Source organism: Haemaphysalis longicornis, unplaced genomic scaffold (assembly GCF_048455015.1).
Source record: "Haemaphysalis longicornis isolate Haplotype H1 unplaced genomic scaffold, Haemaphysalis longicornis Haplotype H1 scaffold_2, whole genome shotgun sequence".
NCBI classification, from domain to species: Eukaryota; Metazoa; Arthropoda; class Arachnida; order Ixodida; family Ixodidae; genus Haemaphysalis; species Haemaphysalis longicornis.
The window spans coordinates 213,286,793-213,350,159 of NW_027526295.1; the positions used below are offsets into that span (position 1 = coordinate 213,286,793).

The 63,367-nt window shown below is 49.7% G+C and overlaps 2 protein-coding genes across 2 annotated transcripts; one reads left to right on the forward strand and one right to left on the reverse strand.

Moving 5' to 3' along the window:
- Nucleotides 1-1,583: 1,583 nt before the first annotated feature.
- On the forward strand, nt 1,584-19,326 carry LOC144169871 (pancreas transcription factor 1 subunit alpha-like). The gene is made up of 3 exons (XM_077699270.1): nt 1,584-1,857; nt 10,264-10,780; nt 12,692-19,326. Exons 2-3 carry the CDS (start codon nt 10,357-10,359, stop codon nt 12,847-12,849), a joined length of 582 nt encoding a protein of 193 aa, XP_077555396.1. The 5' UTR covers nt 1,584-1,857; nt 10,264-10,356; the 3' UTR covers nt 12,850-19,326.
- Nucleotides 19,327-22,988: 3,662 nt separating this feature from the next.
- LOC144168492 (uncharacterized) lies at nt 22,989-44,141 on the reverse strand. The gene is made up of 6 exons (XM_077697462.1): nt 44,120-44,141; nt 43,103-43,348; nt 41,323-41,573; nt 37,646-37,730; nt 34,454-34,620; nt 22,989-23,352 (listed from the first exon to the last, which is right to left on the reverse strand). Exons 1-6 carry the CDS (start codon nt 44,139-44,141, stop codon nt 23,131-23,133), a joined length of 993 nt encoding a protein of 330 aa, XP_077553588.1. The 3' UTR covers nt 22,989-23,130.
- Between the last annotated feature and the right edge of the window lie 19,226 nt (nt 44,142-63,367).

Sequence of the window (63,367 nt, forward strand, 5' to 3'; positions counted from 1 at the left end):
GGACAGGTACCTGACTCGAAATGAGCAAGGTACTCTAAATATCATGACGCAGGCATGCGAACCCCGCGCCCATTGCATGGTGGTGCCAGAAGACATATAGAACAACAGACGAAAGTTAGAGGAGAAAAATACCCTGTGAGGCGTAGTTTATTTGAGCCTACAGCGTGACAGTTAAGTCGTTGTTCTGCATATCTACTCATTGGCATTATGGGCAGCTAATTAATTAGAGATGCCCGGTTATACGTTCCCGTATAGGAGTCGCTGTGTTAGCCGAGTTCCTTTGTTTCACTCTCTCTCTCCCCACGGAGAAATGGTGCCGGTGTATTCCGGCTTTGGTTCACAAAGTGCGGGAAATGTTGGAAGAAATGTTACACAAATCATTGGAGATATTGGAAGCGTATTTTTTAACGCTAAGCTTATATATCTAATGTTCCACGTATTGTTCATGTCTGTGAACGAAAAGATAGGTGTCCTTGGAGCTTGGCGCATACTTACAGCGCGAAAAGTTGGAAAACAAACGTCGAGGTGTGTGTGCTTTGAGCCCGCGGTCACCATCAAAGTCACACCCCATTAAAAATACTCATTTGAACCTCAAGCCCATGCGTCTCGTCACTTGGAAATACATTATAAGTACACGTACAGCGCATTTATAAAATGGTTGCTCCTGAAATAGGTAGAGGTTGAAAAGTGGATTGTCTTGCCTCGTAACAATCTAAAACATAAAATATGACTAGTCACGATTCTGTCGACTAGCGACGTTATCGCTTGACAATAATAACTATTTTCGTGGTCTGCTTCGTCTGGAACATCCTGCAGTATCGACTCTGAGGTCTTTCACCACAAATGGGCCACGTGCGTGGTAATAAGCTCGTCACGCCACAACACATGCCCGAAAGAACAGAAAAGTTTGAGTCGGAGCTGCAAGGCACGACTGCTACGCCGAGTCAATCGATTGTAGTTTGCTTTGTGACATCGGACACCTGCCGGCGTTCCGCATGGCCCAGCAGCGTGTCTGGCACGCAGCAGAAAACTGGACGCAGTCAACACGGCCGAGCACCTGGCCTGTCTAATACGGGACGAGCCGACAACAAAAGACAAATACACCGGCAGCAATCGCGCGCTGCCCCTTGTCTGTACACCTGAGAGGGGCGTACAGGCAATATTATCGACTGGGCGGCACGCGCCCACCGTAAAGTAGGTAGCTGTATACGGCCGCGACTGAGGGTTACGGCGGGAGAAACTACGACGACGACGACAGGTGCCAGTTCTCTCGAGAGATCGACCCATCTGCGGTCCCGCTCCGATATTTTCTCCTCCCCTCGCGTCCACTTCTAGGCACAGCGTCAGAGGCAAAACCTTAAGCAAGCGCGTGGAGCGGGGAAGGTTTGAGCTCGGAATGAAATGAAAGAACAAAACACGCAGAAACATTATACACCTTTCCCCGCCCAGTTTTTGGGGGATCGATAGTACAGTTTCGCGGCTGCCGCTGCTCATTGGACCGGGCACCCGTGACGTCACCTGCGGGGAGGGCGGAGCGTGCCCGCTCATCCGAAAACATGTCCGTATCCCGGTGCGGGCTGATCGATAATATGGAGCCGCTGGATTTCGCGAGCCACCGTCTGATTAGCCCCGTCATGGCGCGTGGCGAAGATCGCATTAAACGTCGCGGAATACAAAGCGAGAATTGTACTGGAGTGGCGGTCACGTTGTCGTCCGTGCGAAACTGACACCAAGAAGAAGCTGCATTGTGAGTGCTTCGAATTTGCTCTACGGGATTTCCGTCGGCATAGCTGCAACCTGGAGGAAGTGATGGCAAGAGAAGAGATGCCACCCAGCCGGACATTAAAGTAACACTTGGTAAGAAAGTAGACAGTTTTAAGTGTGCATGCCTTCAATCTTTCAAAGTGGTTTAGGGTAAGTCTTTGGCAGTCCTTTATTCACTAACCCATTTTATCTGGTGCACTGAACAGAATATGTGCCTCTATACCGTAACTCCTCGCCGCCATGTTTAAATTTAGCACTTGTTGTGTTCTTCCTACATAGACCTGACATTATTTTCGCTCCTACCTCGACAGAAATAGCTACCTAAATCGAGCCTGCGAGCAATATGTCGCATTCATCATCACCATAACACGTTTAATCGTCAGCCGCTTCTTGTGGGAATTCACCAGCGCGAGTTCTAAGATGGTGCTCCAACATACTTGATTTTTTCATAACCAACAACCTGGATGATGAACTATTTGCATAATAGCTATTTAATCGTAAGCGTTAACTTGACGCCGATTGTATAAGATTGCGCTTTCCCGAAACTTATCCAATAGCAACGAGCGCAGATAAATAGCTTCAAACGCAAATAATTGCGTTGTGAATTCAAACAAACCACATTTCCCTCCGTGTCTTCCTACTAGCGGTTTACTACAGGTAAGGACAGCATGTGGCTTCAGCTATTAAAGTCAATTCATCTACTCTTCATCAGCCAAGTACCTGTAAGAAGTACTGATTAAGGCGGCGATATATGAGGTTCAATGCGTCCCTTGCGAACACAATCTACACCTATAGATGTGCAGTTGTGGTACAACTATGATTCTTGTACCACAACTAAACATCTGTCATATAGTACAACTAGGGTTGTTGTGCCAGAAACATCGCAACCACAAAATGCCGCTTCATAGCTGAAACCGTGTCTCGCAGACTTATTCCCTGACACGACACGCACGAATTTATACATGCAAGGAGCGCAGCATGGACTTGCTGTTCAGTCATTCGCGTGTAAACTTGGGGAATCTGAGTTACACGAACACATTTCGCAGCATCAACAATTTATTGTTTTATTTTAGTTTGTGGTAATTACCGTCATTCGGTGCATTTTAAAACGATAATCTAAATGTAGGTGCACACTTCTGAATTGCACACTTCTGAAGGTGCACACTTCTATATTACCTTAGTAAAATCTGAATTGCTGGCACAATAACTTGCGAAGCAGCTGCGAAAGCAAAAGCTGGCGCCCAAGTTTTGTGTAACTATATATGTTTTGATGAAGTATGTACTGATTATGGATGTACTGCTCAGCCTTTTACGGGGAGAAATTATGCTAGGAAAGCGAAATAAATAAGGAAGGTGGTTTTAACTCGCCAAGAATAGTTTCAGCGCACTAAACATTTCTTGAAAAGTATAAGTGACATAAACAAAACCTGGCTGTTACATTCGAGGACGTATGCCTAGAGTTGATACCCAGCTTTTCTAATACGTTCCAGCGACTTACCAAAAAAACGGCACAGTATACATCGGAAAGCTACAAAAAGGCCTTGGAACTTGGAACAAAGGTCCTTGGAACACGGCTAGGGCACGCGCAGAGATGTATGCTGATAAAATCTTTGCCGCGACGAAGAAGAGCCTTAGTTTTTAGACGCGCATAAAAGGAAGCTTCTAGTAAGGTGGGCGGTGCGCTTTTTTAACAAGTCAGCAAGTTGTGTGTGTGTGTTGGGGGGGGGATGAGTGTGTGTGCGTTTGAGAGTGAGTGAAGATATATAATTTTTTGAGAGGCTTGGCCAGCCAGCCAGGAAGCCGCGTGGACACCTAAATCGGGGGCACAGAGACCGAACGCTGGGCTCGTTTTAACAGGCGCTCAAAAGAATAGCGCGCGCAGTGACATCCCACATGTCACGTGGGTGCTGTGTGCAGCGAAGCATTTGGAAAGACGCGGCCAGTAAGGCCGGTTCGCTACTCAAGATCTCATTGGCGCTGAAACTCACGCACGCACGCACGCATGCACACAGCGAAAAGACTCGTTGGCAGCACACACACATGGGAGGTTACCTGCAGAGCTCATTTTACAATATATAGTGAGTTTTACTGGCAACTTGCAAGGCCTTTTGTGCCCATGGTGCCGTATGGAAAAAAGCCCGACATGTGATAATATTTCGCGGAGCATGGTGCCCTTCATTAACAGCTGCGTCATTGCATACGGTACTACTCATAGCAAAGGTAAATATCCTTATGATTCACTTGTTTTTGTGCGATTTTCGTGGATTGGAATATTTTAATGACTGCCCAACGGGAAAGCAGCTGTGCTGAGCAATTTAGGTATAATGAAAGGAATTTCAAACACCTACACAAGAACCAATTATATCACAAATCTGTTAGAAAGGACCGCTCAAGAACTTAAGCGGGGCCTGGATATAGTTATTCAGTCTTTGCGGGAATGTTTCGCACGCAGATTCTCTTGTGAACGGGTGACTAAGACTTTCCTGTCGGTGCATGGCCCCCACTTTGTTTAATTAGATGAGGGCATGAAAGCAAAAGGGAAAGGGATAAACAAAATGCATGGCCAGAATCTTCCGCAAGGGCAGGGTACAACGTGTTCTGTGACAACTCGGAGGCACACGTCGGTACAAGAAACTTGGAGCATGGCGAAGCACAGCAGCGCTGTTCCTGCACCTTGGGGGGTGAACCGCGCCCCCGGTACAAACCGCAGTATGACCGCAGTAAAGACGCGGTCAATTACGCAACGCCAGCGGTGAATTATGGTCCTCATGGACATGGTGATGATTATAGGGCGGATTTTTAGGGAAGCGCGTTTTAGGCGCAAAAACAGGCAGGGAAAACAACATTTTAGATCTCTAACGTAGTAAATACACAAATTTTTGCATACATGCCAATAATTTCAGACAATGACGTGCGCGACTTGTATTTACGACAGAAAAAGTAAAAATGTTATTGTTTTTGACAGCCCGAAGGCGCCAACAATTGACCATAGCCGTTCAATTGTCCCTTAAAATTGCTGCACTAATGGCGATCCATTGACTTAATTCAACAACGGCACTGCTCGCATACATGTTCAACGTACACTGTTGCTTGCTCAAGCGACGCATATATTGAAACAGGCATGAAGAATAATTGAAAGCTAGGTACACTGATTAAAAAAAGCGCTACCTTATGTCTACATGACGGAATTTAATTGCGACACGACAAATCCATTCACACAAAATTTACGCCAGAGACACGGCGAGTTCTCAAGAAATTAACATGCTCTACATGAGGACTGTTAGGTACAACTCTGACAATCTTCCATACATATGAAGAGCATTTTTCAAAAGGTGCTTAGCAGCCGAACAGATTTTTGATTGCAAAGCTCGTTTTTTGGAGCGCGTCAGCAGCGTGAATTTTAAGGCGTAAGGAGACGCCGCTGCACAATGATGCTTCACCGTTTGCTCTTCAGTATAGGAATGATCTGCTAACAGAGGCATGTTCGATGCTTAACCGTTGTGTTGAAAATAGATTTGGATTTGAGTAGGCTTCTAGAAACGAGGATGTGACTGCACACGTCTACAGAAACCTGTTTGGACAGCACGTGGAATGAAGCCTAAGGTTCAGTGGGAAAATTGTGGAAACAATATCAAACTACCACCATCTCTTTTCACGTTTGGATTCAAAATTGTACCTCTTGTCATTGAGGGTGAACGTCCCATTCCGCTACCTCTATCGGTCGTTTTCCGAAAGCTGGTTGCACTAGAGGACCAGGTTGAATTTTATGGAGTTACGAACCATCAATGCTGCCGAGTTACACGAATAACAATCTCAAACTGCCCTCAAAAGCTAAACTTGAGGCTGAATAGTGTCCATATAGGCGCCGATTTTGCCGATTTATAGGCATTTAGGCCCTAAATGCCTAAAAATTCATATTCGCATATTTTGGCGTTTGTTGAACACCGAAATAGGCATATATCGGCACTGTAAAAACACCATAAAATTCCTTCTTAACCTCTAATTCATGGTCATTTATCAAAATGGCGTGATAGGAGCGCAAGGAACAAAATAGGCATTAGCCTAGAATCCGGTCTCTGGTGATGACGCTACCCTAGCAATTGAACGAGCGAGCATACAGATATATCTTGGGAAGCTCTGCAACAGCTACTTCAATCAATACCATACATGGCGATACCTCGCAGCTTTTAATTGGCATTGGAGAACGTGATGCCTGTCACCTGCGTGGCACATGTGTATCTAACTGCCGTAGTGTGCGGCTGAGTTATAAATTCTGGTCAGACGAAAGGCACCGTAGAAAAGTAAAAACTGGCTGCCGATTACGATACTTCCTAAGGCTATATTTTGGCGCAGCTTCAATGCGCTGAGGCAGCACTCAATCGTGGATTCACTCGACGGCATTGTTGATGAGCCGATGCGTCGGCGGCGCGAAGTGCGTCTCGGGAAGGGACCGCGAACTGCGTCTTAAGCAAACGCACATCATAGTCACGCGCACGCCCGCCCTCACGTTTTCGCCAAGTGTCGCGCCGTCGAGCGCCTCGTGCGGGCACAGCATACTGACCCCACCCTTCCCCCACCGCACACTTTCGGAGAGCGCTGGCTCGCGCCGCAACGGTGAGCCGCCCTCTCCTCCCAATTTCGCGCCACTCTCCTCCTTTGCTTTCTTTCATGATTCGCTTTTTCTTTCCTCGCCGGTCCTGCCAACCTTCACTCGGTTACGTCGACAACGCGGCTCAGCCCAGAGACGGCCGCCAAAGGGCTGCGCCCTAATAACTCAGTTGGCCAGGTAGCAGATTGTTTAATGCAGCGCCTAAAAAGACAGGGTTCAAAGGTGACATGGCGGAAGCCGACTGTGAACTGGTTGTTCTTTTATTTGAAATTTGCAATACATGCATCAAGCGACGCCAAAGTAATATAGGAGGTGGAGGAGATAGCCTTTATTACAACAGGAAGACGCTAGGCCAAGTGGGGGAAGCGGGAGTAGAGGGTGGGATATTCGTAGCTTGGGACATCTTGAAAATAAACCGTTCAAGTTGAAGCTGGTTGGCTCCTTACGAAGGCGAAGAGGCCACGTGGGGTGAGGAGAGCAGGCTCACCGCTCTAAGCTGCTCGCGCTAGACCGCTTTCTAGAGAATAGTGCGCAATTAAAGTCAGCGTGGGGGGTTCCAGCGTTCGAGGGTCGGTGTACGAGGAGGAGGCATTTAGAGGAGGGTTGAAATTTCTGTAACGCGTAAATTTCGGACAGTGCCAAATTAGGTGCTGGAGATTGGCGGGTGTGCGGGAGGCGCTGAAGGGACATCGAGGTGGCAGGGATGGGGTGTACCATTTACGGAACGTCTCTTGGGTTAAGCTAGCACTGGCAAAATATTTGTTGATAAAAATTTCGGCTGATCTTGGGAGCAGTGGTAGAGCAGATAAAAAGCTGCTTGGAGTGAGGGTCTTGAGGCGGTCTTTTTTTTTTCTTTTTTGTACCGTAGAATCTGTATGGCTGGCGGTAATGACTCAGGAGGCGGAGGAGCCAAGTCGGGTAGCAGCGGAGGACTGGAGATTGTACTAAGACAACTAAATCATCTAAAACGTTTAGAGTCACAGGTTGTACCAGAATAGCGTTAGCGAGCCTGTGTAACCCCAGCGCCCTGAAGTGAATGACTGAATGTATAACACGCCTTACATTTTATTTTTCCTGATCATGACACAAGACACATATGATGAAAAAAGACGATAAATTCCATGCTGCTGGCAATACTGGTCCCGTCATTGGTAGATGAGGAATGTCTAAGCAATTTATCTCGATTACTTTTACAATACAATAAAAAAGGAAGAATAGATAACAACGAATAACCAGACGGTGCTACTTCCGCTCGAGCGTTACCATTCGCTAACGGTAGTCTCCATGGTAGCAGAGCCCTTGAAGGACTCTGGTAGCAGAGTCCTACAATGCCTTTGAAGGGCTCTGATGGCAGTTTGTACGGCATCGGTCGCGCAATAACAGATTTTACAACAATTAAATACCTTGCTGATTGCAAACTAACTTTTTCTGTGTAACGTCATGAGGAAAGCGGGTAGTATAGAACGGTAAATCAGGAACCAATCTTTGCCGTACAATGCTTGCGGTGTAGCTCTCGCGTTTTTAAGATGTTTAGGAGGATTTCACGCTATAAAAACACCAGCCATTAAATTACCCAGTCTTAGTCTGAAAAATTGCTTTTAAGGGACTTAAGTGGCATAAGAATAAAAAATATGTTTGGCACACTCAGAAAGCTGCATTGAGCCGAAACAATGAGGATAGTTTCAACGCAAATTTCCAACGAATATGTTAGATATTTAAAAAAAAAAAAACTACGTCAGATATTAAAGAGACCCCGCAAACCTTTCTTCAACTTTTTCTGAAATCTTAAATTCTTGCAGAACGTAGTCACCAAGCACACCCAGCACTTACATTAAGGGGGTCGCAAAGTACCTCAGCCACCCGCCGCGGTGGCTCAGTGGCTAAGGCGTTGCGCTGCTGAACACAAGGTCGCGGGTTCGATTCCCGGCCGCGGCGGCCGCTTTTCTGATGGAGGCGAAAAGCAAAAACGCCCGTGTGTACGAGATTTCGGCGCACGTTAAAGATTCCCAGGTGGTCAAAATTAATCCGGAGCCCTCCACTACGGCACGCCTCATCGCCTGCGTTGAGTCGGCGTGTTAAACCCTACAATCAATCAATCAAACAAAGTACCTCAGCAAAATATTACTGCTCTCTGCCCATCAGACAACTTGTAAACTTGCTCAAAAGATTTTTCGTTCTTTTCCGGTCTTGACGTATTTCGGAGGTTCGAATTGCGTCACTAAGGCTATGTAGCGGCTGTTAGCCTGTTTTCTTTCTGTTACAGCAATGAACGCTTTTCGATAGAAACCTTAAATATAAAGCCCCAAAAACAAAGCAGTAACGGAAGGCGTATCTGGTGCGACGAGCAAATCGCGCAGTGCCGCTCCGTGCTGGCGATAACTGCAGCTTTCGCAGTAAATCCAGACGCGAAGGAAAGAGTGAAAGCGCTTATTGGAAGTGTTGCAGGGTCCCTCTAAAAGCATTGGCGGCTCACCAACGACTTTCTCTCCAGGTCTTTATAACGTCACGAAGACTGGCCTGTGTGATTGGGGGCTGCCGACCAGTGCCGACAAAGAAACGTGGCTGTGCATGTAGTGAAGCTTCTAATTGTTATACAGTATCACTTGTGGGATCGTATCGTATCCCACGGGCCGTTATCCCACTAATTGTATTCCTTTTTTTTTCACACCACTGCTGACGTTGTGTGGTGCCGCACTTGAAATATCTTCAATGTTTTTTTCTTGCGGTTTGAAACGTACGTCTGGGCTGAAATTGAGAGAGTTACCCAAGACTAGTTCTTTAAAAGTTAATAAAGCTGTATTTTGTCTCCATGGTCCCTTTACCAGCAATAATAAAAGATAAATGCTGTGCAATTTCACTGCGATTAGCATTCTTAGGGTTAATCGACCGACAGACAGAGAATAAATTTAATGGTGACGACGATGTTAGCCGAGTCGTTGCGCTTGGCTTGCTACGCCAGATAAGAAAAAAAAGAAGAATAAAATTGTTTTTTTTTTCTTGGTCTGTGTGTATACATTTTGGTTGATCAGTATCTGTGCAACGCTTTTCTGCCGTTGGTATTTTTTTTTTACCGTGGTAGAGTGTCTTTCGAAGCGATAATGATGAGAGGAGTGGCTGGGTGATGTGACGGCCTAGATGAAGAGGATGGGCTGTTGACCTTCGAGCTGTCCAGGTTGGAGTGTGTATGCACTGGTTGTGAAAGAAACTCGAGGGAAGTGGAGGGTGGATGAAGGAGATTCAGTTTGTCACCACGAATCTGTCACGCACGCAGAAGAAAGATAATCACATCACGTCGATAGTCCTCAGAGATTGGTTGCGCCGTGTAAAATATTCTATACCGCATAATACCGCATATAGTATCATATTTACAGAATTAAAGCAATTGCATAAATCTAAAGCAACAGCTGTAGCCGCAGGTCATATCATCTTGGAGTTACCATCCATGATAAAGCAGTGGCGACACCCCGCCACTTTCCGGCGATGTCTTCACGACGTCACAGAATCTTGGTTGTGCGATTAGCGGCGCCAACCAAATCCAGAGCCAAGAAACATGACCAAGCGATTGCAGTGAGTTTCGTTCGATAGCATCACTTGGGTGATAACTTGCAAATAAGACACTAATAATTATGGTTTTATTACTATCCCATATTACGTAACTCCAGTCCATATTACGTCACAGTAGCGCAAAATTTAAAAACTGTAACATTCACTTGCGTATTTTGGGGGGTTAAAGAGCGCCTTTCATGGGTGCAATGGAGAGCTCTGAGTGAGTTACCAGAGGCTAATTGTTTGAAACTTGATAAAGCTGTATTTTTCCTTCATGGCCCCTTTAAAAGAAAACGAAGAAATTTTTTTTCCAATGCACCTCTTTGTTCATGTTTGCTTTGCAGGGCGTTTACAAGAGACAATCAAAAAGCCGATACAGAAGAAAAAGGTGAGACGAAACCGAATCGATGGGACTACTCGTGTGACCGAGGGACCCGATGGACCAGTTCGACCTGAGCCGGGGCTTCCTCCAGCACCTGGAGAGCCTGGGCGGGGCGCGGCTCCTGCAGAGCTCTCCGGACCAGGAGAACGACGAGTGCTGCCGGCCCCGGCGCTCTCGCAAGCGGGGCGGCAACCACCGGTGCAGCGGCGGCCAGCAGGCTGCCCATCAGCGGCAGGCGGCAAATATGCGCGAGCGCCGTCGCATGCAGTCCATCAACGACGCATTCGACGGACTCCGGGCGCACATTCCGACGCTGCCGTACGAGAAGCGCCTCTCCAAGGTGGACACGCTGCGCCTCGCCATCGGCTACATCGGCTTCCTCACCGAGCTCGTGGACTCGGGCCGCCACCCGGCGGACTCGCTCCAGCAGCAGATACAGGAGCAGCAGGCCAAGAAGGTCATCGTGCAGTGCAACAAAGGTACGTCACATGACTGATAACAGGGCGAGCAACCCGAAGTAAAGAGAGATATAGAGAGACGGGAAGCAAACTTTATTGCTGAAACAACCTCAGCCCGAGCCATAACGCCGCAGCCTCTACATTGAGAGACGGCCGGTATGCAGTTCTCCAAAAGGTTGTAACGAGTTCGATGGCAGTGGGCTGCTAGATGTTCTTGGGTCGTCTTGAGGTTTAATACCAGAGCGCGGTCCAACCAGTCCTTCCAGGAAAGAATGCGGGAGCTAAGAAAGATGGTTAAGTTCGGTGCCAGGCCCTTGCAGTATATATACTGTACCCATATATCCATATGTGGATACTGTACTGCAGGGTAAGCAGCAAAGGTAGGTTTGGGGCAGGCGGGACACGATAAAAAGGAACTACATTGTGGCCACTCGCCTCGCTGTGCAATGGGATATTGTAGCTAGCCTTATTTTATGAAGTCCTAGTCCACAGAGCGGTTACCAAGAGTACTGATAAAGCACTGGTGACAACGGACGTATTTCCTGGGGACCGGTACACCGGGAAGTCGAATATAAAGTCGGAGTGCGCGAAATGTACATCGCGGGTGCAGATGCACGGTGTGTAGGTTTGAAGTTGTGTGACAATAGATGATAGCGACTCTCACGCCAATGCGCGCTCGAAATTTTCCCCTTTGCGCGTCAGCGATTAGACGTTACAGTCTTGGAATCGTCTTAGTGCAGCAGCCACGATTATACAACGAGTGCGTCAGAAACCGCTGCTTCTACTTCTTCTATCAAAGCTCTTATACGCGCCAATTTCTGCTTGAGCGGTGCTGCAGCACAGCGAGCGGTATATGCACAGAGAAGGAGGAAAGGATTCGATCTCAAAACAGAGCAAATAACGAACGCCGATGATAGAGAGAGAGAGAGAGAGAGAGAGAGAGAGAGAGAGAGAGAGAGAGAGAGAGAGAGAGAGAGAGAGAGAGAGAGAGAGAGAGAGATTATAATGTTGAAGGTACGGCGGAATCCTCAGGAAGAATCAACAGGAGGAGAACATGGGGAGTAAAAGTGAAGGGGAGAGCAGATTGCCGCCCATGACGTGCCCCATAGCGGTGACCGGTGAACAGATGGCGCCCAAGCCGCGCGCCGTCTAAGGCCCCTCGGGGCCTTAGCGCCGTCATCCCGCCTAAGACTTTTTGGTCACGTATGCGGTGAGTGCTTCCGCTGGTCACAGCGCTGAATGAACGGATTTCTATTTGCGGCGACTGCTGCGATACGCGCCCGCGCACCGTTCCGATCAGTCAGACAGAGGCGCCACAGTTCGCTCAGTTTCCACTGTAACGCATAACACAATGTTCGCGGCAGCCACGCTACCACACTGGTCGCTGCGTTTTATAATCATCCACAAAAACAGTGGTAGGTAACGTACGTATACATGCATGTCTTTGAAATTATTTGCTTCAGTACACTGACAAATCAAAAACAATACGCATTCGAGAATATCGCAATCCTTGGTGCCTTATCCCCCCTCTGAAATACAAGGCGTCTCGTCCCATGGTAAAAAATATGTAATGATTCATTGAAGTCACCTGAGCTCATATACGCCCTCCAAGTTTTGGCTCACAACCAAGCTACGAGAACTTACCTTCTTTCGTATGTACTCTCTGGCGCATAAATTAGATCCGCGGCTGTACGTACTGGATACGAACATACAATTTCTTTAGCATTATCTATTACCATTCAATCTGCAGGCGTTCTGGTGGAAGCTACTATGAAAACGAGGAGAGTTGTCCAATCGTACGAAAACCCGACAACAAGAACGGCTGGCTTTCAATAAGCAGCAGGCGAATTCTGACGGCAGATTTCGCAGCATTCTTTGCTAGCTCTTTGTCGACGCATGACGCTGCAGATTGTTTTCTCTGTTTTCCACCAGGAGCCCTCAACGGCTCGTACCTTCCCCTGGCCGGTCACTCGCTTTCGTGGTCTTCAGACAAGCAGGGCCCCACGGGCAACGTCATGGTCGCCAAGGTCTGGACGCCCGAGGATCCCCGCAAGGTGCAGCAGAGGAACAGGGACGACAACGAGCCGTGATCATCTCGCTGCTGGGTCCACATGTTCCTCGCTACTGCACCGCTGTGCATGTTTACCTCGTGGTGTGGTGCCTGACGCGGTGCTTAAAACAGAGAGGGAGAGAAAATGACATTTATTTAGCATGGAGTGGAAGTAGGTGAGTGTGATGAGCCTCCTTCGTCCAGGAAAGCGCGAGTACGCGCGGCTTCCATTGATTTATTATGAAGTTCTGACGCATCGACGCTACACAGGCGATGAGGCGCGCCGTACTGGAGGGCTCCGGATTAATTTTGACAACCCGAGGAACTTTAACCATGGCTTTAATAACCAGGGCTTGTTGCTCCATTGACTTGTTCATTGCGGTGTAGTTCCAAATAAAATAATTTATTTAGAGACACTAGGGTAACCACAGTGACATATAGTAAACCTTCTGATACTTTTCCGGAGTTGATACAATTCGATACCATTGCGTGACTGGAAGGATATGTATTATTTCTGATCAGCAAAGTTTAAACCTTGTGCTATCATGCTCGTTCTTCAGCCGTGGAGAGAGAGACAAAACATGCTTATTCAAAGCACTTAGCATAAACATCAACCGCTCCCCCGTGAGCAGGAGCTGATCCGAGAGGCAGGGGCTGAACAGCCATGTCCCACACTGCTCCTGAGGGTTAGGGTGCGGGGAAGGGGTGGCCTTGTAGAATACCATGTTATTGGCGGTAGCATTATTTTTTAAAAATTGAATCCCCCCTACACACATTATTTATTACTTTTAATTTTGTACTTAAGAAGCTTACATAGCCACTCGTTCAAAAGCCGACGGAACCGATTTATTTTATTCTCGGAAAATCAGTCACTAAGTCCGAAGTTCCCATTTAGATGGTCTCATCCTTTACTCCACGCGCAGCACGTTCTTACGACCACAATGCCTTTCCTTTTCACTCACTTAGTTTGCAAAGAGTAGTCGAATTTGTGTTCTGTAGAACAGTGTCTTGTCGTGTATCTCGAGATGATGGTAGTGAGGTCTAGTCACCGAAGCGACTCTGCCGTGCTCAAGGAACAAACTCGTTGAATTACAAATTTCCACAACTTTGATGAACGTAGTGACGTTTCATAGCATTTAGTCAATACGTTAAAGACGTGCACATGTACGGCGGCACAGCGCCAACTGTAATCATGGCTGAGTTCTGTTCTCAGTTGTGGTTGGCGTTCTGTGAAGAAGGTACACGCATCGGAAGTCAATCTCGGCCCAGCACCGCAGAGAGGCAAAATCGGAAAGCTCATTACAAAAAATTCAAATAAAAACAAAAATTGAGGAAAAAAATAAATTATGACACAATTCGGGATAGTCAGTTCTCCTTGAACACAAAGCCGTTTTATACCTGTGCTACACGGCCGTTTCAAAGGCCCTCCGAAGGCCGTTGAACCAATTGTCTATCGAGTGTCTCATTGTAAATGCACCGGGCACACTTGCAGGCGAGCGTTCAATTGTCAGTTGAAAGTCGCCATGTAGCACAGGCATAAGGCTCCCTTTGACCTGCGCACTGTCAGACTCCATTCAATTCTTCTTTGCCGGCCGCTTCAGCGTAGGTCCCGTCATTCATGTCGGCAGTTTAAAAAGCAGTCTAAGTACGTTGACCAACATGGCTTTTATCATTGGCGTCGGCTTGCTGCACCATCGGAGACGTTGGTGGACCACAGATGATTCATTGCGCGATGAACCTTGCTTTCTATCACACCGATTAGTGACAGTTGACAAGTGGCGATAATTTAGTATCCTAAAGGTTGTCTGCCAAGCCGCTTGAACGTTCCTTACGACTACAAATGCCTCAAAAAAATTTCTCCCTTTCTACCCTAAATAATTAAGCAGGGAAGCGAAAATTGGCACTAGATGAATGATGCTAGAACTGTTGCTGGTGGGTGCGGAACTGATTCATCTAGAGGTTCAAGGAAAGCCTACTGCCATATGAAGATACAACTGCAGAAATTCGGCTTACTCTTGTCTGGGGTCATCGTGCACGAAATCGCATTCGAAAGCCAATGACAGGGCGAAATGAAATTGTGGCCCTCTAGCTACAATTTGCATTGAAACCAAACTAAATCGGGGCTACATTGCCGCACCACAATGAATTTGCTGCCGTGTGAGGAAACCCAGAAGATGTAGCTTGTTGGTGCGCACCGAAACAGCAAACCTGCACGGCACTCCATCGCTTTAGAGTTCCTCTCTTCAGTATGCTGTAGTGTGCACCAGTGTTGCAGAATGGGCATCCCCATTCCATTCCAATTTCATTCCGCGGAATTACAAGTTGCCTAAATTCCATTCCTTTCAATTCCTCGGAATGCCGGAACATCGCCCATTCCCACTCCGGGAATTGCCGGGCAGTTCAATTCCATTCCTCTAATTCCTCAACGTTTTATCGGGTGATTATCAAGTTACTAATGAACCCACCATTAAGCTGCTGTTATTACACGCGTTAAGAACTGCTAAAATACGGAAAACACGTAACCAAGGTCGAGGGATACTGGCTTTGTGGCATATCTCGTTCGGTGCAATAACCCTACTAATTCCCACAGGTGCAGTTCTCCAGGAAGTTATTATAGTGTTTGCATGGTCAGCACGTCTTTACGAGTTGTGATGCTTTATTATCGTTTAACTGTGAACGTATTAATGCTAACGTGACGACATGCTCTATTTTTGTGCTGACAAAAGTATGGTTGAAGAAGACATTATATTGTCGTGAGCATGGTTAGAACTATAATTTTTTAACGAGGAACAGAACCTCCGGATCTGGTGGTATCAGTTGGAAGAATTACCCCTCGAGCACCTTGTCCTGCCTTTGCACCAAATACGGTTCACGGGCCGCACAGGTCGTCAGCACTCACGCATGTCAAGCGCGCCTTGAAAGCACGGATAGGTTCAGAACTTCCTGTGTTTGCGTGTGCGCAGGTATGCAATGTCGCCCTTGCCGAAAAGCTTAGTTACGTGTGTCAGGTATCATCCACTACGCACGAGCGAAAGTTCAGGCTGTGCTTAGAGTATGCGCGACCTTGTATGGGTGTCTCAATGAGAACCAATGTGCAGGGAGAATTCTTTTTTCTCTGGTTAGTGTATACTGGGATAGTGCATTGGTTCGTATAGTAATCTGCGTCTTGTTTTTTTTTCTTTACAAATTGGTAGATTGTTCACACTTTAGCACCACGCAACCTTTGGCTCTAGCTAACTGAAGAAGGACTTAGAGAATGCGTTGCGGCCTTGGACACGGCAAAACTGAGTCCAAGGCCTGCGTAACTAATTGTATAACTGAGGCCTGTATAACTAATTTGAGGAGTTGCATGCAGTGGAGTAGCAATGAAGGTTCCCCCAAGTGTCCTCTGGTCTGGGCGATCAACCGAAAGAGAAGATTTAAAGAAAAATGATAACGATATTAATAGAAGGACACGTTCGGCAGCCGGTCTGTCTAGTGTTGTGGAAATCTTTACGCCAGAAAAAAGTGCGTAGGTGTCCTCGTTGATATATTGTAGGGTTTAACGCGCCGACGCAACGCAGGCAATGAGGCGTACCGTAGTGGAGGGCTCCGGATTAATTTTGACCACCTGAGGCCGAAATCTCGTACACACGGGCGTTTTTGCTTTTCGCCTCCATCAGGAAAGCGGCCGCCGCGGCCGGCAATCGAACCGCCACCTCGTGCTCAGCAGCGCTATTAGGTCTCCTCGTGAATTTTATATGCTGCAATAAAGGTCTCAAGCTGCCTTGAAAGGTCTAAAGAAGTTTATTTTGGTTTCATTCATCAAAATTACATAACAAAATGGTGGGAGCCAAATGGGCGCTTCGCCGTTCAGTTCTGAAAGCACGAAGTGTAAATGACGGCTGCTTCAATGACCAGTTCTAAAAACAACAAAAAAAACTGAACTAATACAGTTGCCTTGTGCCTGTGTGTTGCGCTTGACAAACGAGCTGCTTAAAAGAGGTGTTTGAGAACCGGTTTCGCTTCGCTGTCTGTCACTAAAAGAGATGCCGTGGAAAACACGCGTTCCACGTCAGCTGACGTCACATTTACAACGGAAACTGCCCTTGCGAGTCAGGAAAACAAGGGAAAGTGGCTAGCGTTCGCTTTCCGTTAGGTCGGAATCGTTTAAGAACAAAGCTTGCAGCGTGCAGCTTGCAGGCGCAGGCGTGACCACAGTTCCCATCACATGGGCTCTGCTGTTTCGGGTGGATTCTCGAACCAATATTTTAGGCCTTCGTAGACGCTGCTTCGGGCAAAGGCGTCCGAGTGTCTAGACAGGAGGGCCAGTATTGCAGAACGTCCTGGGAGAGGAGGGGGAGCGCGAAGGGTGATGGAAGCGTAAGCTGATACGCGAAATTTCGCAGTGGACACAAGCACCGCGCCAGCGTCCCGATGACGGCGAGGTGGGATGCGATCACCGACGGTTCCGGACGTAAAAAACAAACGTGAAGCGTGGGGAGACAGCTCGCAGCCGGGGTGAAGGTGCCGCCAATGTAAAAAAATCACAAGGCGAAGTTGGTGGGAGAGATAGGGGGGGGGGGGGATGCCACCGCGGTAGTTCCAACGACGGATACCAACTGCTTATACCCGCGTTTATTAGGAGGAAAATCGCGACGAACTTCGTAGCAGCGCTGTATTTAAGGACATAATTGTAGTAGAATCGCTGCTTATAAATATACCGTGCTTGTAATCAGCCAATCGATTTTAACAGTATTGAGTTATTGTTAAATTCAAGGCTGCGGCTTACTAATGTTTGAACTTGGGCTGGTGGGATCTTTTGCGTATTTTTGCATATTTTGACAAAAAACAGCGCGTAGACGGAAAAGTGCGCTTTATTTTTTGGAAAAATACATGTAATTCCATTCCCATTCCATTCCGGGCAAAAGGCGCTTAATTCCATTCCCATTCCATTCCTTCAAGTATTGTCGCCATTCCATTCTCATTCCATTCCGGGGTCGCGAAAATGTGGAATGATTCGGGATTCATTCCACTTCCGGACTGGTAACTCCGCAACACTGGTGTGCACTTGTATAGCTGGAGAACAAGAGCCTAGATTTTTTAAATTTCCGAGGGATTTCAAGGATTGAATAGGCTTGCTGTCATCTTTGCTGTCATCTAGTTCGAGTACATGGGAACTTATCTAGTGACCATCACCCAATCTTGCAGTGAAAGTAAAGGCAGTGTGAACTCATGTTCACAAGCGAGTTCAGAAAATGAGTCCACCCCTGTCTGCTCTCTTACTGCAGTCAAGAATGTGCAATCTATGCACATTTTACTGACGTAATTTACCAGTAACTTAGACACCTGTATTTAGTAGATGATTACAAGAAAAACTGCCCTGTGTCGCCTGGTGATATATTTTCAAATGTCCGGATTACAGACCTAATTTAACCGTTCCTTAGACACCTGTATTTAGGAGATGATTACGACAAGGAAAGCTGCCCTGTGTCGCCTGGTGATATATTTTCCAATGTCCGGATTGACTTTTCGTCATAAAGATAGCATACTGGTGAATCCCTGTTCGCCATGTAATTAGTATTCCATTTTATACATAAGGCTCAGAATGACGTTCAGGATGAAAGTTTTGATTCCTTAAAATCATCAGCTGCTCTCCCGTGGCGCGAAGTAGTGGACGTTCACAAATTCAAGACGTCAAGTAAATGCAAGTCATAGCATTTTTTTATGCTTCAAATAAACTTGCCAGATGTCAGATTAGTAAGTCGCAGCCAGCCTCTACTAGTAGTAGTTCCAAGCAGTTTTGCATGACCCTACACCGGGGACACACGTCCATTCTTAAATTAAGAAGATTTACTGATGACGGACTGCGATTTACTGCTGGTTTACTGATGACGGACAGCGAGTAAAGCCAATATGGCTTTAACAAGTGCTCGATTGTTACAAGTTTTCACAGAAATAAAGTTAGTAAAGCCTAGTATGGAGTATGTGCATGCAATGTTCAGCCTCGTTCGCGATGATTAGGTGCGAGCCAAACTAACTGCTACCGTTTCACCGAAGCTGTTTTGCGGGCAATTATTACCAGGGATTCACTTTGTCGGTAGGTTATAGGAACTTCGGAGAGCAAGCTGTAATTGGTTGAGTACTGCCTTACGGAGAAAGCACCTTGTTCAATTATTCGATTCTCAGTGCGAACTTGCGTATTGATTCACCAGCCCCTTTCCTATAGACGCCGAAGTGGTTGCTTCTACAGTGCAATCAAAAATGTCAAGCTGGACTTGAAGGTACTGCCTGCAGTCTCGTTCCTCTCAAACACCCGATACAAAACGGCATTCCATGCTGAATGACTCGACCGCATCACGTATGATCATGATCAAGTGTTGAAGGTATAGGCTGAGGGTATACACTCTGAATGTGTCTACATCCCACCATCAAGCCAACTCGTCATAGTCAATCAATTAGTCAGTAGTTGAGAAGGCTGCCGGCGTTTATTGCACAGCACTCAGTACAGGCTTCCACTGAGAAACTGTAAAATATTTCCGTAGGTTTTATTTCGGCGTTCCAGTAAAGACAAATTCAAAGACACAGTGGGAAGGGTCCGAACACTGAGCGTATTTTCTGCGAGAGAAGTTCACGACCCGTGCTACAGAGTTTGACAATTGTCGGCAAGCATGACCTCGAATTCAGGGCTTTAGAGTTATAAATAGAACAATGTGGAGATATCTAATCAGAAAGCGACTTTTCCTTCATGATGTATACGCAAGTGCATTTGCCGGTATCTGAAGCGTTTGATTTAAACATTGTGTTCTTGTGTGTCAAAAGCTAAAACTGAGCGTTCTCGCTAACCTTAATGTGTGCTCGGTGTGCACCTGACAAATAAAAACGGCTGGACCAAAAGTTACAGCAGGTTTCGTTGCAAGTAAATAAAGTCATATTTCTTCTGCGTCTTAGATGCTGCTTTCTTGTTTATTAAGGATATAGTCACATCCGTTCACAAGTACAACCATGCGAGTTATCGCTGCACACAATGATTCCTTTCCTCGCACTTGAACGTATAAAACAACACAAGTGTCTTTATAAGCACACAAACAAATCACGTGAAGAGGCATGGATATAAAACTCACACGATACCATCACACCACTTTTTTCGCCATTTGCCATCCGGCTTTCGGCTCTAAATATTTTGGACGTGATAGCGTTTGGTAACGCTGCTTTTAAAGCCGCATTTAACGTTAAGCTGTAAGGCCCAGTTAAAAACACAATGACAAATTTCTGCACACAGCGTGTTCCGTGGTACCACGTAGCCCGAGTGATCAACTCCTTTCAATAAAATGAGGCAACCTCAAGCTCTTGCTGGCAATTCCTGATTAACCACTAGTTCTCCACTGTGCAGTGCTGATAAAAGAAACAAAACAATAATAGTTATAAATTTATGAACATGTAAACCCATATTTGAAGAAACCTTGGCAAATATATCTACAAAAATTGCAATAATGACGCAAGCCTGTGTTCTGGCTATTGACCAGAATGAGGAAACCCATATGACGTCACTCGAGGCGGCAGTAATTTCTCGAGCGCACGTGCGGTTGTCGGTGGCACTCGAATGCCTCTGAGAACTCCTTCATATTTAGCAGCGGCAGGAAGCAGTGTAACTTCGAGGTGTTCTGCTCGCCCCGCTCTTGGTCCGCGTTGCACGAGAGGAGGCAGAACCTCTTGAAAAAGGTCCTCTGCGCCGACTTCCAGAAGACGTCCCAGTTGACAGCGTGGCGACGCCTGACGTAAGCAGCGTTAAGCGCATTGTACGCAGTGCGCGCGCCCTGCATCCAGTAGTAGTACTCGGGTACCCTGTCCCCCTCCGAACGATTCACGTTCACGTTAAGAACTGTACGGGCCAGAACTTCGATGCACTGTCTGTACTTAAACAGTGCAACCCGCTCGCGCTCCGTCCGAATGCCCTGATTACTGGATGACACTTCGGCCCTAACCAGCTCCTTCGCGACAAGTGCTCCGAGAGTTCCCAAAGAGTACTCCAACGGAACGTCGCTTGCGTAAAGGACTGGCTCACGGCGCAACGCTGCTGGAATGCGCACAGTGTTTGTGATGCCGTCATAGGCGACGCCAGTACCAAAAAGAAACAAGTCAACGTACTCCTCGACTTCAACCCTGGGAGGATCCACTAGGAAGCTTGCTTGCAGCTGAGACTTAAGCTCAAGGAAGAGCGTCGGAAACTTGTGTAGGTCCCGCACTACGTTCAACTGTGCCTCGTGCTCATCGCCTCCTGCTGAAACTGCACGGCTTGCAGAGAGGCTGAAATTGTTGTCGTACAGCGCCACGCCATGGAGCGTCTTTTCGGCCTGATGCTTCATGTCTTCTCCCATCCACGCGAAATCCGACGTCAGCCTCAAGGAGCCAAGGACCTGTGTAAACAGCTCACGGGCGACCGGGTCAGACACCTGCTTGTAAAGAAGGTTGTTGACAATATCGCTCGCAGCGTCCCTTATCACGCTTCTGGTTGCCTGTAGGCAGGCCTTGACCACAGCTTTCGTTCCATGGGCATTGAAAAGCCGCAGGTAGTCGAAGCGAAGCGCTTCGAGGATGAATTGGAAGTAGATGTACACGGCACCGTAGTCAGGGAGACCTTCGACAAAGCGCAGTACAGCCCGCACGGAGCCGAGGTCGTCGATCCCAATCACCGAGTTTTCGGTCAGTTGATGCTGTCGAGGTATGTGCGAGTTGAACTCCGCCATCCAGAAGTCCCGTTTCATTGACACGATGAGGGAGTCCAGGACCGAGACGTTGAACCTACCCTCGACGGCCTTGCGCGAACGATGCCTCTCCATGAAGGCGTCCGTCTCGAGGATGTCGGACAACTTCAACGGCATGCCGCCTACGGGCCCCATGCTCCGTGCCAAGGCCCCCAAGTAGCTGGCAAGCGTAGGCGGTACCTCTGAGTGGCACTTTCGAGCGAGCGATATGCCCTGATTGACCCTAAGTTGTACCGTGCCCTCTGTGCGCACCAGATGGATGTCGATGATGTTGCGGACGCCGCGAGAGAGCGAGAGATAAATGAGTCGCTTCAGGACTGTCGACAAATTTGACGCTGGCCCAAGCACTTCTTCGAACCTTGGTATCGACCCAAACACGTCGTTTGAAGGTATCTCAATGGCGAAGAACCGCTGGCAGAGCTGGTAGAACTGAGCGATGTGCTTGAGCCTAGGTGACCCCTGTTCACGGGATGTGACAATGTAGGGTATTAATAACTCCGACCAGAGTAAGGTGTCGATGCAGACAACTAAATGAAATCTGCAAAGTTAAGAAACTGCTTTATCCCTATAAAACCTTATAAGCTCAACAATTCATCTTGCTGCCCCTTTTTGCGTCTTTTCGCGTAGTACCTCGCCATACCACGCTGTCGTTACGCAGTGAAGCTGGTCTCAAACATGAATAAACGCTGAAACAGTGTGTTTCATGTAATGTTTGGCAAGTTGGTTCATGGCTGCAACAGAAGTTTATCGCAGTGACAAATAAAATCCACAAGGAAGCGCCCGTCCCATCGGGTCACCGACCTCGCGGTCCCTGCGTTAAATTTCTTTTGCGTTTCTTTAAGCCTTACATTTGTACTAAACGAATGCGAGTGAGCGAGCATCGCACGCAAATAGACAGCGCCGAGTGTAAAAACAATGGGCTGATACCCTGGTATACACTTACTTGCATCGTTGTACATGCCAGAAACATCTTTGAAGCGGCCGCGGTCTTCGCGGTTTATAAACATTCCAGACCGAACTCCACCTAAGCTTAGAGAGGCCAAACCAGGCGGTACTGCACAGGCTTTGAATCATCCCAACCGAACTAAAACTGCGTAGAGAGGCTCCGGGTTTATGTCATTAAGGCTGAATGAGATCTCTGAGGTTCCGCTTAAACAAAAGGTGTTATGCAGCATGCATACTTTATTTCCCTCCCAGAACTGCACATCATGCGGCCTTCCCACCGCCTTATCCCACACCATGCCGGCTTGTCCCAATGTTCTTTTTCCCTCCATCACCTGCGACGAGCACTGGGACAGGGCGCTGGGCAGCTCTGATCCGGAGGTTCAAGCCTCACTGACGAATCGGGCTGCCATTGTCACCATCAGGCTAAAGTCAGCGGCCACCATGTCCTCTCAACGGAGCTTGGATCAATAAAGTTTACCCCCTCCTTCTCCTCCATAACGCTCGATCGTAAAGGATAACTTGTTCATATTGTGCATGGAGTCCAACTCGTGTACTGTGTAGTGCTTCTAGCTAAATTTTGAATTAACTCGTCCAGCCAAAACGACTTTTAACCGGAGCCAGTGGCAAGGGTATTACATAAGCCCGCTACTTGCCTGGTACACGTGTCCACTGTCACTCAGGCTCTCGTTGATGTAAGCGAGCATTTTGTCGGCGACGCCCTCGAGGAAGCGCGCGCCTCGGTGGTTCAGGCGGCGGCACACGTGGGCGTGGAAGTCGTCGCATGGGTCAGTGCTGCTGTCCAACAGCCTGTCCATGTCATGTGCCGCCCGGTTGCACGCCTGCGTTGGGCACGCCTGCAAGAGGTGGCGGGGGTGGGACATAGGGGCCTGCAATCTACATTTACGAGGGCTATATTTACGCTAACGCGGAGGCCTAGACAAAGTTCAAAAATGTTGAAAACACGATATATATACTAGCTGGGCGCTGAGAGTCAAAGTTTGGGCTTGAGGCATTAAGGCTTCGTATACCTAGGCTATGTAGCCAGCTGTAGTGGGGCGGTATACAAGCAGTTTACATTACGTGAGAATATGCAGCGCTCTATAGCATTTTTCTTCAAGGCTACCAGAAAAATAAATTGAGAAGCCGCTTCAGCCTGGAACCGAACCCACAGTCTTGTACTTAGCAGCGAAGCGTCTCAGCCACGTGGTTCTCTTGACGAGCGCAAGAAGGGAAAAAACGGAAGGAAAGCAGAGTAGAGGAACAATGATAGGAAGGACTGAATAAATGACGATAAAGGGCAGGAGGAAAATATTAGGAAAGGAGGAAAATATTAAGGAGGAGGAAAAGAATCAAGAATGAAAGTTACAAGCGCACGGTGTGGCTGAGCCATGCACGAAAAAAAGCAAGAAATGTAGGCTTCGTGCCCCGTGTAAAACTGGAAAGAAATTTATCATGCGTTAACAAATACAGTAGACTCTCGATAAACGGAACTTCAAGGGACCGAAAAAATTAGTTCCGTTTAGCAGGAGTTCCTTTTACTGAGAGAGATGTGCAAAGGTGCAAATTTATGAGTGTACACACTCTTAATGGCATTTCATGGAAATATATGTGCACTAGAAGGTGAATGTAGCTGATAGTTTTTCAGAAAGCAAGAAAACTACAAGAGGCTGAGGCACCGCATTCACAAAGTTGATTTGGCAACAATGAGTCGCTGTGCACTACTATAGTGCCTATAATATACTGGCAGTATATTCTAGGCACTATAGCACTACAAAATGCATCAATTATTTTTGTTCGAATCCTTGCAACTGCATCCTCACGGAGGCTAGAGGATTAAACTTCGCGAGTGCTTACGAGCCACCGAATTTAGAAGACGGCAACGCGTTAAGGAAGTGCGAGTAGCACCACGATGGCACGAACGAGGCGGCAGGAGCTGAACCCTGTAACCTCGGCGTCTTGAATCGAGACCGAACGACTGGAACAAGAACTGCATGTTGTATTCGTTGCACCAACACGGCTAAACGCTTACGAGACGAGACTTACGAGGCCAATGAGGCTTAAACAAATCACGGAGGAAGAAAAAAAAAAAGCAAGACATCCGGAACCGTAAAAAGCTGATTCTCATGCCAATGGGTATCACAAGAAGTTCCAAGTCTGGTTCCGTTTAAACGGTGACGCAGAAATTTTACTTCCGATTACCGGGAGTTTTTTTACGTTATCTTTACCAACCAACTTACAGGCTACTGTTCCGTTTAGGCGGCAATTCCGTTTAAGCGATTTCCGTTTATCGAGATTCTACTGTAATATTACTCTTGAATATTACGCTCTTGAAATACACTCTTAAATATTACACTCTCACACATTGAAATAAGCATCCACTAATTTCTCAACCTTAAAAAGGCCCAGGACACGGGGAGACCTAAATTGTAGAGCTAAAAATTAATCCTAGAATTTAGCTCAGCCGGTTCCAACTTTCGAATGCATTGCTTTTTTTCATTACCGATCTAAAATGAATGCTTGCGAACACGGGATTCAGAAAGAATGAAATTCTCACTTTTCTCGCTTGAGTATGTTCCTGCAGTGTCGGTAGTATTTGTGACAAGCTGATCCAGTACACGTTCTCCTTTTTATGGCGAAAGTTACTTTATGAATCTGCAGGTGCGGCTTGATATTGTGGTTCCTGGGTTTGTCGCCAGAGAGGAGGTTGTCACTTACCCGCCGTAGGTATGTTCGTGCGGTGTAAATAATATCAGCGAACTATCGCTGCAAAGTTTCAGTTCTCAAGCATTTCCGTGCGCAGACAATTTGGTGCACGGACATTTCAGCGCATAGCCGCTTGGAACTAGCGCTTTGCATATATATTTTAATATCCCTAATTACGCGTTCATCAATATTTTTTCAGTTTTATCATTGGCTAACTGCAAGGCTAACGAACTCGTTGCATATCATTCCGCCAATTCCTATAGGTGATGCGGTTGCCACAGCTCGCCGTATTTTGCAGTAGTGCAGTGCTCTAAGTCGGTTTAGCTCGAGCAATGGTGTGGGGAACGTTCTGTTTAAAGGGACCCTGCAACACTTTTGATAAACGCTTTTACTATTTCCTTCGCGTCTGGAAGCGCTGCGAAAGATATATATTTATCGCAAGCAGGGAGCGGCACTGCGTGATTTGCTCGTCGCACCAGATACGCCTTCCGTTTCGGCTTTGTTTTTGTGGCTTTACTTCTAAAGTTGAAATAAAAAAGCGTTCATTGCTGCAACGGAAGGAAAACCGTCCAACAGCCGCTACATGTCCTCAGTGACGTAATTAGGGCCATCGAAGAACGTCAACAGCGGGAAAGAGAGAAAAATCTTTTGAGCAAGTTTCCAAGTTATCTGAAGGGCATTGTTACGAATCGGCCAGCGCCGCCGTACTTTCCCGCATCACTTAACGGCTGTGCGGCGAAGCCACTGCGTGTGCTTTTCTGCCGTCAGGCAACACCATGTCGGTGACAAGTATAGACAAGCCGAGTCAGACGAGACGCTTCGCTTTCGGCGCATTTCGAAACTTCGGCGGCTGCCCGCGAGGCTCGTCTCAACGCTCTTCAAGGACACAGGGGCCCCGTCGATCGCAACGGAGTCCTCCTCTCTCCCCTCTCCCGGACTCAACGTGCGCCGAGGCTATGAACGGCTTACGAACTCTGGATAGAGCGTTGTGTGTGTCTGTGACGTTCGTAGCGTGTTCCAGCTTGTTGGCGTTTTGACCGTTACCGCTTTTGGGTATAAATAGACCCCCGCAAGCGTTGTAAAACATTCATGTTTGAGCAGCGAATCGATGCTGTCGCTCTGCTCGAGTCCTGTATTGTAATCTCGCCCGTCGGGGCATTGTTCTCTGGCTTCGGCTCACCTCTAGCTATGAAGTAAACAGTTACGTTGACCTATCAGCTCTGGACGTCTTCCCGGCAGCAGTCGGCCTTCCCGGTTGCAACAACTGGTTGGCAGCGGTCGGATGGCAACTTCGTAACACCTGAAGACAGCGGTGCGAGACCCAACACCACGGACGTCAAGGCGGCTTCGGACTTCGCAGAATTCACGGCGGTCAAGGGTGAGTGCGGGACTTTTCTTCACTGAGTTTTACCAGGCTTCTGAGGATAGCTGGTAGGGCGTGTGTTTTTGTCGCGTGGGTTATTCGTGCAAAACATTTTTGGAGCAGTGGGAAAGCAGTACTCTAGACCGGTCATGAATTTGAAAGAGTTGAAAAAACCGCAGTTGTTGGAGCTTGCAAAAGACTTGCGTTTGGATGTCACGGACGCGCTGAGAAAGCCAGAGCTGATACATGCTATACTCGCTGTTGGGACTGCCGATGACGAGCTGTCTGAGTGCATTGAGATGATTAATGGCAGGGAGACCGCTAAACGTCAGGCAGCAGAGGCTGACCGCCAGCGTGAGGAACGCGAGGAAAGAAAGCGAGAACAGGAGCTCGAGAGGCAGAAACAGGAACGCGAGGAAATAAAACAACAGGAGCTCGAGAGGCAGAAAGAGGAACGTGAGGAAAGAAAGCGAGAAGAGGAACGCGAGGAAAGAAAGCGAGCAGAGGAACGCGAGGATAGAAAACGAGAACAGGAGCGACAGCATGAGCTGGAAATGAAACGTCTTGACATCGAGGCATCTCGATCTAGGCGTGAGAGTGACAGCAGCGCGCCAAGCGTGCAGTCTGCGGCGACTGAGTGACCTACGTTGCGAATGAGTGACCTAATGCGACCCTACAAGGTAGGAGAAGACATCGGTCTTTTTTTGGTCAACTTCGAGCGTACGTGCGAGAGGGCCCAGTTTAGCCGAGACTCATGGCCGCAAAAGATGCTTACGCTTTTTCCAGGTGAGGCATCCGACGTGATGGCCCGCTTGCCAAAGGAGGAGGCGGAGGACTACGAGAAAGTCAAGTCGAGCCTTCTGCGTAAGTACAGGCTGTCAGCAGAGGCGTTTCGCCAGAAATTCCGTGAAGCTGAGAAAGCCAGGGGCGAGTCGTACTCTGAGTTCGCCTACAAGCTGAGGGCAAACATGGAAGAGTGGCTCAAAGAGGCAAAGGCGTTCGGAGAGCACGACAAGGTAGTTGAGTGCTTCGGTCTTGAGCAGTTTTACCCCGTATACCAGAAAACCTGAGACTCTGGGTGCAAGATAGGCCAGGGGTAAATACTGTGGATTAGGCAGCTCAGCTAGCCGACGAGTTCGTCGCACGTCGAGGTGTGCAGGGGCCGAAAGACGGCCAAAAAGAGTTCAGGCCGAGGCCTGATAAGTCAGGGCCGAAAGGCAGAGCTCCCCAGGAAGACGGTGGAGCAAGTGAAGTCGTTGTCGTGGATAGAGAAACTGGCCACGATAACGAAAAGAAAGCAGCAGACGCTGAGGAGCAGCGCAGAGAGAAAGCTTTTGAAGCGCGCAGGCAGGCTGCGTCTTACAACTGCGGCGAGACGGGACATTTCGCTGCCAGTTGTAAGAAAGGAAAACTCGTCTTTCACGTACTAGATCAGCGTGAGGACAGAAGGCAGTTTCTGTAGCCGTACGTACGTGATCTTGTCGTCAACGGTAAACCGTGCCGAGTTCTTCGTGACTCCGCGGCGACGGTAGACATGGTCCACCCTTCGTACGTTGAACCGGATCAGCTAACGGGGCAGGGTGTTTGGGCGAAGCCAGCCGTAGGAGCACGAAACGTGCGCCTGCCGATTGCTAAGGTCAGCATCGGAGGTCCGTTTGGTGAACTTGTGACGCAGGCAGCAGTATCCCCTCAACTTCTTCCGGAGTACAAGTACCTATTCTCGAACAGGTCGGATCAGCTGTTAAGCGACAAGGGGTACAATTTCGAGAAACTGCCGAGGAAAGAACCAGCCGCGTTCGCTGCGAAGAGCTCGAGTAACCAAAGGGTCGCCACCTCTGTGAGGAATGGCGAAACTCAGACAGAAAGCGATGATTGGGCATTTCCGGAGGCTCACGACCAAGGGCAGCGTAAGTACACTGTGTGTAAGGCCCCTACGGTGAGCGGAGATGTTTCGTCGCCATGTTCGAAGTGCGCTAGATCACGGGAGGCCTTGAAAACGGCTGTCGACCCGAACGCGCGCAGTTCGCGGGCTAACAGCATTCCGCGGGAGTGCGGAAACCATGAGGCCACCGAAAGGCAACACGAGTCCGCTGAAACGGAAGTTGTTCCTTCGGACGATAGTGCAGAAACGAGCGACGTGGTGGGAAAACCTGCAGTCGAGGCAGCAAACGGTTTGCAGGGTTCAGTTGGGAGTCATGACGACCTCGCCGCTGGGTAAGCCGATTCCGTCCTGCCACCAGCTCAGGTAGCTGACCTCGAGCAACGGCCAGACGAGCTCGTAGAGATTCAGGTGTCTGGGGCAGCTGAGCCGTCTTTTGAGAAGAGGGCAGCCTGGTTGTAGTGTAGTTCTGGCACTGAGAAAGGAGAACGGCAACACACTTCGGCCTTCGCGTGCTGAGGCTGTCGCCGAAAGCGTGAGGGACGACGAGGTAGTGACTGTTGGGAACTGCAATGTGTCTAATGAGCTCGTCGTGCCCTTGTCACTCCCAGCTGATGCTACCGATGATAGGCCAACATCAGCTAAGCTAGTTGAGGTTGCGGTGTCGCCTGGGGCTGAGCCGAAGTCGGGAACCGATCAGCCTAGAGGAGAGAACGTAAACGCGTTCCGGCGTTTGCTTGCCGAACGCGTTCGTAAAAAGGCGAGCAACGAGGAGATGGCGAGAACTTCCGCGGGTACTTGTGGCGCGTGTTTCAGTGCGGGCACGCCGAGGGGCAAAGCCGTGAGCTCGCATCGCGCCAAGGGAACACCGCCTCCAGGAAGGAGTGCGCGCCTTACGTTTGAACGTTGGAAAATATCGCTCGCTCCTCCGCGCGCTCGGCCTTTGTCGAAAACAACGGCCGGTGTCCTTTCACACGGTCGCAGCAGTCGTTTTCAGGAAGCAGGTGCACCTAAAGTGCGGTACAAAAAGGGAAAAGCTCGGGGCAATGACGAGAGCTCAAATCGCAGCTCTCTGCGCGAGAAGTGGCCTGTAGACGCCTGACTTTCTCTATTTCATTGTTTTTCCTGAAGCAGGTTTCGCCCTTCACGATTATGTTTCTTTGTGTGGGACATTTCCAATCAAGCGAAATGTCACCTTTCAAATTTGTCACTTGTCTAAAGTACTGCTGGGCAAAAATATAACTAGAGTAGTTAGTTATTCGCGTACTTTTTCGTAACTAAAAGCCTGGTAGATCTTCAGTGTGGATTTATCTTCGCACTTGCCGGCGATGCGGTTGTGTCTTCCTGTGTTGTTCTGTTGCTTGCCTGACCAAGCCAGAGACGTTCTTGGGGAGCCACTACTCGTCCAGTGACCCGCCCGGTGAAGCTCCAGCACGGTGTCGTACAGCCCAGGCCTGGAGTCGAGCGTCTGCCGAGCACTTCACTTCGACAGCATCCCTCCGGACAACGGTTGAACACCCTCATCTATCGGAATCTCGGACCCTTGGCGGAGAAGCTGTTACAAATCGGCAAGCGCCGCCGTACTTTCCCGCATCACTCCACGGCTGTGCGGCGAAACCACTGCGTGCACCTTTCTGCCGTCAAGCGACACCATGTCGGTGACAAGTATAGAAAAGCCTCGCAGGCGGCTGCCTGCGAGGCTCGTCTCAACGCTCTTCAAGGACACAGAGGCCCGGTCGATCGCAACGGAGTCCTCCTCTCTCCCCTCTCCCGGACTCAACGTGCGCCAAGGCTATGAACGGCTTACGAACTCTGGAAAGAGCGTTGTGTGTGTCTGACGTTCGTAGCGTGTTCCAGCTTGTTGGCGTTTTGACCGTTACCGCTTCTGGGTATAAACAGACCCCGCAAGCGTTGTAAACCATTCCTGTAAGAGCAGCGAATCGATGCTGTCGCTCTGCTCGAGTCCTGTATTGTAACCTCGCCCGTCGGGGCATTGTTCTTTGGCTTCGGCTCACCTATCACTATGAAGTAAACAGTTACGTTAGCCTACGGCTTCTGGACTTCTTCACGGCTGCAACAGCGGCTGGCCGCTCGCATCATACACGCTACCACTCGTATGTCGGAGGCCACGGAGCTCGGATCGGGTGCCCCCGCTCGATCGCAACAGCATAGACCAGTAATTTTTGGCTGAGGTATTTCGCAACCCCCTAATCTAAGTACTAGGTGTGTTGGATGCCTACGTTCTGCAAGCATTTAATATTTCAAAAAAAGTTCATAAAAGTGTTGAAGGGTCTTCTCTTTAAGTTCAACACAATGCAAAGTTGGGAGGGTTGGTGTTGATGCGTCACAAAAACATAGAAGGTCTACGTCTACGGAAAACGAGCGTTATGCGGTGCGCTATGATGAGATGCAAACATAAGTTACAAATAATGTCTCCTTTCTCTAATTTCAATTGAACTTGAGTTGCTCGGGCTAATTAGCTCTATCCCAAGTGATCTGTCTACCCCCAGCCTCTAGCCTCTAGCGGGGATTCGTTGCATGACAGTCGCAATTCCTGTTCTCTTTTTTTTTTCTCCGTGACTTGTGAGCAGGAAAATTGGCCACGTGTTTAAATAATAGGCTTGCGAAATTTAGAACGACTGCAACGTAGTTTTCAAAAGCTCAAGGACACACACGTTGTCATAACTTAGAAAAACAGTGCACACAGGGCGTGCACCCGCCGAATATGCACTTGGGCTACACAACGGCCCGTGCCGGGTGTGTTGGCGTGTTGAACCTCACTTCCGCGCCGAAATGCTTAAGAATACGGCAGTGCGAAAACCGCTTTGCGAAATAAAAGCCCGTTTGCACAACTGCTGTGCCGTGACGAAGCGCCATAGCAGGCGGCTGCAGAAAGATTTAGACCACCTGGGGTTCTTAAACGTATATAAACTTTCGTCCAAACGGGCGGTTTTTTTTGTTGGTGTTTGTTACATTAATCAGAACAGGAATTTTTGTGGTGAGGAATCATTTCCAACTTCTTGCTCAGTTGAGCGAGCCACCGCGACACAACAGTAACGTTAAAAGGCTCTATGGCTGCTATCAGTTAAACGCCAAGAAGTTCTTGTGAAAATAGTCGGAAATATATAGCTCGGAGCTAGGTGTTTAGCCGTCCCGTTATCCACTGAGCAAAACCTGTAAATCACGAGCTAGTGCTTCACGCGACAGCGAAAAACCCGATGTAGAAGCACACTTTTAACTCCTACTTTATATGCCCGTTCCCCTGATCATGGTCAGACAAAGGCCCTTTTAGAGACACTTATTCGCTCACGTGCCCAATGTTTTTGTCGACATTCAGCGCCACCCAATTTGAAAAAATTACGTTTTCAAATTTTCAAATAACAAAAACATCAGGAACGATTGAGTGTAGCGGGGTTTTTGAACGAAATTGTCCCGAAATGTGCGCGCACAAAACAATCAGAGAAGTGTGTGCACCGAAATATCCGGAAACTACGGGGCCATCGTGCTTCTGTTACACCCGCTCAACCGGCAGCTCGCTCTCTAGTTTTGGTGTAGTGAAACGGTGCCATTCGCAAACACAGAGGAAAAAAAATCAAAGCCCCTTTTATCTCAAGAAAGGTGGTTAAAAGCGTTCCCCAAGCAACCTCACTCAGTCAAAGTCCTAAACCGAAACGGCTTCGACCGTGACGGAATGTCGCAGTCGGATAGTCGTCGGCTGCATAACTCGAGGGACCCTGGTTTGATTCCGACCATGGGAAGCATCTTTTTTCCCGAGGCTCTTGATGTGCCCTCGCTTATCATCATCATAGTTTTGGGACTTAATTGGTAAAGTCTGCTTTTCTGCAGTGCGTTTTGCGCGAAGATCGACACCATCCCTGAGGCTAGGCACAGCAAGCGTCGCTTTAAAACACGATACCTTGCTAATATGCCAACATGAATCCTATGAGGGATTCTCATAAACATGACATTGCGCAACAGCTGCAAGGTTGACGGGAAGCTGCGACAGTGATCAGGTGGGCAGTTTCGAATGATAGGGGCACCCATCGGCACTCGCCACTACATCCTCACCACTACATTTTCCTTGCTACAAGGATACGCACTCCCCAGGATAATGCCCTACACATTGCCTAGACCTCAGCGACTTGTGACATTAGCCTTCTTAGGTCTTGGGACCAGCGATTACGAGGGGAATGAAGTCTCGCCAATCTGCCTCATTGGCTCATCGCACCCTTTGAATAAGCGTGATTCTCCCCAAAATGTTTCGACTTAGCCGTAACAAAATACACTTAAAACTATTGGTTTATGTACGGTAGGACCCTTAAACCTCCTTGGGTAGAATACACGTTCCGGTATGCACTACCATGTTTTTATTCTGCATTCAATACCGCCCATATTTTAGCTTCTGATTACAATGACCGTAATCGCCCCGTAGCATGAATGCGACGGGCTCGATTGTCAACGGAAGTACGCAAAATATTTCGGTAGTTATAAAACCTTTCAGTTTCTTATCGAATTATTTCATTTGTAGAGGTACCTTTTATTACGACCCCAAACCCTTCCGAGTGCGTCGTGAACCCTGTTATGGTCCCGTTACGTCACTTGTTCTCTGGGGTACACCTTCCTTCAAATCAAGAAAAAACACCACTGGCTCATGCAGTTCCAGATTCAAAACTAGCAATCCCCCCACCGTGGCGCTGCGGCTATATTTCCGGATCCTAATCCCGAAAAGAAAGGCTCACAGACACCCCTAACACGCCGTGTCACCACGCGTGGACGGCTATATCAATTCTGAATGGATTCGATTAGTGTCACTAGATAAGATAAACCTTATCTAGTGACACTACATTCGATATTATCCCGCAGCGAAGGGTGAAGCGAGGTTCTTGAAGAAATGAACGTTTATAAGAGCGACCTTGTGCTCCGCAAAGAACTCAAAGAGAACACAAGTGTCGAAAAAGCAGTCAACAAAATGACGTGCATATGTGCGAACGCCAGTGAAAAGAACGCCGCTGCGTTTTTTCGTCGCGCGTTTATCTACAGTACTCTCGTTACTATAAACATTGATTTGGATCTAGCACACTGCCGGTGAGACAAGAACGGCCCGAGAAAGAGGCTCAAAAAACTTCACCCTTTTCCTATCAAGATTTCCGATACGGCATGCGAAAGAACACAAGGATACGCGCGATACGCATGGAACACAAAGTATACAAGGCCGGGTTCAGGCTGTTGCCGCAACTGTAGTAATAACTTTAAAGAATGACGTCATTTCACGTCTCAACCAACCGAACTGCGTGACTTGCCGTTTTTTTACGTCCATATATCCTCATCATCATCATCACCAGCCTGTCTACGCCCACTCCAGGGCAAAATCATCTCCCATCATTCTCCAATTACCCCGGTCCTGCGCTAACTGCGACCAATTTATCTCCGCAAGCTTCTTGATCTCATCGGCCCATCTAACTTTCTGCCGCCCCCTGCCACACTTGCCTTCTCTAGGGATCCACTCTGTTACCCTTAATGTCCAACGGTTATCTTGCCTTCGCATTACATGCCCTGTCCATGTCCATTTCTTCTTCTTAATTTCTATTAATATGTCCTTAACACGCGTTTGTTCCCTGACCCACTCCGCTCTCTTCTTGTCCCTTAATGTTACACCTATCATTTTCCGCTCCATTGCCCGCTGAGTCGTTTTCAATTTAAGTTGCACGCTCTTAGTGAGCCTCCAAGTTTCTGCCTCGTAGGTGAGTACCGGTAAGATGCAGCTGTCATACACTTTCTTCTTCAGGGACAATGGTAGGCTGCCATTCATTATCTGAGAATGCCTGCCGAATGCACTCCACCCTATTCTTATCCTTCGAATCATCCCTGCCTCATGGTGCATAGATCACACTGTGACTTTTGCATCGGTAGTCTGAACATATCCCAAGGTTGCCGAGCACGGCCACCCGCTATTCATACACATAAACAAACGAATAAGAATGCATGGTTCGCGTCAGTGTAGCAGCCCCACCTTGAGGTACAGCGGCTGATGGGCATGAAGGCTGAGGACTATGGTGAGCCCAACCACGGAAACGAAGAGCACGGCGAGTAGAACGAGGATGAAGAAGAGCAGCGGCCTGTAGCCCTCGAGGGCCGACATGTAGTCCCGGGTGATCTCAAGGATGGTAGCGTGCCCGACTGCGGATGCAATGAGAAGAATCTATTACAGGAGACAGGCTTTGTCAAGCGTGTCAACCCGCTGCTTCCGGTCACTGCCATTCTAAACGAGCAGCTGACCTTACCACAAGTATCAATGAGTGATGAAATAGCGTGTTAGAATATATCAGGTCGAAACGCGGAACAAATGACCTTCCTCATCCTGGACGCCGGAAAGAAGTGACGTGGCGGTCGTCCTCGGGCACGGCAGCGCGGAAACCACGCGTTAAAAGCCACCCCAGCATTTTGTCGCTGGTTAAACGTAGACACTTTTGATGTCTACGAGCCTACGCTTGCGGAAAGGTCACGTACTGACCCACGTTACGCGTCCGTCGGTTCCTGGTGGAGACGTAGTGCAAAACAACACAGCATACGAGAGGATAGACAATGACGATCACATTGTGTTATGTTGTCGCGCGCTACATTTCTAGAACCAATATATATTAACTCGCCCAACTGTTCACACCCCTGACGGTCCAGTTCTTCTGCCTACAAAATGTTCGCTGCTGCCTGTGACACATACGTTTTTTTTTACACGAAAGTTTTTATTCCGGGATACACGAATATTTCCCTGACGTCATATCCGTCACGGAAACAGCGCCAGTACAACGAAGCAAGCGGCCCGCAAAGGGCGCACCCCTGCACACAGGGTCTTCTTACGGGGAAGCAACATTTAGTACTAAAGAGTACGTTATACTTAGGGTTGTTCGTTTTCGGGTTTTATGTTCTAACACAAAAGTGTTTTTTGCCGGGATACACCAAGATTTCTTGGACGTGACATCCATCACGGAAATGACAGCAGTACACCTTTGCCGAAGGGACCCGCCAGCAGGACAGCGCTCGCCAAGCATACCCGCAAGACAGCCGCCGACCCCCAAATCACGCTCAGCTGCAGATTTCGCTGCACATTTGCTTTTCGTGTTTTACCGATTCCTATGACAGATGAATCAACCACTTTTTTTAAAGCGAATAGCGTCTTATAACATATAAAATGGCGCTCAAGTGAGATCATATCACGCGCTCAGATGCCATTTTTCATGTACAGAAAATAATATACCCGTATTCCTGAACCCACTCCAAGTGTATATAGTTACTGACAGATATTGCACGTTTGAAGCTTAGTCGAGAAACAGGTCCAGGAAAACGTATACACCGAGTGCGATAAAAAAAAATAAGCCTAAAGACAGTTGCGAGACGAGGAGTAAGTTACCGGTAAAATATGAGGCGATTGTCCTATTTCTATACCTTTTCCACTTCTATGCAAGGACGGCCTCTAGGTTTAGCTTAGTTCCCGGGATCTCCATGCTACAAGTTACCGGACAATATTTCGAAGACGCCGAGGGTCATCGTGGCCCTGTGTGCGCGCATGTCAACGCCGACATCACCTGGTCAATTTCAGCCAAAACAGCCCCGACTTCCACTTCCGGAGCACACTGCAACACTAACCTGCGAATAAATACCTTCCAACCTACTGCACCATCTTTGAATGCCTGGTAGTGACGCAAATAACTCGAAAATTCAGCCTTACAAGCGCAAACCCGCCAGTCTGCTGCAGACAAAAATAAAGAAATCTAGGTAAATATTTATTTGAATGAATATCTGGTGGACAAGCCGTTTAATGTTATTTTTGCCAGATTGTTTTGCATAAGGTCCAGCATGTGGGGATCCTAGCGCCGAGGCCATTGCGCGATCACTGGGTTTGTGCCATCACGCGGCGCTTTTCCCCTCTCTCCTCCGAAATTCCGGCTCGTCTTGGCGCCTCTGTGTAGAGCCGAGCCGTCTCTCAAACTCTTGCGTGAGGTGAAGCCTGCAGAGACCGTTGCGGCGATAAAACACTGTCACGCAGCGGGCGCTCCGCCCTGGTAGCGGAGCTAACCTCACCTGATTGGTCCGTTTGAACGAGGCCCGAACCCGACTCTCGCCGAGGACGCGAACGCGCGCCCTGCGCGGGGGTCCGTTCGGGGAGACGCTTCCAGGACGCCGAAGGCGTTGGCCGAAGGTATGTGACGCTTTCTTTACCAGCCGGCGGCAACTCTGTTGCGCCGGCGAAAGCCCACCAGCCCTTCCGGCTGCGGCCCGTGCCCAAGGCTGCTCCTGTTGTCCCTACGCTTGCATATAGTAAGGCCGTACCTACCACTCGACGAACACGCCGTGCAGTACGCGCCTGTGAGCGAATGGGCCCCGTCTCCCTCGCTGCTGCGAGCCGATCCGGCCAGCACGGCGATGCGCGCGCGCACAACGAGCGCGCACCCCGGGATTTGCCCTGACAGAAGAGCCCACTGGCTCTGCGCCGACGAAACGTGCGCACTTGCGCGTGGCGCCCCATCGCCCCTTTCACCTAACGGGAAGTACGTACCTGTGCTGTAAATTGTGTAATTGGGACTGTAAAATATGTGTCTAGAACGTTAGTATAAAATAAACGTCTTCCCTCCGTACCCTGGGCATATTCCTTTGTCGCCCCTTTCTCCACCTGCCCAACAGAGGCGGTGTTGATTTGGGTGACGGCGTTTCAGTATCGTGAGCGTGCTCAACTAGCTCGAACCCACGGTGGTTCCTCGCGGTGTGCATGAATGCCTGCCTTGTTCAAAGCTAGCGTTATGCATATTGTGAGGTAGAGAGACCACAAGCATTAGTTGTCGTTCGCAAACACTCGACAAAACTTACATAAATCCTCATAACATAACGAATGTTGAAATGTACAGAAAGGCATGTAATCCCGCTTCGTAATTTGCGAAAGAAAAGGAAAAAAAGTTCCTGCTGGGAAAAAGCTGCTTTTTTATGCCAACGTAGGTCCCTTTAAAATTTGCGCCCGTCGCGTCAAACGTCCGCCATGATTCTCACGGTAATGATCCCTGCAGTATTACATATAGCCACATACTGATACCAACACACCCCGTTTTGGCACCCCTTGTTTATTTGCTACGTCGCGCACTTTGAGCCCTTTAGAGCATAATAAATGACGATGCTGCTGCTTATGATGATGACGGTAATGATGATGATCACTTACATCGAACAGAAGGCTTGCGCCTCTTCGCCCCATCGCCTAAGTTATCCACGGCTTCAGAAAAGGTTTGTTCTTGTCCAACGGGATCCTGGAATCAAAAAGAAAAACTTCTCAAAGGAAAGCAAACGAACAGCAGGTCGATAAAAAGATACAGATAGGGAGAACCGTTCCGCAGCAGCAAGCAAAACAAACCGTTAAGCTTGGCCACGTTGACGAATTCTAGGACTCTCAAAATAGGCTTAGCTGAAGGAAATCGAACCTACAGATACCGGCGCTATTCTCAAGTTGATTCCTCTATTAAATGCCTGAATGGCAGCCCTTTATCTTGGACGATCCCTTTGCCAGTACGCGGCATCAAGCATCCAATGATGAAAGTCCGTTTATTAAACGCCCCTTGTGATGTAAATTACCGTCGTAGATACTTGGCGATAAGGCTCGTTGCCAAAGTACGCGTGGCGAGCTTTCGTCGTGATAGATGACCACGTCGCCGACTTCCAGGTAGTGCAACGGATGGCAAGAGAGAGAGAGAGACAAACCTTTTTTTTATTGAGCATTAGGTGCGGGGTGGTTCCTTATTTCAGGAATCCATGCGCCGCCCTGGCTAGACTGACCCTCTCGGCAGCAGAAGTGCATCTTGAGGTTGGGAGCTCAACAGCAGTATCTCCCACTGCTCAGGGCATGGGGAAAGGGGTGGCAGGGCTGGGTCATTGTCGCACTCCCATGTAATGTGCTTGAGAGTGCCTGGATGGTTGCAGAATTTACATTGGGCGTCCAACTGACTGGATAGGGAAACGTGTTCGTCGATATTAGTCTGCGTGCGATTCCCTCACTCTTCGTGAGTGTTGGATGTGGTGCGGGGACCGTTGTACTATCGGGCCTGTAGTGTTGTCTAATTTCTCGGAAGGTTGTGAGGACATGTGATCGGCGTCTTCTCCGCTGCCTGCATGGTGGGCGAGATCTCGGGCAGTGAGATGGGCGTGTTCATTGCCTCTCATGGAGGAGTGGTCCGAGAGTCCACACAGTTGAGACCTTCCCGGGTAGCACCCAGTCCGATATGATGCTGCGGCATACATCTTGTGACTATGGTGGCAGTTTTTTCTTACGTCAGGGCGAGAGCGATGGCAAATTTTTACGTTTCTTTAGCTGTCGCTCGTGGAATAGACGCCCTGGCCAGGTGTTCCCGTCCGTCCGTCAGCACAGCCACCATGGCCCTTTGGCCGCTGTAGTGGGATGCGTCGGTGCACGCCGTGGTAGCAGTTCGGGAATAAGTGTTCTTTAGCGCTTGTGCGCGTGCTTCCCTGCAGACTCGATGGTAGTTCGGGTGCATATTTCGGATTAGGTGCCCCTTAATTGATTGACGCGAAGATTCCGGGATGGCCTGTGACTGGTACTGGTCTTGCGAAATCCATTTGAGTTGGGTGAGCATTTCAGGACCTGTTCGTGCGCGGCCGAGCAGTGCTCTGTGATTTGACAAGTGGCATTCAGTTAGCTCAGCCACGGTGTTTTCACCACGAAAAGGGGTCGGGAAGTTCGTGCCACCATTACTGGTTCGCTGTGAGCGGCTGAGACGTGCGTATGGTTCGGTAAAAGGTAAACACAGGCATCGCGAGGGTTCTTGGCGAAGCTGAGGGTTAGGTAATAGGTACACAAAAGGTAATGTTGAGCGCTAGATGGAAGCCGGAACCGCCACTATTCCCTGCGCCGTTTAAACCATCCTGCGTCTGTGAGAGAAGAAAACTAAACAAGAAAAAGCTACCATCAGAGGAGAGCGCCGAAACATGCCGGCTAGCGTGTAAAAACTCCGCGTGTTATCAAAGTTCAAATTCACAATATTATTTTTGTTAGCGCGGGCAGTTTTGCTCCTGTCAGCACGGTGCCAGCGCCAAATCTTTGGGTAATGATGCCCTACAGTGACGAAAGCTGGACAGTGTCTTCGCTGGCGTCGTGAAACAGTGATCTTTCCCTAGACTCAGTGCTGCCAAATGTGCCCCCCACCCCCCTCATCTTTCTTTTCTGCCGGTGAGCGAAATGTTTCCAAGAGCAGCTAGCTTTTATTTATTGTTTGATGAAGTTGTTTGAACTGAATCGATTGCGTCCAGTGCGCCGCGTGCTGTACCCGTGCGCGCCCCGACCGGGCGCGATAACAGTGACAACAGCACATCGCCTCCCGTCGGCCGTGCTCGTGCCACTCGCGCTCTCGAAGAGTCGACCGGCCGCGATCGTGCAGTGCGCCACTCGGCTAGCTGCCGTACTCGTTCGCGTCCCGACCTGGCGTGACAACGGCGTATCGCCTCGCATCCACCGTTCTCGCCTATTGCGCACTCGTAGAGACGCCCGGCCGCGATCTTGCACTGCGCCGCACAGTTGCCGTACTCGTTCGCGCGCCGACGCAGCGACCAACCCCGCCAACAGCGTATCGCGTGCTCGTCGAGTCAACCGAGAGCTGCTGCTGTCGCGACCACGAAATCAGCCGTTGCGCAACTGCCGTACTCGCTCGCCGACGGTGTATCGCCGGTATCGGGTATCGTTTCGCGTCGTCCGGTTCCGGCGCTATCCGAGTTTGCTCTTTTTGTCTCGGCAACCCAGATCTTCATCAGCTTCTCACATTACGAAAATGTTGGTGATAGTGGGGTTTTTTAGCGCCGACGCTACACAGGCGATGAGGCGCGCCGTAGTGGAGGGCTCCGGATTAATTTTGACCACCGGGGGATCTTTAGCGTGCGCCGAAATCTCGAACACAAGGGCGTTTTAAGTGCGAATGCACTTTATAAGCGACCCCAAACCATCCACCGCCGGCGGCGGCGGCGTTGGCGTCCGCAGTGCTCCTCTATATTTAAAAAAGAAACAGCATCCGGCGCCAGGTTTCGATCCAAGGACTTTGCGGCCGCAGCGCGACGCTCTACCGACCAAGCCACGGAGGCGACGCTGATATCAGTGTCAGTGACGCGCCTTATATCTTTAACGCATTCAAACTACGTCGTCAGCGGCGTGCGTTGCCGACTCAGCGGCGTTATAGCGGCTTGATAACTGCGTGGTGTACACGTGATACTACAAACCCGATGGAAGAGATGGAAGAGAAGGCGGCGAGGCGGTGGGCTGCGGGGGCCGAGCGCAAGCGCCGCAAGCGGGCCGACAACCATGCATTCGCACTTTCACATTCTCCCCCTCGGGGAAATGCGGGGGAATTTTTGCTTTTCGCCACCATCAGAAAAGCGGCCGCCGCGGCCGGGAATCGATCCCACATCCTTGTGCTCAGCAGCACAACGCCATAGCCACTGAGCCACCGCAGCGGGTCCATTACGGAAACATGCGAAAGCAATTATTCATGCAAGAGGCACGAATTACGCTGCTGACTCGCGAGTCCGCATGTAAAAGGGCTACTGAGGAGAGGCCAAGGCCGCACGGGAGTCCTGACTGGAACGTAACATCCGGAAGTTCGGCGCAGTGGCGAGTGTTTTCGAACGGTTTTAATAAGAAGATTGCGCGTGTGTGGAGTTTAAAATTGGGTGACAAGGGACTTCAGTGGTGTATACCACACGTTGAAACAGAATTCGGGGCAGGTAAATTTTTGTTGCTGTTGGCCGTTACACCTGAGACGAAATTCGGCGGTGGTGCCCAGGCAGACAGACTCAGTTGTGCTTAGCATGCGGAGTGGCAAGCTGTATAGCTCGTACACTTACACTGTTAGGCGGCGAAGCACTGCCCGGAAGTCCTGGAGACACGGCAGAGCTCGGCAGAGTCTCCCCTTCGATCTTTGGCGGCGTCGGCCGTCGGCTCGAGTGATACGGTGATGGAGACGAAGGCTCAGAGCTCCGCCCGCGAAAGGTGGCTGCGAACACCTCGGGTGAAAATGTTCCGGCAGAAGGCACGGGTGGCGTGACGACCCCTTTCGGGTGAGGGCCGCTGGCTTCCTGCTCCGTGGCTCTGGGGGCTGTGAAAGCACGCAGTAACACAACAGACGTTATTTTAAGACGAGGTAACTTTACGGGGATAGACCAGGTATAGCGAACACGTGGGCGCTGTTTATGCAGGAACTATAAGATTCCGCTTAGCAGTAATGATTCTCCATTGGTCACGTGAAATGACACTATAAGTTCTCGTCCTGTGTAGTTCCTCTTCTTGTTTTACGTATTTCTGCGCTTTTAGTTACTATGTCTCCATACCAATTTACCCACTTTTCGGTGATCCTAAGACTATCAGCGTGCGTTTTGAAGTTACGGTAATAAGGTACTCATACGAGAAAAACGTGGATTTCCGTGGCCAGTCGAAGCAGTTAGCGCCAAGCTGGACCAGCACGAAGCAAAATTAAGCAGGTTTTCAAAACTTCGTGAGGACATCAAGTTCATAGTTGAAGGACCACTTTATATTTGAATTTGAACCCCTTTTTAAAACCGAAATACAGTTTCAGATGTGTGACCATGCAGTAAACAGCTTTCCCTCAGCACACACAAAAAAAAAATCACGGTGAACATACACGGCTTTGCAGAATCGCAAACCAATTCCTAAAAAAAAGCGAACTTCGATGCTCATCACTGACAACACGCCCCCTCATCCGATGAAAATTTGAGCCAAGGGCCCCATTCAGTTGTTCGAGGACACTGGCGCATTGTACGTGCTCAACTCCCACCAAAGGGGATCGAAAACACAAATTCAGTATTTTTTTTAAAGGGCTACCAAAACTTCTATACTTTGCTCTATTATTAGCCTATGCGTGTTACCTATATATCCAAAATTCAAGCTTTATGTAGCATTTATTTCTACAAGGACAACAGGAAACATTCGAACAAAGCTTACAACTGTTTGAATTGTTTTTTTTTAGATCCCCTATTCCACTCACACGCTTGAAACTTTGGCATCGCATGATGCATTATTTGCCACACACTCCAGGCAAATTGTAGCTGTGTGCCGCGCTAACAAACCTCTGATTTGCCCCCACTCCCCAATCCCTTCTTCGAGCAATGAATGCTTCCCTGACCAGCCCGGACCCAGACATTCGGATCAACCTGGTGGCTCGTTCGGGGAAAAGTTTACTTGCATCCTTACGAGTTCCATTAGGACAAAGCGGCAAATAGTTCTCTGAGCCCCACCAGGAAGGATTTTCACTTATAAGTAGTAATTACCTCCTATCAGTTAAAACATTGAGCTGTATTCATATAACCTGCACATATCGCCGAAACCATGGTTAGAGCATCGATATGAGCGTGGGATCAAAGTGTGCCAGAAGTAATTTTATTTAAACGGAGCAACGCAACAGTTTTTGAACATTGCAAATAGACTCGCGCAGACATACAGGCTGAACACTTGAATATTGCAGGTCTGCATACAAGGGGAAATTCCCATATCACTGAACCTTTTCATGCGATTTAGTTGTAAACCGTCTTATTATGATTGGACACATCGACGACACGTCACTTGCAACCGCCCCTCAGCATTTTCCGGAGGACAAGTGCAGCCGCGTACCTGAGGGTGCTGCGGTTGAGCGGGTGCGCGTCGTGATCGCCTTGGGGGCGGCGGTCCCGCCCTCCGCATGATCAGTTGACGGCGTCGCGGCACCTGACCCCGCCCAGTTCGAGGGACCGGCCGTCGGCGACAAGGTTGCGCCCCGTGCATCCGGCTGCAGCGTAGCGGAGGCTCCAGGGGTTCGAGTCTTCAAAGCGCTCTTTCGAGGCTCGGTGGTCTCGGCGGTCAGGCGTTCGGGTTGCGCTGCTTGCCGATGAGAAGGCGTTTCAGGGGGTCAGTGAAAAACGCACATTTGTTACCAATCAAAGCAGTGCTTTACAATGATATTGGCATTTGGGGCTACCTTATTCGTTTTGGTCGGTGTCTGTCTAACCGTAGTAACGGTTAGGCTGGAAAGCAATTGAACTAAGCAGAGTGAGCTTATGGATGGGTTGCCAATGTCTTATGCAAGAACTAGCTGGTAGCGTATCTTGGAAAATCAACCAGAAGGTTTGCGTCTAGCAGAGGTCTATCGAACAACGCTTTAATAAACGGCTAAACCGTGCACTTGTGAGGTTAACGGCCAATCATATACCCAGCTTTCTCTCACAAAATTTTGAACTCTCAGGAACCTAGCAAAACCACCTCAGGAAAGGGATATTTGGCATAAAGCTAGAAGTCAACGTGAAGATCAAAACACTAAAAGAATTTTCCAGGATTCTGAATATTTCTTGTGTAATTTGCTGTCAAATCTTGCTCTCCATGCATTTCTATTGGACAGTTTCCATGGCTCAGGAACTTAGTCGCACAACGTGCGAGACTAGAAACTGTGCAAGAAGCAAGATTTCACCCCAATATTAGCTGCGCAAAAAAACTTTCCATTTCGCTAAAAAACTGCAGAGTAATCACTGTTGAAAGGACTGTCATGAGAGGGAAAGCAGCACATGGAAGCGCCGAGAGCTCTCTGCAGATAATGAATTCGCCGAACGAAATGGGAACATATACACAGAACATGGCTCAGAGTCGAGCACGACATACCGAGCAGCAGCGCTTGTGCCATAATCGGTAACATGAACAAATCCTGCTGTCACTTAGCTGCCACCTACACCCGCCATTCGATGTAGTCAAATTCAAGAGAGAACACGTCCTGTTCGTTTACTTATTCCGTACAGAAGTAAATATCCTGGATCAAAACAATTTCGTGCGGATCTACCGCGACAACATGCATGACATAGTGGCCATAAAATGTGGCGGGTATGCATATGGAGCAATTGTGGTGTATGCGCACGCAGAAGAGGACACGGCAAGTCCCAAACAAGCGCGACACACCAATCGAGATCAAAAAGCAGGAAGCTATGCTTAGTTAGATGCATAAATGTTAAAATGAAAACACAAGTTCAATTTGGACCCACTTGATGACGCAGATGTACCAAACGGGACGATCGTTTGCGCGCTGGAACAAATTCGCATCAGATCGTCCGAATATTTTACCTATAGCTTGAAAAATTCCCTACACTGCTTATTTTATACAGTAAAAGTTCGTTAGTTCTACCTGTATAAAGAAAAGCCATCTCAGTTCAATTTAACAAAAGTTCGAATTGTTGGAATTAAAGTATAACAACCTTACACTGACTTCTCACAGACTTTTATGGAGCTATACGCCTCGAGCGCGGCCTGTAGGGGCGCCACTGAAATCCCCCTAGCGGCCCGTTTTGGAAGCAGCCGCGGGAGTCAGCGCCCCGCTCCCCAGTGCCGCCGCTGCTTTTGCGGCCCCTTCACGACTGAGATTTACCGTTTGCGGGCGTTTGAAATCCATGTTTATGTGGAGCAGTCACTCTGTTCGCAAATGGGGTATGTTTACGACAGTGTAAATGTTTCTGACGCGATCTAAGTGTGGTATATTCGGTCTGTATAGCGCCAGGTGTGTGTCACAGGCCAGCGTCGCGGAACCGGCGTATGATGGAGCCGATTGTAGTTACACTGACCTGAATTTACTACCTGTGTCTCCGTAACCACCGGTTACTTAGGTGTTCATGCTACGGCTATACACTACGATTTAAATCGGTTTGCACTTACATAATCAGCGGAGCACTCATACCTGAGAGCACGCCAATTACGTTACGTTTGCCAATATTATACCTCAGATATTGATCACCACCATTTACAAGCCAGTCTGTGTTAATTTCGGGAATATTCAACAAAAGTACGATGGACAATGCATAATTATACTCGGGGATCAGCACACGACAGAGTCGCCTTGTCGTGAAGTGAGCGCCCGCAAACATTCATCTGCTACATATATCCTCTGCGAGCAGCGCGGAGACGGGCTTAGACTATAATCCGTGTCCGCGACTAAATGCTTCTTCAAAATATCGTCATATGGCACAGGAAGCCTGCAGAATGAAGTAGAAACTGAAATCAGAGGGCCTTATCACATTGGTCGTTGGAATTCCAACGACACCTTTCATCGCTTGTTGAACAGCCTACCCTGTATACTTCCAAAAATGCGTGCGCCGTACAATCAGCTCTTCGTTGAAGTAGAAAAACGAAAGGAAAGTAAACGCGAGATTTGTGTGTGGGATTACTAAAACGTTCATTGCTGGATTCCGCTCCGCATTTGTACACAGCGTCCCCCTCCCCTGCCCCCCCCCCCCACCGATGTCTCGCGAAATACCAGTGCATTTCGCGTCTAGTGAACCCTACCTGGCTTAAGTTTCGACGAACATACGTATTTAGCATGTCAGAAGCTGCACTGTTCCTTTTTTTTTTTTTCCGTTAGAGCTATTATGTTTCTTAATTCCGCACTTTCACAGCATTTATTTTTCCGTGGTTTCATTAACTTGCCTTGGTTCTTGCTATATTGCGTGTGTGGGCACATATTTAACGACGCACAGGCTTGGAATATACTTAACATTTTCGCATGGTTTATATTCTTATAAAATGCATAAGTTATTGTCCAAGAGTGGGTAATCACATCCCCGAAACATATTTTTCTGCGACGTATATATTCTAAACGAAGCCGCATTCGTTGTCCACGCTGCAAAATGAAGCCAACCTTTCATTGTGCCAGCATTAGGTCTAAACGAGGCGAAAGTAGAATTCATTTGTGCCTGATGTTTTGGAGGTGACATGGGTGATATGTTGCTGCCGCCGCCGACGCACGGAAGAGCGGCGACGAAGCGCGCAGAACCGCGTCCCCAGGTAGCTCTTGGAGGCGATCGCGTACTCTACGAAGACGCAGCTGCTTTTTAAGTGACATAATGTACTCTTTGCCTATAGACGTCACCATAACAAGTTTGTTTTAGGGCGCGGAAAGGCGAAAAGAAGCGAAACAGAGCCCAAACACTGCACGAGCCCCTATCAGCCACGCAGCGCAAATCCCGTCAACGCCGCCGAGAAGCGGCGGCAGGCGGCACAGCGATCGGGAAGCTCGAGGCGTATAGGGCGGACCTGACGGTACAGTTCCACTTACCCATAAATTTGAATTATTGAACGTTTAAAATAAATGTGCTTTCACTTGTAGTATCCAAAACGCATTGCGAATCTTATTGGACACTTCAACAAGCAAAGTTAAGGTACTAAAAGAAGCAGAGGTCGGGCATGCGGCCAACGAATCTTTATAAGTATGAGGGTACAGTGCCGTATGGCATTGAACGTATACGCCCGAATGCTCCGCTGTGAAATGAAATGTAGAGAGCGCACAGAAACCCATGCGACACTGACGTGAAGACAACAGTGTTAAATATGGCAGCGTGAGTGACGTCGATGACATTAAAATTAGGGAAGTTAATGTAATGACGTTCATTTTGGAGTTAAGACGCTGTGACCTTTAAATTTCGCAAAACTTGTAAAATTTAATAACCACACCTTCTTATTTTGTCAGCTGGTTCAAGCGAAAGTAACGCATTTGTAGTAGTAGGGTGCTGACGAGAGCTCGAAGAGGCAGCATTTAGAGGCATCATCACATGGCGGGAGGTATCTCTCCCAGGCTGGCAACAAAGGCAGCTGTACTTCCCCATTACAGGAACGCAAATATCAACTGCAGCTATTTGTGCTTATTTTTTTTTTACAAAATGCATCCCAAACGTTGGCCTGTTGTTCAGTGAACAGTAGCTAATATGCGATGTAGGAATGGTTCCGTAATTTTGTGGGAATATTTAGCTTTCTTAAAGGATACATTTTCTTTCTTTCTCATTCTCACTTATCCACGACTCCGTGACGTAAGGATCGCACCAACAAAACCATAGGAAAATATAACCTGTAGGCACTTACGCTAGCACTACGCATATTCAACACAAATTCGCCGGTTAGGCAGTTGCGCGGAAACTGCTTGGTGTCTTCCCCAACAAAATTTTCGCGAAAGCTCTTTCGGCAGTATCACAAAGTTCTGGGAATGAAAAATTCCGCTTATTAAGCCTGAGGCCAGCTCACCACTATTCTTGTCTGGAAATTCGGAAAGTTGTTGTGAACTGGGTGAAGGCGTTCGGAGCTGTTTCGGGGAATGCGGGACCTTGCCCTTGCCAATGTGGCGAACGGCGTGGCTCTGTTTGTGGCGTTTCGGGCGCAGAGGCGGTACTACGTCTGGGACAGTGGCCCGGGCCGTGTTCGCAGGGATGTCCGGCCCTGTAGTGTGGTCCTTCCCTGTCAGATGCCCCGAAAAAGAAGCGGGTTTGGACGATTTCTCACCACGGTGTTCCATAGTGGAGGGCGGGACGGGTTATCTTCGAGCTCTGGAGGAGGGCTCAGCTTGCTCTGCACCCGCTCTTCGGGTGGCTCGAGGCGTTTATGCTCCACAAGGAATGCCGCATGCTCAGCTTGATGATGATGATGGTGATGCCCTCAAAGTTTTTTAGCACGTACCCACAAGGGGGGTTTGCCAGGGCTAAATGAGATCTAAATTCGTAAGGACGTCAGAAAACTAATTTATTTCCTGAAAGAAAGAGGCCGAAATGAAAATTTGTTATGATTAAAACCCCAATTCTACTCACGTGACAACTTGCCGCTCTTTATCTTCTTCGGCACACCTCCAAGCTGCTTGCACCCTCTTTCAGCATCAACAATGCCACAGCAGTGTTGTAGGATTCCCGTAAAAATACTTCCAAAACCCTCATTTTAAAGCAAAGCCTTCCTAACTCGTGGAGCTGTTTCGCCGTAGTGGGGAATTTGACATGATTGATTGATTGATTGTAGGGTTTAACGCGCCGACGAAACGCAGCCAATGAGGCGCGCCGTAGTGAAGGGCTCCGGATTAATTTTGACCACCTGGGGATCTTTAACGTGCGCCGAAATCTCGTACACACGGGCGTTTTTGCTTTTCGCCTCCATCAGAAAAGCGGCCGCCGCGGCCGGGAATCGAACCCGCGACCTTTTGCTCAGCAGCGCAACACCTTAGCCACTGAGCCACTGCGCCGGGTAGGAATTTGACCTTCATTTGACCGCAGCTGCACCGTATCCTTGGCAACGCATCACGTGACTCGCCGTGCCGAGCTCTGCCGAATGTTGCGTTCGCTATAACCGTCGCCGCTGCCGGCTTTGGGCTCAGCTCTGCGCAGCTGGGTCGCCGCCCGACCACGTGACTTGCCGCGTGACTTGCCGCGTGCATGCGATGAGAGCGAAGTCGGGCCCGTCTTGTTTGGGCGCGGGGCGGGAGCGGGATGCTTTGAGCCGTCCTCGGCAAGCGGCGTCTGACCACCCTGCGGATATCACCCGGCGAGCTGCTTCACTGGAGTAAGTCCGGAATGCCTAGCGCCGGAAGCTAGCCTCGCAGACTGAGGAAGAGTGAGCCGTCCGACGGGACCACAACCGTAGACAAAGGCAGGCTTTGGACGAATAGCCTAATAATTACAGCTCAATTAAAGGTTAACAAAGTCAAGCCAAGCCTCAGCCAGGCTAAGCCAAACCTTCGCTTTGCATATGTGGGTTAGCTGAGGTAAGCCGCAGCCAATTTCCGGTTTACTATAAAATTGTCATCGTTTTTATCTGGAGCGAGCGGTGTCTTTTCAACGCGGCGTTTTGTTATTTTCTTTTACCCACTCGTTTACGCCATTTTATGTCATCCTATGTGCGGAATTCCTTTACTAAAACGCCAGGAAGATATCTGACACGTCTGACTGTCCCAAAGTGAGACGTGGTACGACTGAAGAAAAATGAACTGAAGCATGAATGTGGATGGGGAATGACAAATTATGAGTCTACGTGACTGCACTTCTCTTCGCCCTAATGAACCATATTATTTACTGTGTTCAACTCCCAGCTGTGCCGCATTGGTCAGACTTGGAATAACAAACAGCAAAGCATTTCAATAGCAGCGCATTGAAATTGCACCAAAGAAGAAGTGGAAAGTACCAATTAAAATGCAGAACAGCGTGAGCGCGGTGAGGACCAGTGGAAGCGGAGCTGGACGACTTACAAACATATCACGAGGGCGTTTTAACCATCACTCGCAAAACCATACACCATCACTCGGAAGAGGCAACCAGCTAACCAACAAACCAGCCGAAGTAAGCAATGCTGCTTACTTCTCCGCGTCAACAAAGTCTGTGACGGCAGTCGGGTTAGTTTACAAATAGCACCGTGTTCAATCTATCGCGCCCATAAAAACCGGGAGAACCACAATAACAATGATCGTCATGAAGTTGTGCTTACCACCCCCCGTCACCGAATTCTATGACGGCAGCGATGTTGCTTTACATAAAATTAATTTTCGTCGAGTTCTGTAACTAGTTAAGAATCTCTTTCTTTTTATAAAGACTGATTTTTGGCCGAACCCGTTATTGGGTATGCGCCATTAATTTATAGGAACAACAAAAATAATATAGCTTGTCGGTCAATCCGTTGAGTGGGCACGGATGGCTGGTTGTGGTTTGCGACAGGAAAAGGAAAGGAATTGGCGCAGATTACGACAACGGCGATGACAAGGACGGTTTGGGGAAAAGAGTGGGCTCATGCCTCTGCAGGGAAGTCGGTGAAGACTTAAAATGGTGGGGGTAAGGGGAAGTAAGCTCTGGAGTTAGGAGGATACAGACTTGACATGCGTCTTGCAGGAAAAAAAAGTGTGCGGGTCGCGGCAAGAAGAGTAGAGAAAATCTTCGTTCTAAACTACTCGTGCGGTGCTGCTACAGAGTCAGGAGAGAGAGAGAGAAAGAGAGAGAGAAAAAACAAATTTTATTTGTCTGTGGGATTACGAAGGGGTGGGTGGCGGAAGTCCATAAGGCCTCCGCGACGTCACCAATAGTTGATCGGAGATGTCTGGGCTCCACAGGGCCTGTTGTCAGAGGGTGGCGGAGGGGAGAGGGGAGTATGGGGCGGTTGAAGACTCCGTATAGTGCAATTACTTGCAGGGCAGGAGTGTGCGCAGAGTGCAAGTTGATGCGTATCAAGGGTGCGTCGGTCAACTGTTTAGCTAGCTAAATGTAATGAACATCTCAGCAGTTTTTAGGAGTTTGGCCAGACAAGCGAAAAAGAAGCCGGTAAGTTCGGTTGTTGACACGAAGTTTTCTTGTTTGCTTATAACGGTGTATCCACTCCGATTGAGAGAGAGGTCTCTCCATTTATCACGTAGCTCGTGACACAGTGTGTGTTCGCTAATACGATCGAGCGCGCGGGGTTTGAAAACAAACGGCCCGAAACCGAACGTCCCGGTGTGGGCGCTATTAATACGCAGTCACCGTCAATGTCGCACGCCGTTCAAAACATGCTTTGTAACGAACCTTTTTGACAGACTTTAAGCGTATCTCATCAGTCTCATCAGTTAAAAACATGCATTTCGAGTGCATTACATCGGTATAGTCAAAACGAAAATGCGTGCACATATGTATCGGTATTTCTTTAAAATAACAGCCGTAAAATTATTCGTACTTTTCACCTAAATTTGGTCCTGTGCTAAAAATCTTCGCTGGTCATCCACTTTCGCAGGGCCAGACTGGCGAGTTCATTTTTAACAGCAGAGCTGTTTTAAGCTTTTACCTAGTTCCACCGTCGAGCGTTACCAGAAAACTCAGCCCGAGCGCACGAGAGCATGCGTCTCGCTAGGAGCGCCCGGCGTCGTCCAGGCTTGCGCGCGGGCTTACGCCATGTGAGCAGCTCGCAAAAAAAAAAAAAAAAAAAAATTCAGGAATAATACCGAGTGCACGTGAGCGTGCTCCTTGTGAGGAGCGGCCGGCGTCGGCCAGACTCGACTTTGGAGAACACTGCCCAGCGTTCATGGCGTAATCTGACTCCTGCAGAATGACCGCCTGAACGCTTTCCCGGCCCCCAGCTTCAAATAAAAGAATCAAGTATATATATATATATATATATATATATATATATATATATATATATATATATATATATATACAGTTTGAAAAGATAAAAACTCACACAGAGAGCGAAAAAAATAAGGTCAGTAGAGACAGAGACAAACGAGAAAGACGTAGAAAATACAAATAAGTTTACTGACGTTTCAGGGAGAGGACTCCCTTTCTTCAGAGTAGTAAACTCATCAGTAAACTTATTTCTATTTTCTACGTCTTTGTCGTTTGTCTCTGTCTCTACTAACCTTATATATATATATATATATATATATATATATATATATATATATATATATATATATATATATATATATATATATATATATATATATATATATATATATTGCCGCGAACCATACATTGGGTTTGTTTATTGGTGTTTTGCTTTTACCGCCCGGCTGCGCCGGTCTGCGTTATCTCTGCGCCAAGGGAAGCGCGTGTTCCATTCTTTCTTTCTGTGCCGCATGTGTTATCTGTTGTGATAGGGAGAGCATTCCGATCTAACGTGAACAGCCCAGAATAATCTTCTTGGATCTACTATGTTCTCGATGCGAATCGACGTTTCGAGAACCACGCGCGCCTAAAGATAAAAAGCCTGCTGTGCGGACGCCGGGGCATTCGATTCGACGCCTGTGCAAGTCACTTTGTTGACCGCTGCTTCGCCGCCTCTGTATTCTTTTGAGTTGTTAGGGGAGCACAAGTTCGCTCCAATAAACGTATTTCTCATTCAAGACAACTGCTTCGTCCTTGTCTTCGTGACATCTGGTGGAGGTGCTGGGTACGCACCCTTCATGCCCACTACAACCTCTGGAAGCCGCCAAGCCAGTCCAACAAGAGCCAGCCTCCGCGTGCAAGATTTACCACCCGAGTTCGGTCTACTACCGGAGAAGACGAAGAAGAAAGACGTCGCAACCAGCACCATGCTCAACCAAGCCAATCCTCCTGTCGTCCTGCAGCAGCCACGGGAACCGCCATCGTTCCGAGGAGGCCCCGCAGAAGACCCAGAAGAATGGTTGGAAAAACTGGAGCGCGTCCGGAAATTCAACAGGTGGGACGACGCAGAAACGTTCCGGCACGTTTTCTTTTACTTGGAAGATTCGGCTCGCACTTGGTTCGAGAACCACGAGAGCTCCTTGACAAACTGGGCTCAGTTCAAAAGCGAGTTCACTAAGACCTTCACTACCGTGGTCAGGAAAGAACGCGCAGCGCTTTTACTCGAAACTCGAACGCAGCACCCCAACGAAGGGGTAGTGATCTTTGTTGAGGAGATGAAGAGGTTGTTTCGACGTGCGGATCCGGAGATGACAGAAGAAAAGAAACTAAGGTTTCTCATGCGAGGGGTAAAGCAGGAGCTTTTTGCTTGCCTTGTCCGCAATCCTCCCAAGACGGTGGCCGAATTCGCGTCTGAGGCGGCCGCGATGGAGAAGACGCTGGAAGCTCGAACGAGGCAGTACGATCGCCCGGTCAACGTGATGGTTTCCGAGACGATCGGTGCCGGGGCTACAAGCTCCGACACACTGCGTGAGACCATCCGAGCAGTGGTCAGGGAGGAGCTTCGGAAGCTTTTTCCGACGACGCCGCAACCTCAAGTGGCTTCCCTGACTGACGTCATCCGCGAAGAGGTTCAACACGCTTTGGGCACTTCTATGCCATCCGAGGCACCCCGCGAGCCACAGGCGATGACCTATTCTGCGGCTGTTCGTCGACCCCGCCCTGCTCCAACCCGTCTACAAGAAGCTCCACCGTACCGCCGTCCACTCTCGCCGCCGTCGATCGTACCGCCGTACACAGCCCAAACCCAGACGCCGAGGAAGACTGACGTTTGGCGAACGCCAGATTATCGTCCGCTGTGCTACCATTGCGGGGAGGCCGATCACATCTATCGTCGCTGCCCGTACAGGAGACTCGGACTGCGTGGTTTCTCCGTCGACGCCCCACGCCCCCGACCCGGCCAGCGCCCTGCTGAGATCGACGAATACCTGTCCAACACCAACCGAGGACCAGCCCGCTCACACCGATCGCCATCGCCCTACCCATACCAGTCGCCTAACCGCCGTAGCAATGCTGATTTCGCACGTGGAAGGTCCCCCAGCCCACGCGGGGGAAACTAAAAGCAGCAACTTCTGGAGGTGAAGTTGCTCTACGGCGAAATACTGGAAACCCTCCAACGACGCAAGGACGCACCGAAGACAGTGATTCACGACATGCCCTCATCCCGACGACCCGACCCAGCCCTGACGAGACTCCTGAACACGACGACAGCTACACGGCGCGACGCGTACCCGACCTGACCGAGACGTCCGTTGAGAAGACGACGACAACGACGATGCACAGTGCCCGACCGTCAACACGTACAAGCAGAGATGCGACGCCCCGACGAACCCGGAACTCGAGGAAGACTGCATCTGACGTCAAGGTGTCCATCGACGGCTTTGACGTAGTCGCCCTCGTAGACACGGGAGCTGACTATTTGGTAATGAGCGGACCATTTGCGTCTAAACTGAAGAAAGTTATGACCAGATGGGACGGTCCGCATATACGCACAGCAGGAGGCCACCTCGTGACGCCAAGTGGAACGTGCACATCGCGCGTCACCATAGACGGCACGACGTACCCTGCCGCGTTCGTCATCTTGCCTAACTGCTCCCGCGACGTAATTCTCGGAATGGACTTTTTGACGGACAACGGCGCAATAGTTGATCTGCAGACCAAGTCGATAACTTTTTCCTCCGATCACTCCATGACGCCGGAACCGAACCCCGAACACCGTGCAGCTGTAAGGATAGCCGATGATCATGTCACCCTGCCACCCCGCGCAAGTTTGATGATCACCGTCTACTGTGAAGGTGCTGCTCCTGACGTTGACGCTATCGTGGAGAGTGACCAAAGGTTGCTTCTCGACCGCGGTGTGTCTGTCGCAAGAGGCATTGCGCGCTTCAAGGAACACCAATCCCACATTTTGGTTACTAATTTCACCGAGGAGTACCAGCATTTAAACAAGGGCGCGGCAATTGCATTCCTCGAAGAAACGCAAGAAGCAAGTGACGTGATCGCGGTCGCCGACTTTGAACGCACCCCCGTAGAAACCTTCAAGCTCCCGCAGCCCTTCGACGTGAATCGGGCGCTACCGCAAGAACAACGGAACAAATTATTGGCTTTGCTGCGTCGCTATAGCGAATGTTTTTCGTCGAGCGCAAAACTACGTCAGACCCCTCTAGCGAAGCACCGAATAATAACCGAAGATGGAGCCCGACCTACCCGACAGTCACCGTACCGCGTCTCTTCACACGAACGGGAAGCCATCCGGACTCAAGTCGACGACATGCTCAGCGACGACATTATACAGCCATCGAAAAGCCCCTGGGCTGCGCCCGTCGTACTCGTAAAGAAAAAAGACGGCACATTAAGGTTTTGTGTTGACTACCGGCGACTGAACAAAATCACGAAAAAGGACGTGTACCCCCTCCCCCGAATCGACGACGCCCTCGACCACCTCTGCCACGCGAAGTACTTCTCATCGATGGACCTGAAGACCGGCTACTGGCAAATTGACGTGGACGAGAGAGACCGAGAGAAGACTGCATTTATAACCCCAGACGGCCTATACGAGTTCAAGGTGATGCCGTTTGGGCTGTGCACAGCACCAGCGACGTTTCAAAGAGTCATGGGCACTGTGCTAGCTGGCCTTAAGTGGCACACCTGCCTCGTATACCTCGACGACGTAGTGGTATTCGCCCGGACTTTCGACGAACACCTTGCAAGGTTGCAGTCTGTACTCGAGGCCATTCGTACGTCGGGGTTGACGCTGAAGCCTGAAAAGTGCCGTTTCGCATACGAGGAACTCAAGTTCTTGGGCCACGTCGTCAACGCCGCGGGAGTCCTACCTGACCCGGCAAAAACTTCAGCTATCGCGACTTCCCTAGGCCGAAAGACAAGAAGGGCGTGCGAAGATTTCTCGGGCTGTGCGCATACTACCGGCGCTTCGTCGCAAACTTCGCACGCATTGCAGAGCCACTCACGCGCTTGACGAAAGACAGCACCCCTTTCAGCTGGGAAAACGACCAAGAAGAAGCATTCTGCGAGCTGCAAAAACGCCTGCAAAGCCCGCCCGTGCTCGCTCATTTCGACGAAAATGCCGAAACGGAAATGCACACTGTTACGAATGGGCCAGCGCCGCAGTACTTCCCCGCATCACTCCTCGGCTGTGCGGCGAAGCCACTCGTGCGCCTTCGAAAACAGGCGCAATCATGTCGGTGACAAGTAGCGACAAGCCTCGTCAGACGCTTCGCTCTCTGCGCATTCGGCGGCTGCCTGCGGCGGCTGAACTTCGGCGGCTGCCTGCGTGGCTCGTCTCCACGCTCTTCAAGGACAGAGGCCCCGGGGATCGCAACGGAGTCCTCCTCTGTCCCCTCTCTCAGACTCAACGTGCCCGAGGCTATGAACGGCTTACGAACTCTGGAAAGAGTGTTGTGCGTGTTCCAGCGTGTTGCGTTTGACCGTTACCGCTTTTGGGTATAAATAGAGCTGCCTAAGCGTTGTAAACCATTCCTGTTAGAGCAGCGAATCGATGTTGTCGCTCTGCTCGAGTCCTGTATTGTAACTTCGCCCGTCGGGGCATTGTTCTTTGGCTTCGGCTCACCTCTCGCTATGAAGTAAACAGTTACGTTAGCCTTCAGCTCTGGACTCCTTCCCGGCTGCAGTCGGCCGCCCGGTCGCAACAACTGGTTGGCAGCGGTCGGATGGCAACTTCGTAACACCTGAGGCCAGCGGTGCGAGACCCAACACCACGGACGTCAAGGCGGCTTCGGACTTCGCAGAATTCACGGCGGTCAAGGGTGAGTGCGGGACTTTTCTTCACTGAGTTTTACCAGGCTTCTGAGGATAGCTGGTAGGGCGTGTTTTTGTCGCGTGGGTTATTCGCGCAAAACATTTTTGGAGCAGTGGGAAAGCAGTACTCTAGACCGGCCATGCATTTGAAGGCGTTGAAAAAACCGCAGTTGTTGGAGCTTGCAAAAGAGTTGCGCTTGGATGTTACGGACGCGCTGAGAAAGCCAGAGCTGATACAGGCTATACTCGCTGTCGGGGCTGACGATGACGAGCTGTCTGATTGCATTGAGACCATCAATGGCAGGGAGACCGCTAAACGTCAGGCCGCCGAGGCAGAGGCGAAACGTCAGGCCGCCGAGGCAGAGGCTAAACGTCAGGCCGCCGAGGCAGAGGCTGAGGCTGAGCGTCAGCGTGAGGAGCTCGAAAGGCAGGAACGCGAGGAAAGAAAGCGAGTACAGGAGCTCGAGTGGCAGAGACAAGATCAGGAACGCAAGCTCAAGCACGAGGAAAAGATGCGATGGTATGACCTCGAGTTCGAGCGCCTTGAACAGGAAGCAAAGAGGCTCGAAAAAGAGAGACTCCAACGGGAGAACAAGCACCTAGAGCATGAAATTCAACTCGAGCAGGAAGACGTGAAGCCTGAGTTAGAATTATTGCTTGAAAAAGACCTCGGTTGCGAGGAAAGCACCGTGCCAGCGCTGCCAGTAGCAGACGCTGGGGAGCGCGAGTCGGAGGCGACGGTTGCTGCCCCGCAGCGCGTCAAGGTTGCTGAGAGAGATAACGACGGCGCATTAGCTCAGACTGTCGGCAGAGGCGGCAGAGGGCAGTGCGTGTCCACTGAGTGCGATAATGTGTCGGCGTTTGTTTCGGAGATCTCGGCGGAGTGTTCTGAGGGTTCAAATACGCGGGAGGCCTTGGGAACGGCTACCGGCGTGAACGTGAACATTTCGCGAGATAGTGAGGTTTCGCTGGAGTGCGTAAGCCATGAGGCTACCGAAAGGCAACACGAGTCCGCTGAAACGGAGGTTGTTTCTTCGGACGGCGGCAGTTCAGAAGAGACCTACGTTGTGGCAAAGCCTGCTGCCGAGGCAGCGAACGGTTTGCACGGTTCATTTGGGAGAAATGACAATCTCGCCACTGAGCAAGCCGATTCCGTTGTGCCACCAGCTCAGGTAGCTGACCTCGAGCAACGGCCAGCCGAGCTCGTAGAGATTCAGGCGTCTGGGGCGGCTGAGCCGTCTTTTGAGACAGGGCAGCTTGGATCTAGTGTAGCCTTGACAGCCGCAACACAGAACGAAAACACCCTTCGGTGTTTGCTTGCTGAGGCTGTCGCCGAAAGCGCTAGGGACGACGAGGTAGTGACTGTTCGAAGCTACCAGGTGTCTAATGAGCACGTCGTGCCCTTGTCACTCCCAGATGATGATGCTCCCGAAGATAGGCCAGCATCGGCGGAGCTAGCTGAGGTTCCGGTGTCGCCTGTGGCTGAGCCGAAGTCGGGAACCGATCAGCCTAGAGGAGAGAACGTAGACACGTTCCGATGTTCGCTTGCCGAACGCGTTCGTAAAAAGGCGAGCAAGAAGGATAGAGGGAAAACCTCTGCGCGCACTTGCGGCGCGTGTTTCAGTGCAGGCACGCGAAGGGGCGAAGCCGTGAGCTCGCATCGCGCCAGGGGGACGCCGTCTCCAAAAAGGAGTGCACGCCTTACGTTCGAACGCTGGAAAATCTCGCTCGCTCCTCCGCGCGCTCGGCCTTTGTCGAAAACAACGGCCGGTGTCATTTCACGCGGTCGCAGCAGCGTTGAGGGAACGGCTGCTGACGTGAACGTGAACACTTCGCGAGATAGCGACGTTTCGCAGGAATGCGTAAACGATGAGCTTTCCGAGACGCCGCACGAGTCCGCTGAAACGGAGGTTGTTCCTTCGGGCGGTAGTGAGGAAACGAGCGATGTGGTGGCAAAGCCTGCAGCCGAGGCAGCGAACGGTTTGCACGGTTCAGTTGGGAGTCGTGACGATCTCGCCACTGAGCAAGCCGATTCCGTCCTGCCACCAGCTCAGGTAGCTGACCTCGAGCAATGGCCAGCCGAGCTCGTAGAGATTCAGGTGTCGCGGGCGGCTGAGCCGTCTTTTGAGAATCAGACAGGGCAGCTTAGTTGTAGTGTAGTTCTGGCAGTGAGGAATAAGAACGGGAACACGCTTCTGTCTTCGCGGGCTGAGGCTGCCGCCGAAACAGCGGGGCACGACGAAGTAGTGACTGATGGATGCTACGAGGCGTCTAATGAGCACATCGTGCCCTTGTCACTCCCAGCTAATGCTCCCGACGATAAGCCAACATCAGCTGAGCTAGTTGAGATTCCAGTTTCTCTTGTGGCTGAGCCGAAGTCGGGAACCGACCAGCCAAGGGGAAGGAACGCAAACGCGTTCCGGCGTTTGCTTGCCGAACGCGTTCGTAAGAAGGCGAGCATCGAGGAGACAGCGAAAACTTCCGCGGGTACTTGTGGCGCGCGTTTCAGGGCGGGCACGCCGAAAGGCAAAGCAGTGAGCTCGCTTCGCGCCAAGGGAACGCCGCCTCCAAAAAGGAGTGCGCGCCTCTCGTTTGAACGTTGGAAAATCTCGTTCCCTCCTCCGCGCGCTCGACCTTTGTCGAACAAGACGACCGGTGTCTTTTCACGCGGTCACAGCAGTCTCTTTCAGAGAACGGGCGCACCTAAAGTGCGATACAAATTGGGGAAAGCTCGGAGCAATGATGAGAGCTCGAATCGCAGCTCTCAGCGCGAGAAGTGGCTTGTAGACGCCTGACTTTCTCTATTTCATTGTTTTTCCTGAAGCAGGTTTCGCCCTTTACGATTACGTTTCTTTTTGTGTGGGACATTTCCAATCAAGCGAAATGTCACCTTTCAGGTTTGTCACTTGTCTAAAGTACTGCTGGGCAAAAATATAACTAGAGTAGTTAGTTATTAGCGTACTTTCTCGCAACTAAAAGCCTGGTAGATCTTCAGTGTTGATTTGTCTTCGCACTTGCCGGCGATGCGGTTGTGTCTTCCTGTGTTGTTCTGTTGCTTGCCTGAGCAAGCCAGAGACGTTCTTGGGGAGCCACTACTCGTCCAGTGACCCGCCCGGTGAAGCTCCAGCACGGTGTCGTACAGCCAAGGCCTGGAGTCGAGCGTCTGCCGAACACTTCACTTCGACAGCATCCCTCCGGACAACGGTTGCAGACCCTTATCCATCGGGATCTCGGACCCCCGGCGGAGAAGCTGTTACGAATGGGCCAGCGCCGCAGTACTTCCCCGCATCACTCCTCGGCTGTGCGGCGAAGCCACTCGTGCGCCTTCGAAAACAGGCGCAATCATGTCGGTGACAAGTAGCGACAAGCCTCGTCAGACGCTTCGCTCTCTGCGCATTCGGCGGCTGCCTGCGGCGGCTGAACTTCGGCGGCTGCCTGCGTGGCTCGTCTCCACGCTCTTCAAGGACAGAGGCCCCGGTGATCGCAACGGAGTCCTCCTCTCTCCCCTCTCTCAGACTGAACGTGCCCGAGGCTATGAACGGCTTACGAACTCTGGAAAGAGTGTTGTGCGTGTTCCAGCGTGTTGCGTTTGACCGTTACCGCTTTTGGGTATAAATAGAGCTGCCTAAGCGTTGTAAACCATTCCTGTTAGAGCAGCGAATCGATGTTGTCGCTCTGCTCGAGTCCTGTATTGTAACTTCGCCCGTCGGGGCATTGTTCTTTGGCTTCGGCTCACCTCTCGCTATGAAGTAAACAGTTACGTTAGCCTTCAGCTCTGGACTCCTTCCCGGCTGCAGTCGGCCGCCCGGTCGCAACAACACGGACGCCAGTGATATAGGCTTGGGTGCCGTCCTTGTCCAAAAGCAAAGCGGCTGCGAAAGGGTAATCGCCTATGCCAGCCGTGGTCTGTCGAAGGAGGAGAAAAACTATTCTGCCTCTGAGAAAGAGTTCCTGGCTATTATATGGGCGATTTCAAAATTTCGCCCATACGTGTATGGAAGGCCATTCAAGGTTGTAACAGGCCACCATGCGCTGTGTTGGCTCGCCAATTTGAAGGACCCCTCTGGCCGTCTTGGGCGGTGGAGCTTGCGCCTGCAGGAGTTCGACGTTACAGTCGTTTATAAATCCGGCAGGAAACACTCCGACGCCGACTGCCTGTCCCGCGCCCCCGTCGACCCACCACCACAAGACTCTGATGAAGACAGCGCGTTCTTCGGGATCGTGACGGAGAGCGACCTAGCCGCCCAGCAGCGTGCCGACCCCGACTTACGCGTCATATTCGAGTACCTCGAGGGATGCAACGTTGCCGTTCCTAGGACCTTCAAACGCAGCTTACCAGCATTCAGCCTGAGAAACTCCGTCCTCGTGAAGAAGAATTTCAGCCCCGGAACAAGAGCGAATTACCTTCTCGTCATCCCCGCGGACCTTCGTGACGAAATTTTGGAAGCGTGCCACGACGACCCGTCTTCCGGACATCTCGGCACAGCCCGCACTATTGGAAAAATCCAGGCGAGGTACTACTGGCCCGGCCTTACCTCTGACGTCACCCACTACGTCCGGAGCTGCCGTGACTGCCAGCGACGAAAAACGCCGCCGACAAGACCCGTCGGACTTCTACAACCGATCGCCGTCCCATCGAGACCATTTCAACAGATTGGAATGGACCTTTTAGGCCCGTTCCCTACGTCACGATCACAGAACAAGTGGATTGTCGTAGCGACAGACTACATGACGCGCTACGCAGAGACCGCCGCTCTTCCGAGGGGGACTGCACAAGAAGTGGCAAAGTTCTTTATAAGCCAAGTTGTGCTGCGACATGGAGCCCCGGAAGTCCTAATCACAGACCGCGGAACGGCATTTACTGCGGAGCTGATGCAAGGAGTATTACGCTACAGCAACACGGATCACCGAAGAACGACGGCGTACCACCCCCAAACGAACGGACTAACAGAACGTCTGAACAAGACAATCGCAGATATGCTGTCAATGTACGTTGACGTTGAACACAAGACTTGGGACGAAGTGCTCCCGTATGTCACGTTTGCGTACAACACGGCTATCCAGGAGACGACGCAGCTGACGCCGTTCGAGCTTGTCTACGGTAGAAGGCCGACTACGATGCTCGACGCAATGCTTCCGCACGTAGAAGACGACGACCTCAACGCCGACGTCCACGGATATCTTCAACGTGCGGGGGAGGCCCGCCAGCTCGCTCGAGTTCGTATAACGGACCAGCAGCTGGTGGATGCGGGCCGCTACAACCTCCGACGCCGAGACGCCGAGTACCAACCAGGGGATCGTGTGTGGGTTTGGACTCCCATCCGACGACGCGGACTCAGTGAGAAGCTCCTGCGACGCTATTTCGGACCCTACCAGATTCTACGACGTGTTGGCCAACTTACCTACGAAGTGATCCCTGATGGTGACTCCGGCACATCACGACAACGCAGGCGGCCTGAAGTCGTCCACGTGGTTCGCCTAAAACCTTTCTACGGACGATGACGAACTTTTATCTTCATTTGTTCGGACTGTCGCTTATGTTAGCATCGGGTCGATGCACTCTTAGAGGGGGGGTAATGCCGCGAACCATACATTGGGTTTGTTTATTGGTGTTTTGCTTGTACCACCCGGCTGCGCCGGTCTGCGTTATCTCTGCGCCAAGGGAAGCGCGTGTTCCATTCTTTCTTTCTGTGCCGCATGTGTTATCTGTTGTGATAGGGAGAGCATTCCGATCTAACGTGAACAGCCCAGAATAATCTTCTTGGATCTACTATGTTCTCGATGCGAATCGACGTTTCGAGAACCACGCGCGACGAAAGATAAAAAGCCTGCAGTGCGGACGCCGGGGCATTCGATTCGACGCCTGTGCAAGTCACTTTGTTGACCGCTGCTTCGCCGCCTCTATATTCTTTTTAGTTGTTAGGGGAGCACAAGTTCGCTCCAATAAACGTATTTCTCATTCAAGACAACTGCTTCGTCCTTGTCTTCGTGACAATATATATATATATATATATATATATATATATATATATATATATATATATATATATATATATATATATATATATATATATATATATATATATATATATGTCGGCAGTCTACAACGCCAAAGGAGGCATAGGGGTGTGGTTAGGCTCTATTTTTTACTACGGTTAATGAAGTTAGGATTTTTTTTAAATATAAGGAAGAAAGAAAGAAAGAAAAACACGCGCCCAGAGTGGGGACCGAACCCACGCCTTTCGATTAGATCTCGAATGCCTTACCAATTCGGCTATCTGGGCGACTGTGTTCTCCTTCACTTTCTGGGCTATTTATATTTACTAGAAGTGTATCTGACGCTTGAGGGTGGTAGCCAGCGCCACTGTGACTACACGGGGAGAAGGGGACCTTCTTTTCAACCCCCGGGGCGTGAGTCAAACGTCTACAGCCTGTCATGAGTGGGTAACTGGCGGGAAGCCCTCTTATGCTACCTAGGCATCAAGGCTGCCAGAACCGAGACCCTCGCTAGGCTTTCGCAGAATAATATAGTAAGGAAATGAGGGGCTCGTTGAGGAAATACAGAAACATAGGTCGGCAGTCTACAACGCCAAAGGAGGCATAGGGGTGTGGTTAGGCTCTATTTTTTACTACGGTTAATGAAGTTAGGATTTTTTTTAAATATAAGGAAGAAAGAAAGAAAGAAAGAAAAACACGCGCCCAGAGTGGGGACCGAGCCCACGCCTTTCGATTAGATCTCGAATGCCTTACCAATTCGGCTATCTGGGCGACTGTGTTCTCCTTCACTTTCTGGGCTATTTATGTTTACTAGAAGTGTATCTGACGCTTGAGGGTGGTAGCCAGGGCCACTGTGACTACACGGGGAGAAGGGGACCTTCTTTTCAACCCCCGGGGCGTGACTCAAACGTCTACAGCCGAATTGGTAAGGCATTCGAGATCTAATAGAAAGGCGTGAGTTCGGTCCCCACTCTGGGCGCGTGTTTTTTAAGTGCGAATGCACTTCTTAAGCGACCCTGAACCTGCGTCCACCGGCGATGTCCGCATAGCATACCCACGTGGGGGATTGGCCAGGAATCTCCTCGTCTTCCTTGGCAACGGGGGGAGATGGGCGTGCGCTGCCTGGCCGCTGACATGACACATACCCACGTGGGGGATTGGCCAGGAA

Excerpts from the sequence above, each read along its gene's own strand:
- LOC144169871 (XM_077699270.1), top strand. The coding sequence starts at position 10,357 with ATGGACCAGTTCGACCTGAGCCGGGGCTTCCTCCAGCACCTGGAGAGC. Across the intron at positions 10,781-12,691 it reads CATCGTGCAGTGCAACAAAG|GAGCCCTCAACGGCTCGTAC; the intron begins GTACGTCACATG and ends GTTTTCCACCAG.
- LOC144168492 (XM_077697462.1), bottom strand. The coding sequence starts at position 44,141 with ATGGCACAAGCGCTGCTGCTCG. Across the intron at positions 37,731-41,322 it reads GTGCTTCGCCGCCTAACAGT|GATCCCGTTGGACAAGAACA; the intron begins GTAAGTGTACGA and ends TTTTGATTCCAG. Across the intron at positions 34,621-37,645 it reads GCGCAAGCCTTCTGTTCGAT|TCGGGCACGCTACCATCCTT; the intron begins GTAAGTGATCAT and ends TTGCATCCGCAG.